Source organism: Ananas comosus, linkage group 17, assembly GCF_001540865.1.
Source record: "Ananas comosus cultivar F153 linkage group 17, ASM154086v1, whole genome shotgun sequence".
NCBI lineage: Eukaryota > Viridiplantae > Streptophyta > Magnoliopsida > Poales > Bromeliaceae > Ananas > Ananas comosus.
Window position 1 is genome coordinate 4,862,774 of NC_033637.1, and position 72,089 is coordinate 4,934,862.

The 72,089-nt window shown below is 34.1% G+C and overlaps 2 protein-coding genes across 2 annotated transcripts; both read right to left on the bottom strand.

The window, feature by feature from the left end:
- On the bottom strand, positions 7,716-29,369 carry LOC109723615 (agamous-like MADS-box protein AGL9 homolog). The gene is made up of 8 exons (XM_020252057.1): positions 29,067-29,369; positions 27,340-27,418; positions 10,217-10,278; positions 10,047-10,146; positions 9,763-9,804; positions 9,642-9,683; positions 8,998-9,137; positions 7,716-8,070 (listed from the first exon to the last, which is right to left on the bottom strand). Exons 1-8 carry the CDS (start codon positions 29,249-29,251, stop codon positions 7,992-7,994), a joined length of 729 nt encoding a protein of 242 aa, XP_020107646.1. The 5' UTR covers positions 29,252-29,369; the 3' UTR covers positions 7,716-7,991.
- Positions 49,530-53,991, bottom strand: LOC109722656 (squamosa promoter-binding-like protein 16). Its single transcript, XM_020250759.1, has 4 exons — positions 53,666-53,991; positions 52,841-53,470; positions 51,500-51,633; positions 49,530-50,435 (listed from the first exon to the last, which is right to left on the bottom strand). Exons 2-4 carry the CDS (start codon positions 53,236-53,238, stop codon positions 49,849-49,851), a joined length of 1,119 nt encoding a protein of 372 aa, XP_020106348.1. The 5' UTR covers positions 53,239-53,470; positions 53,666-53,991; the 3' UTR covers positions 49,530-49,848.

Below are 72,089 nucleotides of genomic sequence, written 5' to 3' on the forward strand. Positions count from 1 at the left end.
TCTCGTTTTGTATCTTTACTCGTGTTAGTACTATTGATGATGACCTAGTACACCAGCTGTGCAACGTAGCTTCTTTATTATTCAGTTAGTATAAAAAAAAATTATATTAATTACATAAAAAATTACTTCTTGAAATTAATTTAACGGGTGTTTTCGACATTCTCCAACGGGGGAGTTATTACCTCAACGTGCCCGAAAAAAACGTTTATCGGGGATTTGTTTAAAATAAACGTTTTTATCGGGAGAGATTTTAAATAAACGTTTTTACCGGGACGGAGACGGTGCGGTCGCGGTGCAGTCGCGGTGCGCCCGTCCCTGACCCGGTCCATAAGTTCAACTTGTGCCACTAACCAAGTGGCACAGATTTGTGCCACTTGACAATTGGCACAAATCTCTGCCACTTGCTAAGGGGCACAGATTACATTAAGGACTACTCGCTGTGAACGCGCACTTATGTGACTTGTGCCAATAACCAAGTGGCACAAATCTGTGCCACTTGGTTAGTGGCACAAATAGAACTTATGGACCGGGTCGGGGACGGGCGCACCGCGACTGCACCGCGACCGCACCGTCTCCGTCCCGGTAAAAACGTTTATTTAAAATATCTCCCGATCAAAACGTTTATTTTAAACAAACTCCCGGTAAACGTTTTTTTCGGGCTCAACGTGTGAACGTGGTTTGTTAAAGAAAGTGAAGTGCACAAATGGGTGGAAGAATATATTAAACACTTAAATAAGAATAAACAAAAGGTAGTTTAATTAAAAAAAATTTATTATATCATTGTACTCTTAATCAAGATCGAATAAAATTAACGAACATTTTCTAAGACTTAAAGCTGGATACAAAGATCACAAATTACTAACTATATATATTCTGATTAACTAACATGGAGTATTCAAGCTTTATAACAACAACAAAATATAAAGAAGGACTATAAGATAACAGACTCTACTTAGGCACTTCACCATTTAAAATAATGAGTAGATTTAATATTACTTACTACTATCAAATACTATTCGACGCTAATTAAGTTATTAATCACCTTGATCGAGGACTCTACGTATAGTACAACAGTTTACCTGTCACTCTAGCAGGCTATACGCCTTTCTTTTTTTAATGTATAGGTTGATGGTATTTTCGTNTATATATATATATATATATATATATATATATATAAAAGAGGCAATATACTGCTATACTCTTATATAAAAATTAGACCTGACAATTTCTACCATAACCGCTAATTACCAGTAAATTTACGGATATTGATATTATTTTTTCTTACCTAAAAAATTATAGGTAAAACGAATGGGCATCTGTTAAGTGGTGGGTATTTTGGGCAACCCGCAAGTACCCATGGGTAGTTGCATATATTTTTCTAATTATAAAATATAGGATAAACTTCAAATACTTCCTGTGGTTTCACACGTTCTCACTTCAGTACCTTGTGGTTTAAAGTGTATCAAGTTAGCCCCTATGGTTCACACTTTCTCACTTTAGTACCATGTGGCTTAAAGTGTATCAAGTTAGTATCCTATGGTTTTATTTTTTTTTTTATTATACATTTCACTAATTATGTTACTGTTTTAAAACAACAAAACCGCATAACCACCACCTACCTGGCCGCAAGGGTATGAGAAAAGATGTTGACTAATGTGACCTGTAGGGACAATGAACCGTCTATTGATTATCTAATCTGTCTATTTGTCAGGTCTAATAAAGGTTTTATTTTTTTAAAAAAAATAAAAGGCGATAATAGTTAGTGAAAATCTAATAACATTTTGGGTGCGTTTGGTTCGCGCTATCTTTTAAAGATTCCTAATAATCCAATAGGAATAAAAAAATATGGCGGTGTTTGGCTAAACGCACTAAGTAATCTAGTTGGTAATATTGGATTCACTTGGGAATAAGATTCACCCCAAAGTACTAATCTCATTCGCTTGAGGGAGGGTGGGTATTCTCATATTAATGGATTGGGGTAATCATAATATGTCTAATCTCTTTCTTTCTTCCTACCCGCCGGTTAATTGATATTATTTTTTTTTACACTCTAACCTTATATCTCTCTCTAAACATATTTTTCTCTCTAAAATTCAACTTTTTTTTCTCTCTCTAAACTAAGCTTTCTCTCTCTCTCTTTCTAAAATTTCAACTCTCTCACTCCTTCTAATTTCGACTATATTTTTCTTTCTATTTTTTTAATTATGCTCTCTCTCTCTAACTTATACTCTCTCTCCTTTTTTTCTAAAAAGATGTTGAAACTTTTGGTAACATTATCTAAAATTAATTAAATAAATAAATTAATTAATTGTATATTTTTTTGTAATAATAAATAAAATGACTAATTAATATTACTGTGCGAACCAAACACAGAAATTTTACATTCTTAGTAATAGGATGAATAGGAATAAGATTCTCGGATATCTTTTATTCCTAGTAATCTTTCATAATGCGAACCAAACGCACCCTTTAAGGTATCTTTGTACTGGAGTAGTCCAAGGGCGGCAGATGGGAGTGGAATTTCGGTGCAAGTGAAAACCTTCCTTATTTACTTTGATGAAAATGTGAAAAATCTTGGTGAGATAATATTCACCCTTTCACTTTCCTATCCATGACTTTGCCCGCTATACAGGGGTCATCAAAATGAATAATTAAACAAAAATTGACTTTAATGAATCTACAATTACTTCCGTGGGGCCGCGAATGCAAGTCCACGGTAAGCTCACAAAATTCAAATTCCTTTTGAATGTATAAAACTGAAGATATGGACGTCCGCATTTGTTTTGACATCAAAGTCGTAAGTTCATCCGAACTCCTACTTAGGGTAGATATATTTTTTTTCTTTTTTTTCTTTTTTAAGAATAGGTAGCGAGCTACCTGCTTCATTCATTAAGCAAAATGAACTAGGCGAATATTTTGGAAGCAGCCAGGGCCTCCGTTGAAGGAAAGAGACAAAAGAAACAGAAAGAGAAAGAGAAAGAGGTAGAAAGCGTAACTAAAAGTAAATGCAGGAAGAAAGTCAGAGATGCTCCATCCAAGCTTTGGCAAGGGAGATGACTCGGTGAAGGGCCCGAGCGGCATGGGGGGCTGCCGAGTTGAAGATAATATATATATATATTTTCGCGAATTTGGACTTCAGTTGAAGTGCATTTTGAGTTTTTTGAGTTTAATTGGAGTTCAAATGAAAATGGTACTGTTTGTTTTTAGGACAGTAAAAGTAAAATTCTTTTAGTTCTGCCCTTCGTTTGGTAGTTGTAAAATAAAATTATTACATGGCCTCTTATACAACTTGATAAATAAATAAATTATAACATTATAAATAAAAATATAATATAATTATATAATTATACAAATAATAAATTATAAAAAAATGATGTAAATAATAAATTATAATATAATAAAAAAGTTAAAAATAATAGAATTATAAAAGTTATAAATTATAATGTAAAGTCGAGTGGAAATTAAAACAAAGTGGGTTCTGCCAAACCCACGAGTTCCTCATTCTCCGGCTTCGCACTTGTAAACAGCTCCCTAAGCATGGAGTACGATTATTTGACTAATCTGAGAATCAGGTGGTTAAATGATCGAACTTAATTACTAATTAGATCAAAGTCCTCCATTTTTTAATTTGTAGCGCTTAATTTGTTGACCCAGTTCTCGCGTGCAGGGGAGGGTTGGTGACGACCCAACAAGTTTGAACACCACCATTAATAGAGTGTATGTGACGGCATATGAAAATTGATAATTTAGCAGTAATTGTTGAATCTAATGTCGGTTTATTTATTTTAATTTTTTTAAAAAAAAATAGTTTTTTTTTTCTGCACTTGTCTACTCTTAAGACTGCTTCCTTCTCTATTAGATACAATCTGAGAAGCCGGAGGCACGAACCTCTTGTTTGGATTCAGATCTCCAACTTAATTCCGTCAAGTTATCATTCTAAGTGACGAAAAATAGTTTTTTTTTCTGCACTTCTCTTCTCTTAAAATTTACTAGCTGAAAATGTAGGCTTGAATTGTGTTTCATTTTGAAACCGACCCTTCAGCATTAAATGATCCGGTTGACATTTGTTTCTCTATGTTGGTGATATATGATTTGAATAATAATTTCAGCTATTTGAATTAGAATATTTGTCAAAGTCACGACATCGTTAGTCGCTGGGGCATTTATGACTAAATGGAATGGACATTTCCATCAGCCGCAAAAATAATAAAGATTTTAGACTGCGTTTGGCTTGAGAACTAAATTTTGAAGAACAGCTTTATTTTATTCCCGATAACAAAAAATATTTTGGTACAAGATAAAATAATTATAAATTTATGTTTGGATGCATTTAGGAATATTCTAGAGGATATCCTTAGTAGCGATTGGATAAAAAGTGTAGAACAATGTCTAAATATATTTTTAAAAATAAAATAACTAATTTATATTAGTATATTTTATATAAAATTACTTCATATAGTAATTTATAATATAATATTTTATGTAACAATCTAATTTAAAATAGTATATTTTATTATATATAATAATTTATTTTATGTAATAATTTATTTTATATAATTTATGTAGTATCCCTGGTGGCCAGCAGCTGCGGAATTACAGCATTTGAGACTTGTCGACACATCTGGAGAGTGCCGAAACAGGTCCGAGTCGCGTTGGCGCAAAATAGACGCAAGACGGGCTTGTTGCGACGCGAGAGCAGAATTTTAGCATCGAAATTTGCATATTGTCGATTTTCAGCAATGCGTACCGGTACCACACAGGGGAGTATCAATACCACAGTATAGAATTTCTGTTTGTTGCTCTCGGGTTGCGAAGACTGATGCGGGGTATCGGTACGGCATCGGCCTGATACCGGTACTCCAGGATAGGTGAGAGGCTGTTTCGTCTTTTGATGCCTCGTTCACTTCACCCTTATCCCCACTACTATATATAGGATAGAGAGAGGCTGAGGAGGAGTTTATTTTTGCTGTGCTCTCTCTCTCTAGTTCTTGACCGTGAGCAAGGTGGAGGCCTTGGGTGGAATTTGGATCCACGCCGACGTCGCGCCGGGGAGCCGTTCGAGTGCGTGGACGTCGTAGTTGCTTCGTTGGGAGGTCGGGCGAGCGCGTGGTTCCATTTCTTTCGATTTCCTGCCGTTGTCGGAGTAGCTTTGGAGGTGGGTTAATGATATGCTTACCGGATTCTACGGATTTTCTCCTAAGTATAGTTTGTTGTCGACATGTATTTCCGCTTTTTATAGCATGTTTAGTAGCTCGATTCGTTGATTTATATTATTTTTAAATCTGAATTGGAGCGTAGAATATTAGCTAAATTATATATATTGGACTTAAATTTGACTTAGAAGAAAACTATCGATTCTACATCGTCATTTGCTCAAACTATCAGATTTAGCTCTAGGAGGCGTAGTTTGTTTGTATCGCCAAAGTTTGTGGGCTGTGGATACTCAGAATAGTGTAGAATGCATTTACGCTCGTACTGAGATGCCGAGTGTATTTTTACAGTAGTGTACAGACTATTTCGGATTGTCGGGTGCCGTTGTGGTTGACGGTGGACCCAGTTTGCAGTTTTTGCATCAGATTGTGTCGAGGGCATGTAGATTGTGGTTGTTCGACCAATGATACCTTTTTACTTTGATTACAGCATGTGAGAACCTGATTGAGCTCGGCAGAGACACATTTATATACTCGGTTGAGTAGCACCCACGAGTGCCGCTCCGGAGTCGGGCTTAGTGCTTTTGTGTTGATGTCGGTTTGCCCTGTTTGGACTTACTCTCCACTGACGACCTAGCGTGATGGCAATTAGTGTAATTTCGACAGGTGGGACGGGCGTATTCACAGTCCCCAGAGAAATTGGGTCAGATATTGCATTTTCTACAGATAGTTAGTGTTAGATTGTGATAGTATAGTGGTATATAGCTGTAGATTTGTTCCAGCTTTCTTTACTATTTTTGAGCATATATCTGTAGAATCAGTGGGTGAACCGTTGAGGTCGATAGCGGTAACCACTGAGTACTACTTCTTTTTGCAGTAGTTTTCACACCCAGTGGTTGGAAACCTTTTGCAGAGCCTTCGTCTTCGGCTGCTGCTGTTGCTAATTCGAATCGTGAAAAGGGAGTCGCGAGCTAGATCCCTTCCCAGTTGCTGCTGACCTAGAGATTTATACCAGCTACAGGTAATTATAGTTTTTTGTTCTTATACATATGGATGTTAGTATCTTGCCGAAGCGAGTGTTTTTGTATCAGGATACTATGTATGTATTTGAACCGATGTTATTTATACATATTTTCTTTTTAGCAGCTTTATACTACTGGTTATAGTATTATATAATTACATATACAGATACAGATACAGCTATCGCTTCGTATATAGGAAAAATTCCTTTGTATACGGCGGATTTGTCGGCGTGCCCGGAGAAACGAGTAATCCGGGGCGTGACAATTTATTCATAATATATTAATAAATAAAGTATAATACTAACAATATCCTTATAATTTTAATTAATAATTAGTATAAATTTCAATACAAATAAAAAATATATATAATATATGAAAAAATGATTTTATGTATATAATACTTAATATAAAATAAAATAATTAAATATCAATATATACATGATAAAACTTAATAAAATAAAAAATATATCAAATTTAATTAATTTATATTATCTAAAAAAATTTAAGTATAAATAATATTTATATTAATATATTTATTTATTAAATTTGAGCATTCATTTAATTTATTTGAAATTAATTAAAATAAAGTATAAAAAAATTAAAAGGCCAGAAAAAAAAAAAAAAAAAAAAAAAAAGAGACAAAATTGAGAAGTTCCAGCTTGTTCTCCATCAAAGGAGAACTAGGCTTAACGGGTTAGTCGGGAATAACCCGTTAAGCCCAGAATAAGGGGTTGTCCCATTTTGCCTTGTGTTTGGGGGGAACAAAGAGAGATATCCTGTTTTGTTCTAGAATATTCCTCCGACCAAACGCAGCCTAAATCTACTAAAAATTAATATTAAATTAAGTGAAATCTTCTGTTCATTTGAATGGAAAAATTAAACCAATGAAAAAAAAAATTAAAGCTCGAGAACTATTTCAAAATGCGGCATATATATAACTGAGAGGGTCGGTCTCCACAATATTTTGCCGAAATTACGGTCCATCTTTTTTGACTTCCACAGTTTTTTCAGTAGAAAAAGATTAACATGCATGTAGTGTAGTTTTTTCTTGGGTTTACAGACTTTTTAGTTTATTAATAGCGATCTTATGATCACAAGTTGACCAAAACTTCGTTTCCTCATTTAAAATAATGTGTACGGAATGGTACGAAGGTACTACCAAGTCATATTCAAAATAAACATGCCCCAAAAAATTATGTATGAACCAGTCAAACTATTCACACAGGAACCCAAACATACTCGAGCTCATCAAAATCTCCCTTCTTATTTCCTGGACAAATAATGAAGTTCCATGATAAAAATTGTTAAACTATGTGAAATCACTATTTGTTTCTAAAATCCTAAATTGTTAGATATTTTGATAGACACGAGACACGAATTCAACTATTTATCTCAAAAAACTTAAGCCGTTCAAGAATAATGTTTTAATAATACTCTTTTTATACAATATTAAATAATATAAAATAATCATTTACCTCCAAAGTTTAAGCCGTCGGAAAATAGTACTTTTTGATGTTTTATATCTAACAAAAAGCCAACAAAATGACAATACTCCAAATGCCATACAATTACATAGACATTAGTTAAAAGGGTGAATCCTTCCAGTAGCTTATTACACAAGTATCTGAAATACAAGCTCGTGCCTAATTAAATAAGAGCAAGCAGCACCAGTAGAACAGTTTAGATAATACAAACTATTACAATCAAACACAACATTTTCGTGGGAAATTGGGTCTCTAACAATACAACACAAGCAGGGAGAGAGTGTTGGCCCAAAAGCAGCAAGGATTGTGTACAGAGAAATACCTGCTTAATTACCTTATGCAAGCCATCCTGGCAAATAGTTGCTCACACTTGGCCCGGGAGTTGTCGCGATTGTTATTTGATCAGGATGGTACCTATTAAGTATGAAATATTAAAAACTTTGCTCTTTGTCGGCTTAAGTTTTTATAGTAATTAGTTGTTTTACATAGTATCAAAACAAATTATCTCTATGTTTGAATCCCACGAAGCGCCAAATCTCATCTAACTATCATTTAATTCAAGTCCACATCTAAGCAAGGAAAATTTTTGAACATAAAATATGTTTCACACTACCCTATATGCACAAAATGAAGGGTAATGTGTATGTCGTTCAGATAGAAGACTAGAGTGTGAAAGCTTGCTAATTGCTTTTGTTTAATAGCTGATCAATGTAGTGGATTCTGAATAGGCATTAAAAACGGTGTCAAGTTCGAATTAAAGGAAATCTATATAAATTTTCTTTCGCAGAAGTATATTAAAACATTGTATATTATGTATGAAGGTTTGATCAAATTTGTTCTGGTGTATGCTCTATGCATGCAAAGAAATGTCAGAGTATGTTACATTTGTCTCTCTACGTGAAAATGGTTTGTAGACTAGTACCGGTTAGAAATCCAGATCCCTATTATATCCCAAAGGAAAAAAGTATGCCAATTCAGTTAACCTACTGTTTAATCCACATGTTATTTTCATTGGTATTATGATGAATTGTTGACTATTTGATCAAACTTTGTATTCCACTTTCACCTGTTGTCAGCTTTTTTGAAGCATTTAGTGAGACTTTAATCATGGCAGAAGGAGGAAAATTTGTGAGGCAGTAAAATAAGCCTCAGTTTAAAGCTTATACTTTCGCCTGAAATAGAAGCTCAATGTAAAGCCTATTAGAATAGTGCTATCAAACAAGAACTTCATCAAACAATATTAATGCCTACAGACCCTACAGCAAGGCCTTCTTTTATTTAAGCTTTGACTACAGCTGCTAAATTAATAACACGTTTCCGAATGCGTATAAATAAACTTACCCGATTTGGAGAGTGGGTTCACACTCGATAGGCTGGAAGAAGCCATCACCCTGAGGCTGAGCAGCCTGCCGGCCATAACCAACAGCGTGTGCGTTCGGATCCCAAACCTGCTGCTGACTAGCCTGGTTGCTCTCTTCCAGCTGCATGTACGTGCAAACCATCAAAATAATAATTGCAATAAACAGCTTAGATTTTTTTTCACATGAATATAGGCTAAATTTATGGTAAAATAAAAGAAACATATAACCGGATTTTAATTTGTGTTGAAGGGTATGGCACATGTTTTCCGTCGCATTCAACTGACAAGCTTAAGCCATAAGATTTGATTCGAATGATCTGAATCAATCATTCTTACTTTCATTGTTATATTTCATTAATGTACTTCGTCAACATTGATTACTCTTAAAGTGTCATGTGCACAATATGCGAATTCCAGAAGTACTATACAATTAATTCTTATGAAAGCTCTATGATTGTCTATCTTAATTCGTTCACATCGACCGGATTCTGTCATTCATATTTAATCTTTTCTGAAACTTAATCATCAGCTTTTGTTTGTTCTCCATGTAAAAATGGCTTCATTGCATACAATGATCAATCAAATCCATTCCGCGAATCTCGTAAAGAGCAAAGCAGGTACTCACCCTTCTCCTTAGGCTTCTATTGGCCTCAGAAAGCATTTGCTCCTGCAGAAAAAGAATACAGTCCATTAGACTGGTATTCAAAATAAATGCCACTCAAAAACTATTTGAAGCAATACTATACCCTCCTCTGCAGGTCTGCCAGTTGATCAAGCATGTATTGGGTCTGCCAAAAGATAGAAATTCTAAGTCAAGATTTTACATTTCTTAACTTCTATTTTGCTCTCCGTTTAATGAGAAAGTTTAGAGAAGTAGCATATGATGAAAACTGTGTTATCAGAGAGACAAGAAATTAATTCTCATCATCAAGAAACAAGAAACAATGCTATTGTTGATCCCGGTCTTTAGTGAAAGAAATTTAAATAAAAAACAATATCGTGTAAGAAATAAAGTTCAACGTAAATATACGCGTGTTGATCTTATTTGTTTCAGTGATGCATCCAACTGTCGCTCCAGTTGCTCAAGTTCCTTGCTGCTGAGTGGGCCCAAATCCTCGCCAAGGAGATTTCTGAGGTTACATCGAGTTAAAATCATACAAATCATGGAAAAATAACATTTGTAGTATTTATTTTACTCACCTTTGCGAACGTTGCAGGGCCTCGACACGTGCTTTAAGTTTCAAGTATTCCTGTTGACTACTCTGTTCACGACAACAAGGTAAGAGGGATTAGTCCTTTCATTCGGCTCAGATGATGGATTGGAGTTAACCATTAGCATGTTGGTGCATTCTAAATTTTGCAGAACATATTGCAACTCGTATAAACCAAATTCCATCTTCCTGTTTCCAATGCAACTCATGTAGAACTGATAAAAGAGTTTACCTTTCCTAGTTATAATATTAATTGCTAAAAGAGTTAACTTTTCCTAATTACAATATTAATTGTTTGTGTGTTAGCCCAACAATTGGTGAAAGAGATGTTCTGAAGCCTATATATAGGAATTGAAGTTTTCACTTAAAAAAGAAAATGGTACTACAGATTTGCAATAAGAAAAGTTATCCACTTTTTCTCATTGATGAATTGGAGTAAGAAAAATATAACCTACTTGACGTCAAAATGTAATTTGTAATTCCTACTTTCGAATAATAAAGTACGTTTTGGGAAAGAGTCATGTTAGAAATCTAGTCATTGACCTAGAAAATTTAAAGAGTTGCTAAGTTAATGAGTTGTGAGAAATCCTAAAAGTCATGACAGGGAGCTCGGGGATCATCTGAATGTTTATAAACAGTTAGCCTTCGAAGCATGGCAAGAGTAAGTCACTAAGCCAAGAACTTCTCTTATAACCATAAACCAAATCGATGATAATCTCCCTTAGTGTCTACTAAAATTGCAGTTTCTTCTTCTAACTTCCTAGTACCCAACACCTGACATGTTTGGATCATTTATTGGTACTTACTGTTGGGAATCCGGTACACGCCCTGGTACCGGATCTCGACAATCCGCAACCCGCTGTGGTACTGACTGCTGTGGATCCGGTATCGATTGTTGGGATTCCGCAACGGAAGCGTCGAATCCGGTTTTTACCATAAACCCGTCTCCTCAGCAAAAGCTTTCTCTCGTCTTCTATAAACCCACAAAGAAGACCTCTCCGCATGTACCCGTGAACAAGGTGCACTAAAATAACTCTCTCTCTCTTTTCTCTCCTGGTACGACACCCCAATGATTCCAGCCGTACTCCCTTTAAAAAAGAGAACCACAATGCCTATTTATAATGCTCAACTTAAAACGTACCCCAATCCTAATATATTTAGGATTCATACTTTAATTAATATCTAAATCTATCTTAATCAATCTCTAATAGATTTAAATATTAATCCTAATCTAGTTAGGTTTATCCTCTAATTAATATTTAAATCTTAATTTATCTCAAACAGATTTAAATATTAATTCTTATCCAAATAGGATTTAACTACAAATCTAACCAAATCCTAACATTCTCCACCTTGGTTTGATTTGTAATTTTCAACCGCTACGTCGAGCTCACCATGCAAGCTCCACCTTGAGCTTGTCTCCTCCGCTCGATGTCGCCGCATCCGTCGCTCCGTCTCGAGCAACTGCACATCCGCGAACTTTTGGAACCAAAACCATCTTCGCTCCCGTTCTGGCTGTGCTCCCATTCAGAACGTATAAGTTCCCACGCTTGTTCGCCTCGCATACGACCCGATCTCGTTTTCGGACTCTCACAGCTCCACCTGAAGCTGAAATATCGCAACCCTTCGAGTCCAATGTGCCTAACGAGATCAAATTCCGCTTCAATTCAGGAACATGCCGCACACCTGTCAGCGTCCTCACGACCCCATCGTGCATTCGGATTTTCACCATGCCGACTCCCAATACTTTGCACGCTGTCCCGTTCCCCATCAGCGCCTTTCCACCTTTGATCGTCTTATAGGTGGCAAAAGACTCATTCTCCGGGCATACGTGAAAAGAACACGCTGAATCGAGCACCCATGCATCGTCCAAAATTTTCGCACCTCCGGTCGCCGCATACAGTACATCAGAATCGATCATCTCCGACTCTGCTGTCTGCGCCGTCGCTGATACCGTCTCGTCCTGGTTCACGACAGTTTGCTCCTTCTGTCGCTTTAACTCCTTTAGATCATCCTGAAGTTTTCGACAATTGCGCTTGACATGCCCCTTCCTGTGACAATAAAAGCATTCTACCTCAAATAGCGGTTTCTTCTGTTGATATCCGGTCGCCGATATTCTCGTCTCTTTCTTCGCAGTCACCACCAGTCCTACATCCTGACTTTGCGTGCCGGACTCTTAAGTCATCTTCCGCATCTCGTTCGAGAGAAGCGCCGCCGTGACCGCCTCCACGCTTATGGACTCCTTGCCATAAAGCAACGTGGTCACCAAATGCTCATATGTCGTCGGTAGCGAAGATAGTAGGATCAACGCCTTGTCTTCGTCATCCAGATTGACTTCGATGCTGGTCAATTGGGCCACCACCTTGTTGAACTCATTTAGATGATCATGTAGGCTCGCCGCTTCTTACATCTGCAACGTAAACAGTCGCTGCTTCAGATACAATCTGCTCGTCAGGGATTTGGTCATGTACAGATCTTTCAATTTCTTCCACAATTTCGTCGGTGTCGTCTCGCCGGCTACATTGTAAAAAACCTCATCTGCTAATGATAGATGAAGCGTACTCAGCGCCTTCCGCTCTATCTTCGTCCATGCCGCATCCGTGACCTCCGCCGGCTTTGCCTCCTTCCCGTTCATCGTGTCGTCTAACTCTTGCTGTACGAGGATTGCTTGTACTTTAATTTGTCATAATCCGAAATTGTTCTTGCCGTCGAACTTCTCGATTTCGAATTTCGTGGCCATCTCCGTCGATCTCTCCTGCAGATCGGTAACCTTCGGCTCTGATACCAATTGTTGGGAATCCGGTACTCGCCCCGGTACCGGATCTCGACAATCCGCAATCCGTTGTGGTACCGACTGCTGTAGATCCGGTATCGATTGTTGGGATTCCGCAACGGAAGCGTCGAATCCGGTTTTTACCATAAACCCGTCTCCTCAGCAAAAGCTTTCTCTCGTCTTCTATAAACCCACAAAGAAGACCTCTCCGTGTGTACCCGTGAACAAGGTGCACTAAAATAACTCTCTCTCTCTTTTCTCTCCTGGTACGACACCCCAATGATTCCAGCCGTACTCCCTTTAAAAAAGAGAGCCACAATGCCTATTTATAATGCTCAACTTAAAACGTACCCCAATCCTAATATATTTAGAATTCATACTTTAATTAATATCTAAATCTATCTTAATCAATCTCTAATAGATTTAAATATTAATCATAATCTAGTTAGGTTTATCCTCTAATTAATATTTAAATTTTAATTTATCTCAAACAAATTTAAATATTAATTCTTATCCAAATAGGATTTAACTACAAATCTAACCAAATCCTAACACTTACTGTATTGCTACTTTGTGAATACTTCTATCCACCTTAAATGTCATACTCCGAACCCCAAATTGGGCTAATCAAGTTTAAGTTAAAACTTCTTTTCTGCTAAGTTTGTATAATTTTCAGATAGTATTGTACAATGCCATACAGAGACTGATACGATTTGAAATGTCTAAGACCTAAATACGTTTACTCAGGGACACGGCGCAATTTATCCGAAACACTTTATGATTTCGAATTAATGGTGCGCAAATTCTGTATATGGCTGTACAAACATAAGCAGAAGCTGCATAATTTCTCCAGTTATGGGCTGAACTAACAATTAAGAGGCAAAACGACCCAGTCACCGACTCTTTCACCAACAAAGCTTATGTAGTTAATCATTCATAGCCATCCTCTTGTCTGCCACCCATTAAGATAGGAAAAGACCAAAATTACTCTCCTCATATGTCTAAGCCTCATGTGATTAAATGTTAGGCAGGAAAAGTGTAAAACAACCATTTTACTCTAAAAACTTAAGCTGTTAGAGAACGAAATTAATATACTAGAAGCCTGGCGTGACTCGAACTCAGGACCTCCTGCTCTGATCCCATGTAAAACAACCGTTGTACTCTAAAATCTTAAACTGTTAAAGAACGGTGTTTAAACATTTTTATATTTAACAAAAAGTTTCTTCTCCTCTCATCTCTTTCTTTATTCTTCTTTCTTGAGAAGATGACCAAAAGTAAGGACAGAACATTCTCGACCATTCTCAAAGAAGATGAGAAATAGTGGAGCACAAGCTTGGAGGAAAGATCTATTTCAAACTTGGAAGCCCTAAAGAAATGAATTTGGGGATTTTTGCTTTTAAAGTTTAGACTAGGGTTTTTAGAACTTGATTTGAATTTGTTTAGAGTCCGTTTAAATGCTATTAACTACTTTTACGACCGGGCCATAATTTTTAGAGGATTTGACACTATATGGTGAAGCTCAATTTTGCCGTTGACGTGGGATTCAATTATGGGTCCTCGGATTGACACTTGAGGAGTCAATTAGGTTCGTCGGGAGGGACCAAGGCCACGGGCATCGTGTGCTGGCAAGCCAACAACTTACGGACAATTAAAAATTAAATTAAAAATTAAATTTGTTATATTTCTCATGGTACTACTAATTGCAACACAACATTCATAACTTAGAAAATTAATATGACGATTGCATGCTTATTGTCGAATGCGTCATAATAACAGCAAGTACAATTTCTTTTATGCATATTATAATTTTAAATTTAAAATTTAAAATTATAAACTTTAATTTTGAGATTTCAAATTATAAATTTTAAAAATTTAAATTTTTAAATTTTAAGTTTTCAAATTTTAAAATAAGAATAGGGGTGGGAACAATTAATAAAAATAATTTATTATAATAAATTTATAAATTTTTTTACAATTATACTTAAACTTAAATTTAATAAAAAGATTTTATTATAATATTTAATTATAAAAAATATGTATTAATATAGTATAATTAATAATTTTATAATAAAAATAATATATTATAATATATAACATATTATATTTATATAATTTAGTTTTAATTCAACATATAATTTTAATTAAGTTTGAAATTAAGTATTGGAATAGCACTATTCCACCAAAATGGTGGAATAGAAAATTCCTTGCTATTCCGGGATAATCAGGAATAGCAAGGTTTGACCGAATAAAATATCCCTACAACAAATCACTCCATTTGGCGGAATAGCGGGGATAACTTTTGTTATCCCCGCTTATCCCTCAAACCAAACGGGGCCTAGGAGTATATATTTTTATATATTCACTCCAGTGTAAAGGTGTTCATATGGATCGGGTCGGGTTTGGATAATTATATACTGTACCCATACCTTAAAAAACATAGGTAGGAAAAAAATATATATACCCTACCTATTTAACTTCGGGTCAGGTTTGGGTCTGGGCGCTTAAGTTACTAATATACCCATCGGATCTATCTGAGCTGGTCTGAATAGTGACTATCCGAATACTACTTGAAATCGGGTATGGGTCAGGTCTAGATCAGGTATGGATATCCATATGCATATAATTTTTATAGCCTTAATTAAACAGTTTATAGATAAACTATAAAGCTCTTACTATAAAAAAAACTCGCATTCTAATAAATTGCACTCAGTTCAAAAAAATTCGTTCAAAAGAAAGAACAAAATATCCCAATACAAGAAAGGCCATCATTTTTCATAAGCACAAAAGATATGGAAAAGCTATCATACTCCATAAAAAGTACAAAATGGCATCATCAAGTAGCATATACGTACTAAGACATCTTAAGTGGATATAAACCATATACTACTATAATACACATGAATCCAAAGCATATGCACCTACCGTAAAGTAATATGAACCATATAATACTACAATACACATGGGTCCAAAACACATGTACCTACTATTATATAGTTAAAACATATACATAATATGTCTGAAATATTGCAATGAAAATATAGGTATCAAGTTTTTCAATTTTCACGAGTGAACAACAACATAATAGTCACAATAACCAATAGAACAATTATCAAAATTTTTTTCTTGTCGATTGATTCTTTTTCCAGAATTTCTAGTAACAAAAGTCTTCAACCTGTCAACAAAAGGGTTTCATTTGGACGTACACAAAGACCCTTCATCTATAAGTCCTATTGAAGATGATATCTCAACTTCAATTCTATTTTATTTGCTATCGGATATTTCACTGAGTCTAAATCCAAATCTAGATTTGAAAACTATTTCAAACCCTACCCATTAAAAGGTTGGATTCGGATCGGATCCAAGTCGGTTATAAAGCATCCGGACCTATGTCCGAAACTTTAATGGATAATTTTTTTTTGCTCATATGCTATCCATTTTTTATTGGCTACGATTCGGGTCCAAGTAAGGTATAGGATATCAGGTATTTTGGATGGCTTTAATCCAATGTTTATACCTCGTGGATCTAGCCACTGTCTAAATTGATATAGCCGAGTTAAGAGGTTTAGTCCTATTCCTGGGGTCTTACATTCTCCCACTCTTTAAGCCTTATGTCCTCATTAGGCTCTGACACACTCATAAGTATCAAGCAATATCATACTCGACCTTATGGTTGTTAGAGATAATGCTAATTAGATTAGGATTAGATTATTTGATATTATCCATTATTATATTCGGTTATGATTAAAATATATTCGGTTATTATTTAAATGATGGTTAAGATGAAATCTAATTAGAGTAGGATTATATGTAATTAGTTATAAATAGATAGGTTGGGATTATTTGGTTAATGAAGCTGGGAGTCGCCATAATTAATTAGCGCTCGCCAAAGGTTGCATATGGTGATGAGTTATGTTCTTCAATAAAGTTATTTTGTTTTTCTTCCATGACAACGTACCAGATTTTTTGATTTGTCTTCTTCCTCTCTCGTTTTTTTCTATTTTACTTTTTGTGGAGATCTCTCTATACCATAACAAGTATATAGAACGTATTTGTTAGTGGCCCATCACCGTAACAAGTGGTATCAGAGCCTAGATTTCGAGAGGAGAAGGTGTTGATAGCGTTTAACAGCGCTAATGGAGTTGCACAAGGATTCCCAATTTTCAAGGGGGACAATTATGATTTTTGGTGCGTGAAGATGCGGACGTTACTGCGATCCCAAGATTTATGGGATTTTGTCGAAAAAGGATGCAAGGAAACAACCGGAGAGAATCTGAAAAAGATGCAAAGGCGTTTTTTTTTATTCAGCAATCAGTTGACGATTCTATATTTTCTCACATTGCCGGTGCTACTAAATCAAAGGAAGTATGGGATATATTACAGAAGGAATACCAAGGTAATGAAAAGGTACTTAGAGTTAAAATTCAAATTTTAAAAAGAAGATTTGAAACTTCTTTTATGCAAGAAAATGAAAATATTCATACTTTTTATTCTAAAGTTATGGAATTAGTTATCTTGATGCGTACATATGGTGAACAGATTACTGATCAAACAGTAGTCGAAAAAATTTTAAGAAGTCTAACGAAAAAATATGGTGATGTTGTTTCTGCTATAGAAGAGGCAAAAGATTTATCTAAATTATCTTGTAGCGAACTTCTTGGTTCTCTTTTAGTACATGAAGAACGAAAAGATAGAACTGAAAATTTTTCTGAGCATGCTTTTCAAAGTGAATCGAAAAGCGATGAAAAAGATGGTGCCGATTCTTCTAATTATCAAGCTTTAGCATACGGTGGCTATAGTAGAGGCCGTGGTCGTGGCCTAGGCAGAGACCGCGGAGGTAGATCGGGTGATTTCAACAACAGAAACGATGAAAGATCGGGTAATCAAAATCAGAGAACCTACGGAGGTAACGATGAATCTCGTAATCGTAAAAATATTCAATGCTATTATTGTAAAAAATTTGGCCATATCGAGCGCTTTTGTCGATTGAAACAACAAAATGTGAATTTTGTTTGTGAAAAGAATGAAAACGATAATGTACTTTTTACATGTCGTTCATTAGAAAAAATTACTAACAATATTTGGTATGTCGATAGTGGTTGTAGCAGTCACATGACAGGAAAAGAAGAGAACTTTATTAATTTGGACAAATCAGTTAAAGGCCGGGTGACGATAGGTGACGGTTATGTCCATGACGTGCACGGAAGAGGTACAATTGCGGTAAATATTTCTGGAATGCAAAAAATAAATAATGTCTTATATGTTTCAGGATTAAATTCCAATCTTTTTAGTGTGGGTCAATTTTTGAAAGAAGGTCATTCGCTTATTTTTGAAGATTCTAAGTGCACAATTTATGAAGATAAAGATAAAAAGAATTTGCTTTTTGAAGTTCCAATGACAGAAAATAAAATTTTTCCTGTTCATGTTGCAATGAAAGTAGTGCTAGATGATGATTGGTTATGGCACTATCGATATGGTCATTTGAGTTTTAAGGGACTTGATCTATTACATAAAAAGAATATGGTTGATGGTTTGCCTTTGGTGCATAATAATAATTCTGTATGTGAAAGTTGTGTGCTAGGAAAGCATCACAGGAACTCTTTTCCGAGAAAGAGCAATAGGAGAGCCAAAGAACCATTAGAATTAATACATGCAGATGTATGCGGACCGATGTAGACACCGTCGCTCAGCATCAATTACTACTTTGTAGTTTTCGTGGATGATTATAGCCGGATGACTTGGGTTTATTTTATCAAAAATAAATCCCAAGCTTTTGATGTTTTTCAGAAATTTAAAAATTTGATTGAGAACGAATCTGGTTATTATATTAGCACCCTTTGTACAGATTGAGGGGAAGAATTTATTTCTAACAAGTTTGAAAATTTTTGTAAGGCTAATGGTATCCACAGACAGTTGACAACCAGTTACACACCTCAGCAGAACGGAATTGCAGAGCGCAAAAATCGAAGTTTAGTGGGGATGGCAAAAAGCATGTTGAAAGCGAAAAATCTCCCGAACAAATTTTGGGCAGAAGCGGTATCTACTGCAGCATACATTCTCAATAGAAGTACAACTTTAGCGCTGGAGAATATTACACCTTATGAAGTATGGACGGGGTGGAAACCGAAGGTAAAACACTTTAAAATTTTTGGATCAGCTTCTTTTGTTCATACCCCATCACAAAATAGGCAAAAATTGGATGATAATAGTCAGAAGTGTATTTTTGTTGGATATAGTGAAAGAAGTAAAGCTTATCGATTTTATAATCCTACTACTAACTCTTTAATTATAAGTCGTGATGCTATATTTGATGAACAAAAAGCTTGGGATTGGAGCGCAAAAGTGCAGGATAATCCACTTTTGATATTCGAAAATGAAACTGCAACTGAAAATAGAAACAATGGCGAAAACACGACAAGCACAGAAACAACACCACAAGCTTCACCATGAATTTCACCAGAAACTTCTCCAGAGACAACGCCAAGAAAAGTAAGATCACTTAGTGAAATATATGAACAGTGCATGTATTCACAATGTGGAGAATCACAAAACTGCGAAAAGGTGGCAAAATCTAATGATTGGTATAAGGCGACGAACAAAGAAAATGCAGCGTTAAGGAAAAATAATATCTACGAGTTTGATGAATCGCCTATAGATAAAGAAGTTATTGGATTTAAGTTGATATATAAGGCGAAAATGATATTGAGAGATTTGAAAGGAACAAGAGACCACCGGTTGTGGTATACTAATCCTAACGATTTTTATTTTGGTTATTTTAATAGTGGTTGGACAGATTCAGTTGATGATCGAAAAAGTACGAGAAGGGTTCGAGTTGATACACTAAGCAACCGAGGAGCAGATGGCGGATATTTTCATAAAGTCGCTAACATTGGAGAAATTCATATTTTGCCGAGAAAAGATCGGTGTGAAGGACATTAGCATTATGGGGGAGTGTTAGAGATAATGCTAATTAGATTAGGATTAGATTATTTGATATTATCCATTATTATATTCAGTTATGGTTAAGATATATTCGGTTATTATTTAAATGATGGTTAAGATGAAATCTAATTAGAGTAGGATTCTATGTAATTAGTTATAAATAGATAGGTTGGGATTATTTGGTTAATGAAGTCGGGAGTCGCCATAATTAATTAGCGCTCGCCGAAGGTTGCATATGGTGATGAGTTTTTTTCTTCAATAAAGTTATTTTGTTTTGCTTCCATGACAACGTACCAGATTCTTTGATTTGTCTTCTTCCCCTCTCGTTTTTTCTATTTTACTTTTTGTGGAGATCTCTATATACCATAACAAGTATATAGAACGTATTTGTTGGTGGCCCATCACCGTAACAATGGTGAGCTGTGCTCCACCCACATGATCGATTCTACAAATGACTGGGTGTTATCATTGTTGCACTTGTGTTGCCTCTTTCACTCTCCAACTAAGGCATTAGTGTGCAAACATACTGAATACCACAATTTCTGCATGACAGTGTGCAACGCAATTGCATACTAACTTGCAAGAATGAGATTTGGCTCTCTAGTACAAACCGATGGCTTCCATAGTAAGAAGCAATGTCTAGTTTGGTTACTCTAGCATTTTGAAGAGAGCGAACGATAGAATTTTAATTAATATAGGAATTGCAATATGCCATTTGTGGGAAGCTTGTTTTGCAAGTGCAAAGCAAGAAAAAGGAAATGTTGTTCAGCGAAGTTTGTAGTACTTACCCCAAAACAAAGAACTTGGGCAAAAACCTGATGATAAGAAAGTTAAGGGGAATAAGCTCTTGAATAAAAGGGAGAGAGAAGCTAATAATCCTGGGAAGGAAAAAAAATAAATAAATGCACTAGCAAAAGGAACGTTGAGCATTACAACGACAGTATATTTGGATTGCAAGTGTAAAGCAAGAAAAGAAATGTTGTTCAGCAAAGTTTGCAGTACTTATCCCAAAAAAAGAACTTGGGCACAAATCCGATGATGAGAAAGTTAAGGGGAATAAGCTCTTGAATAAAAGGAAGAGAGAAGCTAATAATCCTAGGAAGGAAAAAAATAAATAAATGCACTAGAAAAAGGGAATGATAAGCATTATAAAGACGGTATATTTTGATTTAAGGGTAGGTGTTGTAGTTGATAAAAAATCCCTAATTTTTCGTATTAAATAGGCATGCAAGAATTATAAGCTAAATGGAATAGAGCGAGAAGAACATGGCATCTCGAATGACCATGGAAAGGGAAGAACACGCACACCCCACTTTCTTCGCTTTGAAAGTGGAGTTCTACGCTTGTGAACGAAGAATTAGGCAAGATTAGCAGCCTATACATATATAGGAGCTTTCTTAATAAAATTCCTAGGTTAAGAAGTCAAGGATGTGATTCAACTCTCCTATCATTCTGAAAACTCTGTGAATGCATTATTAAAACTAGAGCACTAATAAATTAGATTTGTGATTAAAATTGCCACACCCTAATAGTCCACATCAGATAGAAAAAGAATTATAATTGTGAACATAAGAGTTCATAGACCCTAATAATAATTAATAGCTAGGCATAAACATTTTGGGTCAATAGTTTGGATTATTAATCTTTTGTATCACAGCGAGTTCACCAACCAGAAGTGCGAAGTGGGGCTCACATCTCCCCGTGGTCATCTTGGTTGTCTTGGTTGGACGGGAAAAGGGCTGTGGCCGGGGTTGTGCCCAAAAGTGTGAGGGCGAAGTCGGCCACACATTGCTTGGTGGTCATCTTGGTTGTCTTGGTTGGATGGGAAAAGAGTTGTAGCGGAAGTGCTAGATTGGCCTCACATCACATGGTTGTATTGGTTAGATGGAAAAAGGATTGCGATTGTGAATATAAGAGACCATGAATTTTAATAATAATAGCCAGATTTAACCATTGTGGATCAGTAGTTTAGAAAGAAAATGTTGGATGGGAAAAAGATTGTGATTGTAAATATAAGAGACTATGAATTCTAATTAATAATTATAATAGCCAGACAAGAATATTTTGGGTCAGTAGTTTGGGAAGAAAAGAAAGCAGAAAATTGATCAATCCAAAAAAGGAAGCAAAAAACTGATCAATTCGAAAGTGTGCGAGGAACTGCCCTAAGGCATATTTCTATCTTTGACGTAGATTAACCAAGAGTACGTACTACCCCAAAGGTATGTTCGAAACTCCTTATCCTACGAGCACGACTGTGGCGGAGGTTAATTGACGAAAATTTTTTCAACACATAGATAAGTTGGGATATGTAAGGGCACTATCATGTGGCCTTTTTATAGATCCACAAAACCCTAACGACATGTTTGGTTTATGATTGGAATGGAAATGAGAAATGGATTGGATTGCTTTGGAATTGGAAATGGATTGAAGAATCATCCAAAAATATTTGGTTCATTATTTGAATGAAAATTCATAAATTTTGAGAGAGGGTTTTGATTAAGAGAGAGAAAATTGATGAAGGGAGATGAGATAGGTGTTGATAAAAAAAAATTTTGAATAGTTTATTTTCAAATTGACCAATCCGGAATTCTAAGCCGGATTGGATCATAAATGAATTTGACCATTCCCACTCGGGAGTGGAATGGGAACCAAAATTTGATTGCTATAAAATAAATGACAATTATCGGAATCAATGAATTACATTCCGATTTCATAGTCTAAAATAGATGAACCAAACATGCCGTAAATGTAAGTCCCCTTTTATAGTTCCATAAAATGCTTACATTAAAGTCCACAAGGTGCACCTGATGACACACACAAACATTCGCAAAACACTCACGTTATATATGCATAAAAACCCTAAGGGTGCGTTTGGTTCGCATTATGAAAGATTACTAGGAATAAAAGATATCCGAGAATCTTATTCCTATTCATCCTATTACTAAGAATGTAAAATTTCTGTGTTTGGTTCGCACAGTAATATTAATTAGCCATGTTATTTAATATTACAAAAAAAATATACAATTAATTAATTAATTTATTTAATTAATTTTAGATAATGTTACCAAAAGTTTCAACATCTTTTTAGAAAAAAGGGAGAGAGAGTATAAGTTAGAGAGAGAGAGAGAGAGAGAGAGAGCATAATTAAAAAAATAGAAAGAAAAATACAGTCGAAATTAGAGGGAGAGAGTTGAAATTTTAGAAAGAGAGAGAGAGAGAAAGCTTAGTTTAGAGAGAGAAAAAAAAGTTGAATTTTAGAGAGAAAAATATGTTTAGAGCGAGATATAAGGTTAGAGTGTAAAGAAAAATAATATCAATTAGCCGGCGGGTAGGAAGAAAGAAAGAGATTAGACATATTATGATTACCCCAATTCATTAATATGAGGATACCCACCCTCCCTCAAGCGAATGAGATTAGTACTTTGGGGTGAATCTTATTCCCAAGTGAATCCAATATTACCAACTAGATTACTTAGTGCGTTTAGCCAAACACCGCCATATTTTTTTATTCTTATTGGATTACTAGGAATCTTTAAAAGATAGCGCGAACCAAACGCACCCTAATATTAAAGTCTCCGACATGCACCGAAAGAGACACGAGAACGTTCGCAAAACGTGCGCATTCACCTGAGCAGACGCAATAGAAAAAAAATTAGAAACAAGTGAACTAAATAAATAATTATCAAGCAACAATTATTAAAATATTTTGGGTAAGTCCCGCAATGGGTTGGTTCAGTTTAGTGCGTGCACACAAATTAAAGAATTTTCTCTCAAACCCAATTCTTTTCTTCACAAGCCCGTAAGGGCTTATGCCACACCCCCAAATATAAATAGATGTGGTTTTATTTTCACTTGCAATGTGAGAGTAGAATTTCACCTTGACAAGAGGGGTTATAGCTCAAGTTCAAATTTCATTTTGAAATTGAAAGAGAAAGAGGTGAGAGGCACGAGAAAAAAAAGGAATCCAATTATAGGTGAGAGAGAATAGTTTTAAAAAAATTTAAAGGAATGTGGAGGGAATTTTGGGTTCCCCCCTAAATTTTCCTCCTAGAAAGGTCTCATTTTGGTTGCATTAAGAGTTTGCACGAGAATAGTCCTTAATCGAATAATTATAAAAGAATAATAGAGATCAGACGTGGAGTTACCGAGCACAACTCAAACCCACACAGCATACGAGCGCAGCAGAAATAGAATCTTTTGTAGACGTAAGAGACGAGAACGATCATAGAAAAATAAACACAAGAATAACAAAGCAATTAAGAAAATAAAAATCACAAGAACACAAGATTTATGTGGTTCGGTCAACCTTGAGTCGACCTACGTCCATGGGTAAGACCACCTCAATACTTTTTTTCGATTAATCCACGACACAAAAGTACAAAGAAATAGATTGGATTACAAGAAACTCTTTCTCAGGAGCTCTCCACGTTTTCCTCTCAAATGGGGAGTCTACAATAAAGCTCATAATCTAAAAGATTAATTACAAGAGTTTAAAGAATCCAAAAATCTCAATTCTAGTAGGAAACGATCTTTGCCTTCCATCCGAATCTCCGATTCATATCTAACCGTCTATATCCTCTTAGGAATCCATTTTAAAGTAATTCTACACCATCCCTTGTTGGCTTACATAGCCCAGCATCCTGCCCTATGGCAGGAGGCCATGTTGGGTCGAGTCATATTCGAAATAGTGTAAGGCTGGATGGGCCGAGTCATATTTGAAGTGGCGTGAGGCTGGTTCGGCCGAGTCACAATCAAGACCCGTAGGCGTTGTATCTGTACGCTTTAAATGAATTACTTGTGTTTTTCTAACAGCTCGAGTTTTTGAGATTAATGGTTAGCGCCAACGATTCGATAAATGGTATCAGAACCAGAGGCCACAGGTTCGACTCCCGCATGCTGCAAATGTGTGCAGGTGTTGGAGGGAGGATTGTTGGCTTAAATAGGCTAGCATCCTGCCCTGTGGCGGGAGGCTATATTTGGCCGAGTCATGTTCGAAATGACGTGAGGCTGGGTAGGCCGATCGAGTCATGTTCAAAGTGGCGTGAGACTGGTTGGGCCGAGTCACAATCAAGACCTGTGGGTGCTGTTTCTGTACGCTTTAAGTTAATTGGTTGCGTATTTCTAACAGCTCAAGCTTTTGGGATTAATGGTTAGCACCAACGATCCGACAATCCCTAATCTTTTGGAACAAAATTAGATCTAATTAGAGTCAAGCTCTGCATATCCAATCCGTCGCGGAATTGCGTACCCGTACTCAAAGTCGCATCCCGGTACTCAATACATAAACAGAATATGGCGTATCAGTACACCAAGTCGCATACCGGTACTCAATACAAAAAGCAGTTTTTCAGCTTTCGGGTTTTGAGGTACTCCTGAGGAACTGTTGAGGTACTCAATAGTACCGGTACTAAAACTTCAGGTACAGGTACCCAACATCCAGAAATCCCAAAACTTCGATGTTTTTACCGTGACATCGACTTGGGACATGGCTTTACATAATCCAACAAAATCTACTATTGGACTCAGACCTAATAGACTTAAGCTTTTAGTTGAATGTGTTCCATCAGATATATCATATCCTTTGGCTTATGCAGGTGTGGACTAAACCTAGAACTTATTAACAATGGATATTTGATGGTTAACGATCATGGGCTACTTGTCTAACTGGCATGGTGCGATCGAGTTTGTGGCTCTTTGAAGATTCTAAGCTACTTGTCTAGGTGGTGTGGTGTGATTAAATTGGTGACGGTTATGGACATGACTGGTTCATAGAGCGAAGTCATGGTCACGATATGATGGTTTAATGCACTAAAAAGAATTGAGCTAAAAAGGTGCATGTTAAGCGTATAGGGTAAAATGGTTAGTGCATTCAAAAGCAATCAAGCTAGGGAGGCACAAGTTAGGGCACATGGGCTCAAATGAATTTTTGAGTGGCCTCGGTTAAAAAATGCATGGATTCAGATGAAAAGTAAAGAAACTTGAAGGGTATGTTTTGGAGAAGAACCGAAAAATTGGCTTGATACAACTCTTAAAGAATAAAAAAGAAAAAGAGTTCAACGGGCAGTTGATCGTCCAAATGTGAAAGATGAAGAATGTTAAGAGTTCACATATGAATAGTCCCATATCAAAAAATTATAAACAAGTAAAAGTGTTGACATATGTTAGTGGGCTCAGATCTAAAAGGTTCATGTTTTTTTGTTGTATGGATTCTATTACATATGTCATGTTCTTTGACTTATGTGGGCATGGGCTGGCCCACTACTTAGTATCAGATTGTGGGTTGTCAAATGAGCACAATAACGCAAATGCACACCCACATATAAACAGCAGTATGCATGCACGTACCCACACACACTATACATATATAAATATATAGACACTATAGACATATCCATGCTGAACGCATGCATATGAAGATACAAACATATAGACATACATTTATTTATTTCATCATTAATATAGCTGGTGATATATTTGCTCATCGTATTGTATTTGTTGCTCCCTTTTTTGGCCATACTCATGCCTTGGATTAGTTATAATAATTTATAGTGTTTTTTTTTGTGCAACAATTCAACATTAGATATTAATATTTGTAGATTCTTTATTATGCCGTGAATTATTATCAATATCTAGCAAAATCTAGCATTACTAAAGCACGGTTTCTTGTACACAAATTTGATTCCAAGAGAATCTAATGGTTCTAAAGTTCTTTCATGCAAAAAACCGAAATAGCAACTTAAAAGGCAATAATACAGAAGACTATGACACACAAGATAACAGTTTTGTTGCACTCATATCATAGGGTTTGAAAGTTGATTTTTGTTGAATATAAATATTAAAAATTACTGTTCTCTAATAAATTAAACTTTTGGAGCACAATAATTATTTTGCGCAATTTAATATGATATCAAAGTCGAAGGTCCTAAGTTCGAGTCCCGCCAGACTCCTAGTTAACTTCAATTAATTTCCTTCCAAGTCCATGTCTTGGACTTATCGAAAGTCTCGAGTTTAGAAATGATCGAGGATGAGTATTGAATATAAATATTAATAAATGTACCATTCTCTGGTAGCTTAATTAAGCATTTGAAGAACAATAGTTATTTTGCATAATTTGACAATTTCAGTACTTCAAACTTTGCGGAACTCAAAATAACATGCTATAGTCTTATACGTATAAACGTACATGCTTATTATTAATCCTTCCTGCATCATCTAGCACATCCATAGACAGTTATGACCATCTCTTGTATTCGTAAACATGCAATGCAATCAACGCTTGATGGAAAATAAAAATTTCCAGGAATTAAATTTATCATATTAGAAATTATTCGTTAACTAAAAGACCTAGAATAAAAGAATTGCAACCATGCATATTCTGAAGAGATCATTGACAATGTTACCTGAGTCTCCTTTGATATAATATTTGTTTCCGGCGCCCCATAATTGCATTTTTGGTACCTCTCGAGTGTCTTCATCATGCTGTAGATTTAGCCAGTAGGCTCATTAGAAGGCTTATTAAAAATAACGAAAGTTAATAACCTAAACAAAAACAGTTTGAAAAATCTCAAATAGTCAAAACTTTGTTATGCATCAAGAAAAGCATGGAACTGCATTTAACATTCTTGAATTTTTTTTATTCCACAAATATAGATGTGTCTTAAAATATCTATTAACGACTTCTCCAATATAAGAAACGGAAGTAATAAATAACTAAGCCAATAGTTAAGTTTTCATATAGTAGATTTTAGGACATGAGTAATAAATTGTGAGGAGTTGCCAATTATTTGCACAGAAATTTCATCTTTGAGTCCTGTTGACTCACATATTATTCCGAAAAGTCATGAATGATGATGAGGATGTAACTTGTTCTCTCTTGAGTGCTCCGATCGAAATTTTTAGAAAGAATCGGAGAGAAATACGACTGATAGAAGTAGAAAATGCATATTTTAATGGAAATTCCATTATAGAATTCTAAGCTAGAGATCATGCGTGCATTTAGAGATAAACCTAGCTGATCTCAAAGTTTAATGATCATTAACGGGATGTAGATGACATCTTAGAGCTAAATTCCATGTCTTCTTTTAAAGCACATTTTAAAATGTATAATCAAAAGATATATTATAACCAGAAAAGCGTTTTTTTTATATATTTCAAAAATCGCCATGACAAAGCAAAGGGTCAATCATGAAGTGAAATCACGCAAAATTCAGATTCGGTTTTGTCATGCACTCACTGCTTAAACACGCACACACATTAGATATGAAAAGAAAATCCCTAATGACCAAAAAACAACAATTGGGCTCTTTGGGAGAATCAAAAAAGGAACTTCTGTAAAAGAGACAACATACAAATTGACGATTCCTAAACTTAGCAGTGCGAATTTTCATGATGTCATGTCAAGAAAAGACCAGTTTTTTTAGAATTTCTTTGCCATGAGGAATTATTATTGCACACATATTACGAAGCAAAAGGAAAGATCTGAGGCTGTACGTTGCTTATGTTTCCAAAAAGAAATTCTGAAGCTAAGAGCTAACCCTAATTTCTAAAGGGTGATACGATGAGAGTTTGAAGCAAATCGCAAACCCTAACTCCTAAATGCGATGCCTTTTTCACTCATCATCCACACATCAAAACGTGAAAGCAAGGGGTTGTAAACTCTTAATAAAGAGGTTTTGAGGCAAGATCCAAGGAAAACCCCCTAGGATCCAAGAAAGAATTAGAAAAGAGATCTCGATCTACTTATCTGATCATTTTGGCACGAAAATGAGATCTTCTCCTTATTACCAAAACAAGAAGCCAAAAGAAGTTGGAAAGACCTTAAAAATCTCAAAACCCTAAAAAGATCAGCTTCTTCGGAGCTGATCTAAGTGTAAAAGATAATTAGTTTCCTTTCTTTTCTCGTTTATTAAATCTACTTTTCCATTTCCTTCACCGAAATGGAAACCTAGCGCAAAAGCAGCAGCCACATGCTCCAAAATTCAAATCCGGAAACCGATCAAAGAACCACAAAATCGGATCAGCTAACCAATCGAACGCAAAAGCAGCAACCAAAACAAAGAGACCGTAGCCGATCTAACAGGAAGGAGATCGGAGATCGGAGATCGAAGTAGCCGATCGATGGATTCACCTGGAGCTGCTGCAGAACTCGTAGAGCTTGCCCCGGTTGGAGAAGATAATGAGGGCGACCTCGGCATCGCAGAGCACGGAGAGCTCGTAGGCCTTCTTGAGGAGCCCATTCCGGCGCTTCGCGAAGGTCACCTGCCGATTGATCTTGTTCTCGATCCGCTTCAGCTCCACCCTCCCCCTCCCCATTCCCCAAAACCCTAACCCACAACCCAAAACGAAGAAGAAGAAGAAGAAGAGATCAAGAAGAGGAAGAGGATGAAGAGGAAGAAGTGTAGAGCTAAAAGGAGAAGCTTGTGTTTTGGAGAAGTGCGGAGAGGAGAAGCCCCCTCTTTGCTATTTATAGACATGCGAAAGCGAGAGCTCGAAAAGAAGGAGCCCTAACAAGCTAGCGCCATTCCCTTTCCTTAAGCTAAAATTGCATGGAGACCCCCTCCACTATTTTTTTTTTAATTGAGACCCCTTAACTTCGAATTTGTTTAATTTAAATATATATATATCATATTTGATAGTTCCTTTAGTTATTTAACTATCTCTTTAGTTATTTAACTATCATTTGGCTTAACTTTATCAATAAATTAGGTAAAATTTCTAAAATCCGTCGATACAAAATAATCAGAACTCGAGGGATCTGCACGCATTTTTACAAAATAATCATTTAATTTGGATATTAAATTAAAAATTAAACAAATTGAAAAATTATTACTACGTGGTTCCCTTTTCGCGGTTCTTTTTATTATTTTCCGGACACTCGTCGTCCCCTCGTCCACTGCGGGGTCCACCGTCCGAGCGCATCGTATGCGGAGAGATTAATGTACGGAGGAGATTCGCTTACTAGTTGAATTCGACGGCGGGTGATGAGGTCGCATAGGAGGCGAGGGCGGGGTCGGGGAAGGGCGGGGACCTGACGCGATGGGGGCGTCGCATTGAAGGAGCCGGTCCCCGGTGGGGTCTGCGTACGTGTCGAGCGCTGAGTGGTGGATCGGGTGAAATTGATTAGCGGGGAATTACGTAGCTTTTTTGTTATTGGTGGGAGACATTCGGAGAAACTTGCCTACACCTCTGGGTGTGGACAATTCCTACGACCCCACACCTGGCCCAATAGAGGAAAGCCACGTGGCACTAATAATTCTAAGGAACCACGCTTTGAAACATGCTTGAAAAAGAGAAAATAATCATTTTAAATTACATATCCAACTTTTTAAAATTTTAATCTTACTACTCAATTTTTCTAATTATTTATTTTAATAAATTTATAGTTGTGAGAATCGTGTAAAATATACAAATTAAATTTATAAAGATAAATGATCAAAATTTAAACTAATTGCTTTATCTGATTTTTGGTTACAAGAATTGCACAAAGATATATACTAACTATACTTGTAAAAATAAACGATGGCTTTAAATTTTGAAATCAAAATATCGCTGGTTAACTCAAATCAAATAAATTAAAATTTTAGATAATAAAATTAAAATTTTGAAAGATTGATTAGTCAACACAAAATAGTTAATAATTCAGGTAAGTTTTGTACTTCTTATGGAAAAGAAAAAGAAAAATGCACAGGAGACCCCCTCAACTATAGATCATGCATTTTAAATTTGCCCCTTAATTTCAACATTTCTTTTTTTTTAATTTACACCTCTCTAACTTTCAGTTTTTTAAAAAAATAAGATTATTTTAGTTGACAATTTTATTATATTTACTAGCTTATTAGCCACTAGCCATTAATTGATTTTATTTTATTTTCTAAAAAAGATTAAAGCTAATTATAAATTGTAAATTAACCAAATTTATTGATAAGTTTTATGAGGTTTGTAAATTTGATTAACAAAATTATTGATAAATTTATTAATTCTAAAAAACTATCTCAAACCAAGCAAAATATTTAATCAGCAGAAGAATTTAAATAACAAAAAGTTAAAGTTAAGATATCTCTTTCAAAATGGCATATATCAACCAAAATTCTAGAGGATTAAGCCGAAATATTCTTCTAGAACTTCAAGACAGAAATTTCAATTTCAAACTTTTGTTTGTATGTAACACCGAGACAGAGTTAAGAGAATTTTATGGAAAAATATTATCAGAGTTTCTTCTTTTTTTTTCTTTTTTTTTCTTTTTTTGGAGAGATAGATATATAGCAAGCTACCCGCTTCGTTTATTTAATTTAGAAATAAACTTAGCTGAAAATGTGAATCAACTGGAATTCAAACTTGGGACCTCGGGTACCAACCACTAAGCCCTTTGCCACTTGCTCTAGGGACAGTCGGTACTATCAGAGTTTCTTCAATATTAGAGAACTATATCTTGCTATAGCAGAAGCCCAAAACTTTTGTTTGTCAAATACTAGGGTGCGTATAGCAAACGTCAAGTTACGTCAGGCCGGAAAGGCATATAAACACCATATAAACCAACTGTAGTCCAATTTGTGAACTCCTAGTAGTTGGTTAAGTTAGCATGGCCAGAACTCGATTCGTAGTGTAAACAGTTCGACTTCAGCAAACTAAGATTAGTATTCTAGGTTTGACTCGAGTGAATCAAACCCAAACCTACCCACATATGGATCGATATTGAGTCCTTTTTTCGGCCTTAATCAATTAGTTGTTCATTATTCCTCATTACATGAGTTTTAGCTTGATCCGTTGTTATAATGGGGCCTAATGTTGGAGTTTCTTTTTACTTTTTAACATCCAAATTCGAATTTTTAATTTTAAGGAAAGGTAAATACAAGGAAGGTGAGACCTAAGGGCTTTATAGAACATATGTATAATAGAAATCTAACTAACTATATTAGGGTTTTAGGGAGCAATAAGCACGAAGCTCAACATTTGATAGGTTATCGACCGTAGCTAGGGCAGTTGGCTAAGGGCTTAATAGTTGATATCTAAGATTTCAAATTTCAAGTCTATTTGCTTCATATTTCTAGCCGAGTTTATTTCTGAAAAAAAAAAAGAAATAAACGAAGACAGCTTTCTATCTTTCTATCTCAAAAAGAAAAAAGAAAAAAACATTTGGTGGGTTATTTTTAGGAACAACCACCATATATGAGAAAAAAGTACCAACAGTCAAAAGTGAAACTACTTTTTATCTTCACAAAACTCATCCCCATGGTTAATGGGAAGTTCATGGTATCTGTCCCAAATACTAATTATGGTGCTCTTCCTTACAAAAGGAGAAAAAAAAATATAATGGGCAAGTACTTCATATATTATATATAGGCTAAAACCCAGGAGAACCAAATGTGAATAAAACTAAGTTTAAAAGATAAAATTCAACTGAATGTACTCAATTGTGTTGTTTGGTAAAAGAAGGAAAGCCATTTCAACAAGTTCTGTTATTCCTGGTCTGAAATAATGAGAGGAAGGAGAGTTTAGGGTTTAGGGTTTAGGGTTTTCAGGTTTATGCCTTAGGCACCTTAAAATTAAGCCAAACAATTGTATGAAATTCTACAGTATTTTTTTGAGGTTTTCAAACAGGATGTGTTAAGTTATTATTATACGTAACATGGAAATAAAGAGATTACAATCAAAAGGAGTTTTCTATAGGAAAGAGAGATGAGGAAAATTCAAAAGTGAAAGGTATGTGTGATCTCAATTGTTATCTTCTAATTCATTAGAATTTGCTTTCCCATGCAAAAAAGTTATTCATATAAAGGGAAAGTGACAAGTGCCCACCGGCCAATAGAAAGCTAGAATCCACTTAAGAGATGTGGATAGTCATAAAAGATCAAAAATGACTTGAACTAACCTGATAGTACAAGAGGAATATTCTCCTTAAGGTATAGATCTCTTAATTTAAACAAGATAATATATGGATTGGATATTTATTCATATATTCTTGGCAATTTACATACAAGCATAATCTCATATGGATGATAATTCGAAGAGTAAAGGGTTGATATATATGTTTTTCTAGGTCCAAATCTAGAAGGTTATTTTCTTGGTTTGATTATATCTTTGTTTATGTGGGTTTCGACTGTGCCTAATATCTCTATTGGATTATGTAAAGTTCATGTTCCGAGTCGATATCAGGGTGAAAAAGTCAAAGATTTGAGGTTTTTGAATCGGAACTTAATTTATGTATTGATATTGAAGAGTGCCTGAGGAGTTCCTTAGAACCCAAAGCTTGAAAAACTATTTTTCGTACTACGTACTTGTACGCGATATTTGATGTTCTAGAAAAGAATCAGTACTGGTACTCCAAGCTAAGTACCAGTATTCAACTCTGCGACGGGCTGGATATACTGTATTTAACTCAAATTAATCTAATCTTGTTCCTTAAGATCAAATATAATACAGAAACACTGTGGAGAGGATTTTTAAGAGAAGATCGACGGCTAGAAGTGAATCGGAGACTAGTATGGACGGCGGAGAGCATTTTCTACAAAGATTGAAACTTTAGGATTATATAAATGCTTATAATTCATATCTTATATATAGTAAGAGATTCATTATAGATACCCTATTTGATAGAAAAACATGGAGAGCTCATGAGAGAGTTTTTTGTAATTCAATATATTTCTTATACTTTTGTGCTGTAAATTAATCGAAGAACATATTGAGGTGTCTTGCCTGTGGACGTAGGTCGACACATTATTGGCCAAACCACATAAATCCTGTATTCTTGTGTTCTTTTGTTTGTTCTATTGCTTTGTTATCCTCATGACTGTTTTTAACGATTGTTCTCGTTTATTTTCATCTACGAAAGATCCTATTTCCGCTATGCCTGTGTGCTATGTGGATTTGAGGTGTGCTCGGTAACTTCTCGGCTGGTCCCTTCAATCTCTGACAATGGATTTCAGAGCTAATGGTTGAAAATTTCTAGCTAGGTTACACTTTTAAGCAACATGGTGTGACCGAATAAGTGGCTCCTATAAAGATGGCAAAATCATAGAGCAAGGGTCACGACAACACGACATAAAATTGTGACATGCTCAAAGGAGCGAGATCATAAGCTCAAATGAATCGATTCACAATGATTCAATTAACATGGACGCCCGGTAGTTGCATTTGGATTCATATATGTGGGTTTGAACAGGTTGAAACTCCACAAACACATAGATTTTTATCCATGGAACCAAATGCGCACGGTCGTAGATATTTTCGGCACGCCATTCTCTTCTACAATACGCAATATCTAGCACCTGCATTTTTTTTTAATAGATTCTAGCTAAGCAAGGCATACCTTTTCAGTTTAGAAACACCCCAAAAAGGTCAATCAATCCTATGTATATATGTATTAAATATCTACTATTTACACTATACCTACCAAGGGAACAATTTTGTGTTTATGTTATGTCTTGCATTTTTTTTTAGTTTTAATACTCTCAATATATAGTCATTTTTTTTCAGTTGAAGTGCCCATAAATGTTCCTCATAACATAATTTTCATGTATATATTGGATCAACATCCCAAATGGAAGATCGTATACGTTTTATGTGAGCATTATCGCTCTATAATTTTCGATCTTATGTGCTAATTGGATTTAAGATTGGATAAAGTTTACTAAAACATTTTTGAAAAACTAATTTTTGTGTAGATTAATTAATTAAAATGGCATTGTTCTTGTCATGTGTGTTAAGGTCCAATGGTCCAAAGGAGGCCGGTATTGAGTGCCGCTTAATATTATTAGATTAAAAAGAGTTTTTTTTTTTTTTTTTTTGTGTGTTAAGGTCCAATGGTCCAAAGGAGGCCGGTATTGAGTGCCGCTTAATATTATTAGATTAAAAAGAGTTTTTTTTTTTTTTTTTGAGAAATAGGTAGCACGCTACCCGCTTCGTTTATTTCATTTAGAAATAAACTTAGCTGAAAATGTGAATCAACTAAGATTCGAACTTGGGACCTCGGGTACCAACCACCAAGAGCTTTGCCACTTGCTCTAGGGACGGTCGGTTATTAGATTAAAAAGAGTTTAAGGCTGACAGAGATGTGCTTCTCTATTTTCTGCTGATCCACCACAAAAATTTTACATCTTTGGACCAATCCAAGAGTTAAGGCAGATAGAGATGTGCTTCTCCATTTTCTGCTGAGACCACAAAAAGTTTACATCTCTGGACCAATCCTGGCTATTAATTACTAATAGAAAAAATTAAATGGATTTTTTCACTGCGCCCTGCGCAGACAAAGACACATAGTGAGAGGACAAATTGACGAATTAAGTGTCAAACAACTAAGATTGAGTTCTTTATTAGTGAGAGGAACAAAAGGGAACCAAATTAACTGTAGATATAATTAACGGCAACTAATTGGTATAATGTTTCTTTCTATTACATTCCATCAAATAAGATAGAGACGTGACTGAAAGAAACGAAAGATAGCGATGCAAGATAAATATTTTAGATGCCGCACATCTTGTGCCATCCTTTAAAACGTATGGAGACCCCTCAACCCTCTCATTTTTTAAATATTTGATTGAGATATCTTCAACTTATAATATTTTCGGACCACAAAATAATAAAGTAAAGCTACGTTAAACTAAAGGGAGAAAAATTTACCGCAATGGTACCGATTTAACGGGAAATCCGTCCGGATAGTTTGGTTCAAGGTACAAAATTATTTTCTTTCTGGAAAAAAAATTAGTAAAAGTTGTTCAAACTACCCAGTTTATGCCACAAACCGAATGAACCAGCCGGCCCACTAAAAAGTATGGGCGAGGAAAGAGGAAAGTAAAGGTTTCTTGGACTCCTCATCTGCGCTCGACGACCGGTAACTACAATACAGTCTGTTCGGCCGCAGTTGAATCTCTCACTCTTAAACCTATGCTCTGACCTGTTCGATTCTCCGAACATCGGTTTACATTTACGAGTCGAACTAATTAAAATTACATCTAAAAATATTACTATTCACACGCATCATGCAACTTTTATCTTCAAATATTTGGAAGAGACAGGAGCATGAAACTGCCAGCCTCTCATCAGCAGCTGAAAGAAGTCTCAGTTCGGCTCCTAGGAAAAGGGCAGACAGCAGTCGGAGTCACCTCGCGGGGCGACGCAGGCCCACTTTATTCTTTTTAGTACTTTGTCATTAAGGATGTCACATCGCTTTTCTTCTCTCCTCCTCGCTCGCCACGCCACATTGGGTCCATCCCTCTACCCATCAACCAACCATTTCAATCACAAACGAAAAAGAAAAAAGCTTTAAAAAAAAAAAAAAAGGAAAAAAGAAAAAGATTGGTAGATAGATACACACAACCACCTCCACCACCCATTTCCCATCTCCCTCCATTACTCTCTCTCCCGCTCTCTCTCTCTCTCTCTCTCTCTCAAAAATTATCGCCTGCACCCGGTGTATAGGTGTTTGGAAATACCGATCCCGAATGCGTACATGTCGAGTTTTCGCAGTACAAAAGGAAGTACTCCGTCACTTCCACCGAGCACAATTTCGAAATCTTAAACACTCTTTTAATTTACGTACTGCATTTGAATCATCTATGTATAAAAAAAATTAAATCATAAATTTTGAAACTTACTATCTATTCATCGAATGGTATAAAAATTAGCGTTACATAAAATAACATTATTTGAACTTTTTATATATAGGCGCGATGGCATGTAAAAATAATAGAACTAAATACATACTAATGCCCAGGATCATAAACAGAATAAAAATAACTCATAGAGCATCATATAAAAGAAATTCTCGATCAATCCGCAGAAACGCGAAGTCCGGCTGCGATATAAATTAATGTCACTCACTGAACTAGGTTATATTTCTCTTTCTATCTCATACACCCTCCCAAATGGTATGAAACATAGGGTGCGTTTGGTTCGCATTATGAAAGATTAGTAGGAATAAAAGATATCCGAGAATCTTATTCCTATTCATCCTATTACTAAGAATGTAGAATTCCTGTGTTTGGTTCACACAGTAATATTAATTAGCCATGTTATTTAATATTACAAAAAATATACTATTTATTTATTTATTTATTTTTAGATAATGTTACCAAAAGTTTCAACATCTTTTTAGAAAAAAAGGAGAGAGAGTATAAGTTAGAGAGAGGGAGCATAATTAAAAAAAAGAAAGAAAAATATAGTCGAAATTAGAGGGAGTGAGAGAGTTGAAATTTTAGAAAGAGAGAGAGAGAGAGAAAGCTTAGTTTAGAGAGAGAAAAAAAGGTTGAATTTTAGAGAGAAAAATAAGTTTAGAGAGAGATATAAGGTTAGAGTGTAAAGAAAAATAATATCAATTAGCTAGCGGATAGGAAGAAAGAAAGAAATTAGACATATTATGTTACCCCAATCTATTAATATGAGGATACCCACCCTCCCTCAAGGGAATAAGATTAGTACTTTGGGGTAAATCTTATTCCCAAGTGAATCCAATATTACCAACTAGATTACTTAGTGCGTTTAGCCAAACACTGTCATATTTTTTTATTCCCATTAAATTATTAAAAATCTTTAAAAGATAGCGCGAACCAAACGCACCCATATAGTAATTTTTTTACCAAAATGCATATGAGAAGGTGACAAGATCGGTACCTCTCTATATAAAATTTTGATATATTTCTCATCAAAGTCTCATTAGACTTCTATTTAATTTAAATAGATGAAAAAGAAATAAAATATATCATATCAAGCAGTTTTATATTTGATAAGATTGACTTTTATTTATAATAAATTTAGATTTGAATGTGATTAATTGGGTCATAATTTTTTGGCTTCGAATTTAGAACATGATCACTATTAAGCCCTCAACCAGCTGCACTAGTAGAAGTCAATATCATAATTTTTTTCTTTTTTTTTTAAGGATACAATGTATGAAATATACTTAGACATCTGGAGCACGTACCTAACTATTTCTCTTCTCTCTGCGAACCATGGATGGACCAGTACGTACGTGTAGCCTGGTGAGATGCATGTTAATGCTCGATCGGTGGTCCATCAACAAACACTCCCACGCTAGGATTCAGGTACCAGCAGGGACACCCTATGTCCAGTGCATGTGATTTGATTAGACCACTCTGTTAATTGTTTCTCATATGTAACGCATTTGACATATATCTCGAAGTGATGTTAATATTCTCACTTTTTGAATTTTATTCACTTAAATTTACTTTAATTTATCTGAAAAAAATAATCAGATTCCACTAATTATATTTATTATTAAGGTTTAGTTTGGTATTGAAGTCCATCTGACGCTATTAAATAAAATAGAGTTGATATAAAAGTATATAGAGATATTCTTCTACGTTCTCTGGTGGAACCGCAAAAGATATATCGTAACCGACTCATCGCGATATACGGAATGCAATATTATATACGAAAACAAACATGATATTTTTCTATCATACTTTCTCACCGCACATAACACAATCTTCCCATAATCCCAAACGAAATTTAATACTAAAATCAGCTCTAACTTTGGGATGTAGATAGATTCATATTGATAGAGCTCTCCCCACAATCCGCTTTTAATATAGTAATTAAGGCTTAGTTTAGTATTAAGGCTAATATGATGCTATTAGATAAAATAAAATTGGGATAAAAGCATATAGGGATATGTTTCTGCGTTCTCCGATGGAACCGTAAAAAATATATTATAACCGACTTATCGCAATATGCAAAATGCAACATTACATACGAAAACAAATAAAATTATTTTTCATTGTACTTTCTTTCCGCACGTAGCGTAATCTCTCCGTAATTCCAAATGAAGCCTAAGTAGAGGACAATAAACTTATTGGGGTAGTAAATGAGAGCATTTTATCACCGGAGAAGGACTTGGTGTGATCCAATGAAAAATTGATCTGCTTAGAATCCGCTCCAAATTCGGCTTTAATAAATATCAAAACTATAAGGTAACTTCTATTTTTTCTTATGCATTAATTAGTTATGCTCTAATTGTTATTTCTTTCTAAAATAAATATGATTTAAAAAAAAAAGTTATTTTTATAAGTTTCTAAAATTTATATAAACTAAAATTATAAAAAAATATATTTCACTTAAATTGGAATAAAAATGAAAAATAAAATGGTGATTACGATGCAGATTTAGGGTGCTGACATAAGGCGGATTTTTTTTTTTTTTTTTTGAGAGATAGGTAGCACGCTACCCGTTTCGTTTATTTCATTTAGAAATAAACTTAGCTAGAAATGTGAATCAACTAAGATTCGAACTTAGGTCTCGGATACCAACCACCAAGCTCTTTGCCATTTGCTCTACAGACGGATTTTTAAGTATGGCAGGTTATAGGACAAATATTTTATCCTTTCATGAAGAGGGGATGAGAGGCGGGACGAATTCAGGGTTATTTGGTTGCATATAGTTGTAACTGTAATGTAATTATAATTACATGCATATGAGCATATCCAAATCCAACGTTTGGTTTGATGGATTTAAATTTAAATGTCGTATTTAAAACTGCCTGAGGAGGCCCCAGCTGTAGCAATTAAAACTACGCCCAAATTGACCGCAATTTTAAGTGCAAAAATTGGAGAAAATAATTTTAAATGAAAGATAAAGTTACCTTCTTAATAACTTTTTAAACAGAAAATATTTCTTTTTTTTACGTTGGAGGTAACTTTACTATCATACATATATAAACAGGTGCAATTTTAAAAATATCCTTCTCAACCGTATATAACTAAATAAATTATTTACAATTATAATACTTTCTACTACATTCAAGTAAATAAGATACATGTAGTTGTTAGCTACTGTATTTCTAATCGCATGCATTTCCAACTACGCGGTTTCTAATTTCCCTTTATAAATAATTGGGCTTTGGGACCTAAGTGTATAAAACACGGCAGCGCATGAATCTCAGCGCCGACTTTACGTATCTGAATGAGGGCCCCGCCGAAACGGCGCCGACTTCGTAGACCCACGCGGACCACGGGGTTCTATCTTCACTCCTCGTAGAGGCTTCATCAGACCTTCGGATCGAGCACATTTGGGGCATTTTGAATGCATGCTGGGACCAATCAGGTAAGGCCACGTCAGCTTAAGAATATCCAATTCAACTCATGAATATAATAATATATTTTCATCTGTAGCTTTGGGAACAAGAACGTCTCCTGGGCACATTTATTTCGCTTTGGTCCTCTTTATATATCATCCGAATAAGTTATCACGTAATAATTTACGTGTTAAAATATAATATTGGGCTAATTTTATTAGTATTGATCCTTTCTTAAAGATCTAACCATTAGTTACATAAAAATTCATCGGAATATCAAATATATTCTTCTAATTTAAAAAATCTATCATAAAATATCTATATCGATAAAAATTGATAGAAAATTAAGGGCTCATTTCATTACTGGTTTGTAATATTCAGATAATCATTTATATTCTCCACCCTTTCACACTTTCTCACTCTAGTAGCCTGTGGTTTAAAATGTATCAATTTAGTGCCCTGTGGTTTCATTTTTATTTTTTTATTATCGATTCCACTAATTTTTTTTGTTAAATCAGTGACAAAGTTAAAACTAAAAAGTACTAAAATGAATATTCTATAAACCTAGATGGGGTACGTATTTGAAGTTTTTTGTATATAATTTAACAAAATATTAACGAAAAAGCTGACGAAAAGATAAAATGAAATCATAGGACACTAATTTGATACACTTTAAGCCACATGGTAATAAAGTGAGAAAGTGCAAAACCACATTGGTGGTATTTACAGTTTACCCTTGAAAACATTCAAATCATTGCTATTCAACTCAAGATGTTTAGTTGTAAAAGGTGTTAGAGTTCACTTGGTTTAATGTAATTAGATATACAATATAGTTGAAAATGCATGCAAGTGGAAATGGAACTGCAACAGTTGGGTATCCTCGTGCATGCATTTCCAACTGTAGCAGTTGAATTCAAACTCGTTGAACCAAATGTTGGATTTACATTTGCATGCATGTAGTTAGATTTACAGTACAGCAGTTACAACTGAATACAACCAAACAACCCCTTAGTGAAGTAGTGGAATCATTGTAGATTCCTAGATAGTAAAAAATGAGTAGAGCTACTATGCTATCGGAAGCATAGAGGATCTGGTGCTTTCGATTTTTTGGCCCTTAGATCAATTTCTTTAATTATTTCTAACATTTGGATTAATACTGTTAACCTGTGGGGACCACTCAACCCTAGGGGTACTACTCAACCATGGGGGGATCGTAATCATTTCAACCGTATAATTTTTGATCCAATGGTCAAAAAGTTGGAAGCATCAAATTCTCTATGCTTCCGATAGCTTAGTAGCTCTATACGTATAAAATTCTAGATTATTATTAGTTAGGAAATTTTTCGGAGGCCTTAGTTGCTTCCATCATGTACGCTCAGTTCATATTACTTAATGAATGAAACAGGTAGCTTGCTACTTTTTTCTCAAAAAAAAAAATCATTAGTTAGGAAATATTTTCATTTCCATATTTGAAAAAAATCATTAATAATTCATTAAAAAGAATATATTATAAGTTAACAATCTCCCAATCCAAATTGCTTAATAAATTAATTAGTAATAAACAATTGTCTTTCTAAATATAAAATATGCAATACTTTTGAAATATTACAAATCTTGAGCCAAACTGCCCCTAAATATATATAATTTTCACTTTGTCCATCATATATTATCTATACCTTGTTGACAAACCAAATTAAAGATCTTCTGTTAGAAAACAATTTAAACACAATTAAATGCATGCTAAATTGAAATTAATTGATTAAAACAAATTAAACTACATAAATAGTAAACGAAAAGAAATCACAGTAATCTAGACAAAATAAAAAATAGATTCCACGTACAGAAAAGTATAATTAATATATCTTCAGTTTTAATTAATTTTTATTTAAGATCAACATGAGACCCACATGCTATATATTGAGTTAAAAAAATAATAGACTTAAATAGACAAATAATACATTCATAAACTAAATTAAAAACTTTTCCCTGAGAAATAAAATTATTAACTCCAAATAATACTACATAATTATTTATAACTAGTTATAAGTTGGGGAAAATTAGTCTAAAACTCTTAATCAATGTGTTGAAGGGCATTCTTGATATAATTCATTAATTTATAGTGGTAGAAATGATATTAATAATTTTAAAGAAATATTTATGATATTTTATAAGTTCTGAGGGGCACATTTGAAATTATTTATTTGTGAACTCACTCTTATTATGCGGATATTGCATTTGTAACACATATTATTTGCAGTTTAATATACGAGTTTTGTGCGGTAATATTAAGTCCATGCCATACGCTTGTAACGTCTAGTACGTGTAAATTTATTTAATACATGAGTTTTGTACTTTGAGAATTTTCTTTTGTGATCATTACTAGAGAGAGATTTGATTTCAGCTCCTCGAAAGTTCTTGACATTTATAATTTAGTAAGATATTATATTTTCTCGTGAGTTAATTTGTTTTATTCAAAAAAAAATTAAGGACAAAACATGGTGTGTTTTTCGAGATATTTGATAGTTTATTCTAGACTCTAAACGCGGCCTATGAATAAACACTAACAAATAAAAATGAAGGTTCTATGGTTGTTGGTCATCATTTTTTATATAAATACCTATTTTTTCATATTTTCTTTCTGATTTTTAAAAATCTATATTTTATCCTCTCAATATTTCAAGTTGTTGCATTTAATTCCCTCCATCAGAGCTTCATCACTATTTTGTCTATTTCTTATAATTTATACCAAAAATTTTCATCAAAATAGCAAATATATATATATATATATATATATAGAGAGAGAGAGAGAGAGAGAGAGAGAGAGAGAGAGAGAGAGAGAGAGAGAGCTAGGCTGGTATACTATCGGTAGCACGGAGGCCTCTGTGCTATCAAGTTGTTTTCAATAATGCGGCTTCCAAATCGATGATCGGTTCCATTAGACTTGATCTACACTATTAAAAGTATTTGGAAACTAAATTTCATAATTTTTCAACATCATTTTGCTAGTGATTAAAAGGTCTCAAAATTGACAATTTTAATAGTAGATGTGATGTATTTGTGAATTTAACGGTGTAAAACAATCCAAATTTGATGAAATTTTTATAGAAATTTTTTTTTACTATTTAGAGTAAGATCAGTACCTCTGATCTTAAATTTAAATCTTTTATCATTATTTTTTCTGAGATTTTATTTTCAGCCTTCATTTTAGACTGCTCGTTTGATAGGTAGAAATAATACTGAAAAATTATAGAAATTTAGTTTCCAAATACTTTCAATATGTAGATCAAGTCTAACGAGCGATCGTCGATTCGGAAGTGGCATATTGAAAACAACTTGTAGCAGCGAGGCCTTCGTGCTACCGATAGCATACCAGCTAACTATATATATATATATATATATATATATATATATATATATATATATATATATATATATATATATATATATATTATATGGTTATTTGTATATCACGTCCACTGCAAACAAAGTGAATTGCGGAAATATCTCTGCCCAAAGGGAAACTCCATAAGTTGTCCCTGCAAAAGTCCTAATTTATGCAGATATGTCCCTCTGGTTAACATCCGTTAGAGAACTGTTTATTTTTTAACAGTTTTCTTGTGAAATGACCATTTTGCCCTCACAAATATATCCCTCCAAAATACCGTTCTTCCCCTTCTTTTTCTCTTCCTCTTTGGGCCGTAGGAGCGGACGACAGCGGCGGCGCGGGGTCGGGTTCGCCGACGACGAAGAAGAGGGAAGAGAAAGAATGGAGGAAGAAGAAAATGGAAGAGGAAGAGGGAGAAGGAGAGGGAAGAGAAAGATGAAGAGGGAAAGGGTTCGCCGCCGCGCGCCGCCGCTGCATCTCCTCCCTCGCCGGCGACAAAGAAGAGGGAAGAGATAGAGGAAGAGGAAGAAGAAGGGTGAAGAGGAAGAGGGAGAAGAAGAGGAAAAAGGAGGGCTCCCGGCCGTCGCCGCATCTTCTCCATCGCCTGCGACGAAGAAGAGGGAAAAGGAAGAGGGAGAGGAAGAAAAAAGGCGAAGAAGAGGGAAGAAGAAGAAGAGGAAGAAGAAGAAGGGTAGAACCGTAAATTCATGTTATAATTAACATGGTTAAGTATTTTAACCGTGGTTAACGAAAATTTTCTAACAGTCTTTAACGGCAGAGACATATCTGCATAACTTAAGACTTTTGCAGGGACAACTTATGGAGTTTCCGTTTTGCAGGGATATTTCTGCAATTCACTATATTTGCAGAGACGTGTATGCAAATAACCCATATATATATATATATATATATTTGTTGAAGAAGTAAAGTTAATTTGGCCATTTTGCTCTCCTCATTAATGACGTCCCCCCTTTAATTATTTTTAAAATTTTTAAAAAATAAAATAAAATTTTTTGAAAGTTAGAGAGAAAAATAAAAAAAATAGATGTTTACGAGAGAAACTATTCAAATACTTATTTAGCATAGATGGCCACGGTTTTTGGATGGAAACCTTAAGGGTGCGTTTGGTTCGTATTATGAAAGATTAGTAGGAATAAAAGATATCCGAGAATCTTATTCCTATTCATCCTATTACTAAGAATGTGGAATTTCTGTGTTTGGTTCACACAGTAATATTAATTAGTCATGTTATTTAATATTACAAAAAATATACTATTTATTTATTTATTTAATTTTAGATAATGTTACCAAAAGTTTCAACATCTTTTTAGAAAAAAATGAGAGAGAGTATAAATTAGAGAGAGAGAGCATAATTAAAAAAAAGAAAGAAAAATATAGTCGAAATTAGAGGGAGTGAGAGAGTTGAAATTTTAGAAAGAGAGAGAGAGAGAGAGAGCTTAGTTTAGAGAGAGAAAAAAAATTGAATTTTAGAGAGAAAAATAAGTTTAGAGAGAGATATAAGGTTAGAGTGTAAAAAAAAATAATATCAATTAGCCGGCGGATAGGAAGAAAGAAAGAGATTAGACATATTATGATTACCCCAATCCATTAATATGAGGATACCCACCCTCCCTCAAGGGAATGAGATTAGTACTTTGGGGTAAATCTTATTCCCAAGTGAATCCAATATTACCAACTAGATTACTTAGTGCGTTTAGCCAAATACCGTCACATTTTTTTATTCTCATTGAATTACTAGAAATCTTTAAAAGATAGCGCATGCACTCTTCTAAGTATTTTTAAGAACACATGCAAATGTCAACTTCCTTTTCCTTTTTTTTTTTTTTTTTTTTTTTCTTTTTTTGAGGATTGCTGCAAAACCTCGTAATCTAAATCTCGCCATTAAACAATCTACTATTACCACCAGGAGACTAGAGATCAAATCCCGTAAATATGCAGGAGCAGGATTTCACCGTCGTTTTTTCCCTTTTTTAATATATTTTAAATTTAGGTTAATATATAGACACCTGCTAAACTTTAACCTGCTTCAAACTTGACCTCCTAGACTTTTTTTTAAAAAAAATATTTGATTTATATCTTTTCTATTTACTACCTGTTTGATTTAGCTACTTTTATTAGTAATTTTGATTATTCTATTAATTAAATTCAAGATAAACGCTCACGAGAGATTCAAGATTGGACCCCCCCTCATTCTCTTTATTAAGTCTTTTTTTATATGAAGGTTAATGCATAGACACTCTAAACTTTAATCTGATTAAAGATTTACTAAAACTCCCCAATAGTCCCATGCACCTCGGGGAGAAAAGGAATTCTGATTTGAAATATAAGAGGCCTCCATGCTAGTAATAACAACTCGATTTAAGTATTTTGGGCTGGTGGTTTGGGTCCAACAAATTATTATTACTAGCGGGTCAGGTTGTTGCAATTGGTATTAGGGCATATTACGAGTTAGAAGTGTGAGAGCTAAGCACTATGTGAAGCAAAGTGCTACACTAATGAATTTGGTAGGAGCCACCTCTTAAATCGTAAGAATCACCTCTAGAATCTTACATCGCCTGGTAATTCTGGTCTGTTTGTCTGTGATTTGAAATATAAGAGATCTTCACGCTAGTAATAATAATTAGACTTAAGTATTTTAGACTAGTAGTTTGAGCCCAATATATTATTATTACAAGCAGATTAGATCGTTACATTTACCTTCTAAGCTTTTTTTTTTTTTATTTGCACTTTCTCTACTTACTAACCATTTGATTTTAGCCGCTTTTATTAGCAATTTCAGTTATTCTGTTAGATTCAAAACAAACGCCCATGAGAAATGCATATGGCCAAATTGCTTCAGTCAAAAAGGAGGTCATGTGCAACTCTCATCGGCATTTAATTTTAACAGAACTGTGATGCCCAGCTTCCCAAGGGGGTCACCAATTTTAAAATTACTCTAATCCTAACACTGTTAACCTTCAGTCTCTTGGATTTACTCACCGTCCAAAATGTATAACCAGGTTAAAAAGTTCAATCCTATTATACTTTATAGATAAGATTATTCTAAATCCTAAGGCTTCGTTTGGTTCGGAAATTAATAGGAACTGGTTATACCGGGGATAAATACAAATATGAATTTTTTAAGAACAAGGGTATTTTTTTGTTTGGATGAAAATATGAGTATAAGATGAAACTAGAAAAATTGTATTTGGATGGTTATTGGGAATAAGAGGAATAGTTATTAGTTATAAATAGAAAATAATGATATTACCCCTATAATTAAATTTAAATTTTTAAATTTTAAATTTGTAATTTTAAATTAAAAATTTTAACTTTTAAATTTTAAAATTTGAAATTAAAATTTAAAATTTTAATTTTAAATATTAAATTTTAAAATTAAGACCAAATTTAAATTTCAAAGATGTAAAATAGCAAATTTAAAATTTAAAAACTAAAAATAACAAATTTAAAAATTAAAAATTAAAAATATCAAATCTAAAAAATTAAACTTTAAAATTTATAATTTTAAATTATAAATTTATATTTTAAAATTATAAATTTTAAAAATTTAAATTTAAATTTAAAATAAAAATCTCTCTCTCTCTCTGGTAAGGTGGGAACAACAGTTCCCGCCATTCTTTTTTTTGTTTGGGTACAAAGGGGGGGATAATCCCTTTATCCCCCTCTTTATACCCGATCCAAACAGGGTCCGGGAGTGTCACAAGAATCTTCAAAGTTGCTAATAGAAGAAGCTAAATCAAATGATTAGAAAGTAGAGAGATATAAATCAAATAAAACAAAGTTTGTGAGGTAAATTTCAAAACGGGTTATAGATTAAGTAATGTGTATACATTTTAACTTTAGATTTAAGTACACTTTTACTTCAGTGGAATTTGAGTTATCTACTACTATATATTATAAAGGTCTTCTTTTTTTAACATGTATCTCGTCCACATATTCAGTACACCAGGTGCATTAATTATAGAACACATAACAAATATATATAATTACATTTTAATAAATATACACCTACATTTATAATTTTTAATACATAAACATATAGAATACAATAAAATTAATTAAATTAATTAAATTTTATTTTTGATATTTTTTTATCGTACAAATTTATTGATAACAGTTATTGATTGTGTGGCTCTTATGAGTGATTTACTCTCTCTCTCTCTCTCTCTCAGGCTAAAATCTCACATGTTCCATGAGCAATACATGAGGTTGAGACGATGTTCATCTTTATTTATCGACCACAAAAATTATATAACCAAACATAATATTTTTTTATTGCACTTGTTGCTCATAGTTCCAGGCAGAGGCTAGTTTGTTACTGAGGCATATAAAATGTATGTTTCTCAATTTTTCTTCAGTAAAATTATAAAATTTATATTTTAATCAATTCAATGCAATTTGCACATGCTACATGTTAACACGTAAAGAATAAATACTTTTTTTTTAAAATATCCATTGCGTTTGCTCACGATATTTAAAGCACTCTTTCCGCAATTCCAAATTAATAGAGCCTTAGATACCAACAAAAGAATGGATCGGGCCATGTACAATAAGAATTGGGTATGGGTTGGGACCAAGTAACATTTAAGGCACAAAGTTACTTTGGGTCGAGTACAACCCAATTTGAATGACAATATGCACCATAACTTTTTTTTTTTTAAGTAAATTACAGTTTTGGTCCTAGGAGACGCGCGACACTTTCATCGTCAAACTTTGATTTATTGTGATTTTTTTGTATAAATTTTTTGTATTATTACAATCAAGTTCTACACTCTAATTTAGTTGACTAAATATCAATAAACTGTTGATGTAGAAGAAATTTAGTATCTTAATTATTGCCATTATCATTAATCACAATACTTTCACACAACTTCTACATCAACAAGTTGTCAATATTTAGCCAACTAAATTAGATCATAAAATTTAATTAAAATAATAAATTAAAGTTTGAGAACCAAAGTGTCATGTGCCTTGTAGTTTAAGGACCAAAAATGTAATTTACTCTTTTTTGGATAGAAATTATGTGCGAGTATTCAGTGTGATATTAGGGTCCGTTCGGTTCAAGGTAAAAACGTAAAAACCTAAAATTTAATTTTTCATAGAAAATAATTTTTTGTTGAAAAAATTTTCACGTTTTGTAGTGTTTGATTTTTAGAAAAAAAAAATTCAATCAAAATTTGTTTGGTTCGGTAGGGAAAAAAAGAATGAAAAAAAAATTTACGCAGTTTGAGTTTCCGTATTGTCAAGAAAATAGCAGAAAAAAAAAAACTTCAATTTTTTTCTCAAATCCATAAAAATACTTTTACGAAAAAATATTTTTATGTCGAACCAAACAAACAAAAAAGCGTTTTTCATATTAAAAATATTTTTTTTGATTCGTTTTACTCCGAACCGAACGTCCTCTTAATGCTGATTGGTTTCAAATGATAACCAAGATGCATCCTACACAAGCAAAAGATATATATTTTTCTTTTTAAAAAAAGGTTAGGATTTGTCAAATTTCAATGTAAATAATATTTTTTTTCTTATTGGGCCAATCTAAAATTAAAACTTCTATAATTTTCTCAAGCGGATAACTTTTATATATTCTCTTTGAACCTCTTTGGCTAGCGAGTACAACTTTGAAGGTAAAAGTATAGAAATTATTTTGATTCGGACTATCCAATTTTTTAATTTATTTGATTTAAATCATTTGATGCCTTTTCGAATACAAAATTTAAACTCATTACTTATTTTAATAAATTTATATTTACGCGCATTGTATAAAATATACCGACTATATCTGTAACGATAAACAAAGCATTACTTAAGATGGATTCGATGACCCAGAAATAGTCTTAAAATCACCAATCGCGCGCCTGAGATTGGTTATGATATCATATTGCACAAAAAAAAGGATCAATCTGAAAAAAGAGAAGGTAAAAATGTACGTAGACCCCTTAACTATAAGGCCGTCATGAAATAGCCCCCTAAAGGTTTTTATTTCTTCTTTGGCTTGGATTGACACCCCTTTAAACTTTTCTATTTTGGAATCAAGTAATTTTAACCGAAAAATAGACATTTTATCATTTTTTTTTTTTGGTAATTTTGTCGAATTTACCAAAACGGAACTATATTGATTAACCGGCAATGGCTAACTAAACCATCAAATTTAACAAAGTTTTAAATCACAAAAAGTAAAAGGGAGTAAAAAGTTGAGGCGTCCCTTTCATAATGTCCTATAGCTGAGGGGGTATCCATACATTTTTACCAGAAGAGGCAAATAGAGTTACTCCCAGAGGATCTCCGGTCAAGAGTATAATAATAACATTATTTATAAACAAAGGAAAAAAAAAAAAACTGGTAGACAGCTGATTCAGTCACTAGTTTCAAGAACCTCAGTCAACCCAGAAATGTACACACCAAAAAAAAAAAAAAAAAAAAAAAAAATCTAGTAGATGTTATGAGTTAACAAAGAGATTATCATACTAAACAGATTAATCACTGCCACATGAAGGGAAGAGCTTGAGAGTTACCATCTGAGGACCCTTGCCCCCCTCTGCCGCCGCCGCCGCCATGAAACATAGCCTGACAATGATGCTGAAGCTCGCTGCCACCGGCGTCAGGAACAAGAACAACACTCCCCGCATTCTCATCACAAGAAAACCCAGACGCTGAGAAGTCGCCCGAACCCCCGTAATGCACGGCCGAGACCATCGACTGACCCATCGGGATCGCGTTGGTGATGCTCGAGTTCTGAGCCGTGGGAGGCGATGACAGAAGAGAGAGAGCACAATCAGAGGAGTCCAGAACTTGGGCTAGTCCGTGCGGGACGGGTTTCAGCGCAGGTCTGACGGGGAGGGCGGTATCGTCTTTTTCCTGCAAGAAGGGGAAGCGCTTCTGCTCCTTGAAAGCGCTGGAGAAGGACGCCGGGATCGTCTGCGTCCTGTCGACGAGCTGGAGCGGCGGGTGGTGGGGATGCGGGTAGAGGGGAATCGCGTCATTCTCCTCGGCTTTCATGATGCTGGCCCAGCTTGGCTCTGTCGCTGCAGCCGTAAATATTGGCGGATAGTTCGAAAACTGCGTCGCTGCACCAAAGATTATATACTTGTTTACAAACTGCAAAAGTTAAAATAACGTTTGAATGCTGAGCTCATTATTCAAGTTCCAAAAGTTGTAAAAGAGTATAAGCCAATTGTCCGACTCGCAATTGAAGTTCGGAGGGATACTTAAGCTTCATTTGCTCCAATTTAAAAGTTTACTCCATCTTTTAAATATTAGTTACTCTCATATTTTTCATGTTCATTGGGTGACAAAACCTAGATATATTCTTCATTAGTAAAGGAATTCACACACAATATATAACTCGACAAGTTCACACTGTTCTCAACCTAAAATCTTTCTTGTTATTTGCTTCTGTTTATACAATCAGCAAATAGTCTGCTCTATGATCAGTTCTTCAGCTTTAATACTATAATTTGCCGTTTCAGGATTCGTACTTCACATCTTTATAAATGTCCTGCGGCATTTATAGTGCGCTAATTATAAATTATTTACAATTTCCAAAATCCTCAACCAAAACAATGAGACATTATGCAAACATTAGCGAGAACGTCAAATCGATATCTACAAATTCATCTTAGTTTTACTTTAGCTTCCTTCTTTTCTCAGAAAAAAAAAATTTTCACTATTTTTTTTTTTTGTATTTCCTAAACTTCCGGATTGTCAAAATTGAATGAAGCACACGACAATATGTTTTACCGAGATAAATGCTAAATTAGTAACGCGCACTAACTATGCATGCACACAACGGAAGTGGAATATATCATCTAAAAACTGATTTATATGACTGAGAATCATACGATACCAGCGATGCCTACTCTTTACTCTTTAGTAATTAGTCGATGATTTAAACAAAGAAAACAAAAGTGAAGTAAACAGAATTATGTAAATAAACAAATTGATTAGTCCTAAATACACGACAAGAACACTCGTACTCTTTGTATGCGACACTAGCGCTTCATCAAGATGAATCAATTTGCCTAGGCATGTTAACAACTACGGGAACCGAAAACTTGCGAAACAGATAAAATAAACTGGGACTCATGAAAAGGTTGGTAACTATGGGAATGGAAATATAGAAAAGCCAAACCTTGGTGCTGATTAGAGAACAAAATCCCGGGACTAATGGGCTCCGGCTGAGGCTTCCTTCGGCGTCGGTTGTGCCCATCTAGCCGTTTCCTACAGCTTCTTTTCACCTCATCAAACTCCGCTAGCAAGTGAAACCTATCCCGCCGACAAGCAAGCATTTAGTCTCGACTATTAATCCTCTACTACAAAAAGAAGCATCCAGAGTAGATAGTTTTCTATACATACCCGACAATAAGTTATGAATTCATGGTACCTGCAAAATCCGAATTTCCACATATGCCTGACACAAAACTAACCCACACAGTGCACACTCTTATACGTACGATGTGGTAAAATCGATCTGTGCAAAAGAAGTAAAATCTACGGAACAAAAAGTAACACCACTAAGTTTCTAGGCAAGCGGAGACAATCAATCTAAAAGATTGGATCAAACTAAAAGTCTAAGCACGCAAAACAAGTTGGACATGATTCATCTATATCAAGTAGAACAGAAGAATTATATAATGCACCGCCCCATGAATCTCCTGAGGTATTGAAATATCAAGGGTGGAATAAGATACTTAAAAAAAAAAAGAAAAAAAACGAATTCGAGTCATAGATTATCGAAAGATATACTAAATCCCTTACTTCTGCTAGTGATTAGTTCACTGGTTTTCTAGAGATTAGGCACGGAAGCAATAAAAACGGAATAATGAAGATAAGGTTTGATTGAATTAGCGTATCACTTATTTGAAAAAGCCTTGCTTCTTTTTTTTTTTTTTTTTTCTTTCGTAGCAATGGTACATGCTCTGTTGTAGTGTGGTACAAAACTGTATTCGCGTTTTACAAAATGTCAAAACAATGAAAGCTCTCCTATATTTTGTTAAGTTACCAAAGCACGATTAGCGAACGCAAGCTTTTATATCATAAAAAAGGGCTCGTCCAGGCCGCAATAGAATATGCATACTGCCATGGTATCTGATCCAACAACGACATCCCGAATATAATATTCGAACATAGAAGGCTAGTAAACCGAAATCGGACACGTCGAAAATTATAAATTATGAGAAGAGATGGGTAAGTTCATCGTGTTGTTCGTGCACTAGGAATCGGTTGCGTCCCACGGACGAATGAATGGCATAAAAAGTAGATGATTAAATCAGGTAAAAAATCTTTGCTACTTCCACATGGTCAAACTGCGGAATTTCGGTTTGAGTATATTTCTACACAAAAATAGTAATGGAATGTCACGCCGCCGATAATTAACTAGTGAGCAATAGATCAAATTGATAGGTATAACAACTAATGAGGGGTTCTGCAATAAAGTGGATACTCTGTTTTTTGGCTGCAATTAGTCAATTACCTGCTGCACTGCTGGCAAAATCTCTGCTCCTGGCCGCCGACCAGGACGATGGGGGTCTTGGAGTGGACTTCGCAGACCTTGTGCCGGCGGTGGTAGTCCCGGCAGCTGCTGAGGTCGGAATTGCAGCCGTCGACGAGGCAGGAGGCGGCGGCCTGCGAGGAGCCGCCGGGCCCGCGCGCGCGCTTCGAGGGCGCGGCGGAGGGCGGGGCCTTGGCAGACTGTTCCCGCCACTTCTCCGGCGCCGCCGGAGCGAAATCCCCCAACCCTCCGAGTTTGAGATCGACCGAGCAGTTCTTGCCGCCGCCGCCGCTGCCGCCGACCATGGAGCCCATGGTCGCGTCAGAGGCCTGATCGAATTCTGACAGGTCCCAGGGAGACAATTTTGCGTCCCAATCCATGAAATTACCCCAATTTTTGCTTTTTGCTTCCCCTCTTTTTTTTTTTCTTTTTTTTTTTCTTTTTTTGGGGTTCTTAACAAATCTCTTCTTCGCAACTTCAATCTTATACTTATACTAATACTACTCTCTCTCTCTCTCTCTCTCTCTCTCTCTCACACACACACACACACACTCACTCACTCTTTAACACACCCAACCACACCTCATTCCACCAATTCTAACTACTCTTCACCTGCACAATTACAAATACAACAACCACCAACAGGCCATCAGCAACAATACTTCCAACAACAACAACAGAAGGGAAAAAAAAGAAAAAAGAAAAAAGAAAAAAAAAGGAAGCAGGAGATGATGATGATGATGATGATGATGATGGAGGGGGGAAAGGTAGGGAGGGAGGAGGGGAGTAGTAGTGCTCAGTACTTACACAGATAGCTGCTGCTGCAGGAAGAAGCAGGAGAAGGACAGTGACACAAATTCCATGGAGGAGGGGAGGAGAGTATGGGGTGTGTGTGTGTGTGTGTGTGTGTACTGTGGAGGCTCGGGGCATCACATTCCTTGGTTAAGGATCACTGTTGAGGGAGTGAGAGGCAAGGAAACCAACAGTAAGATTGGGTTATAATTTATATTTCACAAAGAGAGAGAGAGAGAGAGAGAGAGAAAGAGAGAGAGGGGGGGATGGTGAATAATATGATGGTGGTGATGATGATGATGATTCTGCTGCAAACTCCAATGAGTGAGAGGAGTGAGATATGGGTTTGTTTTGTTTGGTCTTTTGTAGGTCTCTCTTTTTTTTTCTTTCTTTTTTTTTGTGTGATTTTTTTTTTTTAAAGATAGATAGCACGTTATTCTCACTTTGTTTATTTTATTAAAAAATAAATTTAGCTAAAAATATAAATTAAATAGGATTCAAACTTGAGACCTCGAATATTAATCACTGTGTTTTTTTCTGTGCTTACACTGTAGAAAAATTAGGAGAAAACCAAAAAGTTTACCGTGAGAAGAGAGAGAGAGAGAGAGAGAGAGAAAAGGGTGGCAGGAAAGTGACAGGGTGTAGTTGCTGTCAACTTTACAAATTACAAGTAATAAGGGGAGAAAAGTACAAAGGTGGTGGAGGTGCTTGGGAGTATGGAGGTGAGAGCTTCGGGAGGGTTTTTAAGTGGTTCCATGTTATGGAAAATGTGTTTGCTTCACCTTTGCTATAACATGGAAAATCAGTTTGCTTCACATTTGCTTACATGTTGTTGTTGTTGTTGTTGTTGTTGTTGTTGTTGTTGTTATTTTATTTAAAAAAAATTTAAAAATTTATATAGTTTTGTATTTTTTTATTTTAGTATTTTGTGGTTTAAAATATATTATTTTAATATTTTATAATTTTATTTTTTTTTGTATTATCTTTTTTGTTAATTTTTTTCTTGAAATCAGTGATAAAATTAAAATAATAGAATACTAAAGTAAAAATTTGATAAATTATAAAATATTAAAGTGAATATTCGATAAATTATAGATAAGATATTTTAAGTTTTATATATGATTTAACATAGAATCAATAGGGGTGCTAACGAAAAGAAAAAACTTTATATGATACTAAACGGGATACACTTTAAATCATCATAAAATAGTAAAATAAAAAAAATATAAAACTATAAAGATGATATTTAAAATTTACCTTTAAAAAAAAAAATTCTCTTCTCTCTTATTCTACATCTTTCTCCCTCGTTCCCTCTGCCTCTAGGCTGCCAGCCTGACCTTACTAGGCAGTCCAATCATGTATTCTCATCCTAACTATATAAAAATATGATAGGTGAATTATGCTAAAACCCATAATAATAATAATAATAATAATTTTAAAGTTAAATGATTTAATAATAGGATTCAAGTCAGATGAATCATTGAAAAAAAAAAAAAAAAAAAAAAAGGAAAACTTCAAAAATTCCTCTCGTGGTTTTACGTATTTTTTCACTTTAGTACCCTGTGATTTAAAGTGTATTAAGTTAGTATCCTATGGTTTCGCATTTTCTTATTTTAGTACTATGTGATTTAATATTTTATTAAGAAAAAAATAAAATCATAAGGTACTAACTTGATACAAAAATAAAATCACAGAGTACTAACTTGATACACTTTAAATCACAGGGTATTAAAATGAGAAAGTGCGAAACCACAAAATACTAACTTGATACACTTTAAACCACAGGATACTAAAATAAAAAAGTGTAAAACTACAGGGAGAGTTTTTGAAGTTTTTCCTTGAAAAAATTACAAAGATTCTGTAGATTGGTTCCAACTTGTTAAAATTCGTGTGTCGACATCTTTTTGATTTTTCCCTCAATTCATAAGTATATGTTTTGACATATTCATGATCATGCTTAAAATGTGATTCAGAATAAAAAACTACTATCCAATAAACAAAAAAGTATCTGCTAATGTAGCCAATAATTTTAGTTTTTTTTTTTTTTTCTCATAATCTTTGTTACCTTTCTTAGCAATCTAGCATGTTTTTTTCATTCCTCCATCTCCTCCCTCCTCCTAACCTTGTTTGGAATTTTGTCTACTTCCCTGGTGGCTTAATTTTTCTAACAATTTAGGTCTTTAATTAGCTCCACTCTAAAAGGGTGTTTTAAATGTGGGGTGAATACTGGTCTACATCCATACCTAATTATCTTCTTTTTGAGTTGTTCCTTGTCCCAATAATGCAATAATGTTGTAGGTGTGTATATAAAGCTGTCTCTAACTCCAATCCAACCCACCCCACAAGAGTGACAAAGTTGCTCTGCATTACCAACTCACCCCTTTCCTCTGTTTGACTGACAAAACCAAAAAGCACTTTCCCTGTAACTGCTAATTATCATCCCAAATCCATCCACCTCTATATTTGTAGCCTTCATGTGCCCCACCCACCCCCAAAAAAAATAAAAATAAAAATAAAAAAAAATTATAGTAAGATCTTATTTCTTATCCAACTAGACACGTCACAGAATAATAATCGAACAGTGAATTACACAGAAGAATCTCAAATTATAAGCTAAGTTTCAATTGAGTCCTTAACCTTCTACTCATTACAATTAGGTTTTCAGTGTTTTACATGATTTCAATTGAGCATCTAACCTTCCATATTGAAATTAGATTTCTATTGTCTTCTAAAAATTAGGGCTTTGAAATGATGGCGTTGCATTCTGTTTAACGTAGGAGAGATTTTAATGAAAATGATTTGATTGAATTGACTACAAAAAGCTATATATTATAAGAAAAGTAATACTATTCATACATTTCAAAAATGATATAAATCTTAGACCTCTTTTCCTAAAATAGGTGGTGTAAGATTTATATAAAAATTTGCGTGTATGATAGTTTTTTTATTATAAAAATTTTGTATTGGGTTAATTACACCATAGGTTTTCTTATATTTTCAATTAGAATCTTAACTTTTCTTCCTTTTATTCACCTTTCTTCTTTTTTCCTTTTCTCTCCCTTTTTTTTTTTCCCCCCTTCTGCTTCTTCTTTCTAGCCTTTTCTTCCATGTCTTCTTCTTCTTCTTCTTTCAACATCCTCCTAACTCATCTTCTTCATCTTCTTTTTTCTTCATTCTTCGTATCATATGCATCTTATTCTTAATTTTTTTTTCATCTATTGTTTCTTTTTATTTTTCGTTCTTTCTCTTCATCTTCTTCTTCTTCTCTTCTCATCTACTTCTTGAAGATATTAAAAGTTTACGTGTTGAATTCCATCAAAAAATAATAAAAATATTGACAACAAGGAACTTAATCAACCAAAAAAATAAAAAGGAGGACAGATCACTACAACAGAATTAGGTTATAGGGACACATGTTTGGGATACTTTTGAGTAAGTGTCCCATTTATCCTAAAACTTAAAAATATATCTAGTAATGCCTAAATATAAAGCCCAATCCAACCAAAAATAAAAGATTACTCTACTCAACCCACCACACCCAGTCCATTTGGCCCGATTACAAACAGAAAAGAAAAAAAAAAAGAAAAATCAATTACCATATTTTCTTCTCTCTTCACTCAATCCACTAAACNCTCTACTCAACCCACCACACCCAGTCCATTTGGCCCGATTACAAACAGAAAAGAAAAAAAAAAAGAAAAATCAATTACCATATTTTCTTCTCTCTTCACTCAATCCACTACTTCTAGACAAAGAGTCTTTCCTGTCGTCCTCCTCCGCCACCGCAGCCAACGAGATAGAGTTTCGGCGGTTGCTAAATGCTTAAATAAGTGTTGGTAAATTGGCAGCTCTCTTTTAGGTTATAGTGACACTCTTTAACTGTCACTATATACCTAGCGACCCCACATATAGCAACACTTTTTAAAAGTGTCGGTAATTTTAGCTAGTAGCACTTTTTTGACATGTACCTACATTTAAAAGTGCCGTTATAGACCCTTTTTATTGTAGTGGATTGATACTTTGTACGATCAACTAAAGTGGCGATGGACCAACAACCAAAATTTTACCATCAAATCACTTTATGAATTCGTCACCGACGGAGGACAGATTGATACTTTGTACGATCAACTATGGAGGTTAAAAATCCCGCTCAAGCACAAAGTTTTCATTTGGATTCTACTTCGAAAGAGATTATCTACGGCAGACAGACTGCTTCGCCGAGGGTGCATTGTGGAGTAGCACTGCAGGTTCTGTGTGTTACTAGCCAAAACAGGTGATCACCTATTCCACAATTGTATCGTTGTCAGATTTCTTCGTTTTAAAGTAGGAGCCTTAGTGGAGGCGGATTCGGATGTAGGGGACGTACGACAGCTGTGGACACAGATCTCGGACATCCCTGAGGCCGTAATGAGATCAAAAATTTCAACCAAGTTGGCGGCAATTTGATGGGTTGTCTGGACGGAGCGTAATGGCATTTGCTTCCGCGACGTGCCTCTTAATGTTTCCCGGGCTCTCGAACGGGTCGCCGTTTTGATCGAAGCCTGGAACGAAGCACTTTGATTCTCTCCCGAGCTCTACGCTCTGCCCTCTGTTTTCCCATTTTTGTTTATTTTGGTTTTCACTTGTTTCCTGGGTCTCACGGACTTGGTTTTTGTTCTCTTGTTTTTTCCCTTGTTCCCTCGGTTCGGAGGTCCTAGCTGCTTCCAGTTTGTATGCTAAATTCATGTTGCTTAATGAATGAAGCAGGTAGCTTGCTATCTATTTCTCAAAAAAAAAATAAATAAAATAAAAAGGTAAGGTACCCAATTAAAAAACAGAAAACAGATTAGAGATCAATGTTGTAATTATACTTTTGTGTTTTATGAGTGAAGTAGATAAAAGGAATTAATCAACAATTAAAATGCAAATTATTTACAGAGTCAAGCTTGTGTGCTTCTAACAGCATATGAATGGCGCATACTTAGTCATTAAATCAAATAATATTTTACCACTCCCTACTAACCTCTAGATATCCAAGAGTTAAAAATTGGTACCATGCACTATTCATGGAGAAAACTTGGGTGGAAACCTCCCCAACGATGCTTCGTGAAGGAGCCTCCAATTTGTTATCATGTGTCAATTTTATATTTATCCTCTAATTTTTTTTTTTTTTTAGATTTTAGTATCAAAAACACCTAATAAATTTTTGAATGAAAACAAAACTAATGCATGATAACATATCGAAGGCTCCCTAGCGAGGCATTATTGGGAGGCTTCCGACTGAAATTTTGTCCCTACTCATGTGAGGACTTCAGCTACAACTTTTGATATGACTAAAACTAAATCTCAAATCAAATCATCGACTGTTTCTAGCGCAAGTGGTAAAGGACTTGGTGGTTGGTACTTGAGGTTTCATGTTTAAAGCCTAATTGCTTTACATTTTCAACTAAGTTTATTTCTAAAAAAAGAAAAGCTGGTGGCACGCTACCTCTCTCTCAAAAAAAAAAAAATTCTCAAATCACTTGTCGCTGTATCGATGTATCTAATATTTAAATCTCAAATTATGAAAACAGTAGTTTTCAGATCCTTGGAGTAAGTTGGAATAATCCAAGATAAGCATAGAAAAGGGATCAAACATAAATTTTCGTACCTGAGAACAGTAGTTTTCGGATTCTTGGAGCAAGCTGGTATATATAATCCGGTATAAGTCTGAAACTACTGTAACACTATTTTTTTCAAATGCAAAATTCATTTAGTTTCTATTTATACCTGAATTATACCTATATATCCCTGAAATAAGCAGTTCTTACTTATACCCGCACCAAACACTGCCTTAAAATTTTATGTTGGCCGAAATTCGTATTCCATTTGATGAGTAGGTTCTAATTACTAGATCTATCCATATTGTAAAATTAAAATTTTGAAATATAATATATTATCACCTAACAAAGCTGGAAAAAGGAAAAAAAAATTACACAAAATGTAATGGTAGCTTAGGGCATACGTAAACTCGAACCGAACAACTACCAATCGACAGTTTGAGCTCTACAAGGTTAAAATGTGAAGCAACTAGATTTGAAACTTGAGATCTTGAATACTAATTATCAAGTTTTTAGCCAACTATGCTATGCACGATCATTATATTCATGAGATATTTGCACTGACTTTGATTTGGATTTGGTGCTATTAATATTTTGCGGCATCTTCATTAAGTATTAGTTTATACTAATACATTGAGTTGCACCCCATTTTTTCAATTTTAATATGATTTTTCCTCCATCTTTTCCTCGTGAACGTGAACGTAAAATTGAGAGTTACACTAAGACTTTTTATAAAACAACTCTCTAAAATTTTATAATTTGTAAAATAATTTTGTCAAATTTATATTTTTTTTGCCACGTAGGATTTTTTTTCGAAACACGGTGAATCCATCACTGTATTTTTTCATGCCTTTTGAAGACGGTGAATCGTTCACCGTATTCTCTCATGTCTTTTAAAGGAAGTTATTAAGATTTTTTGTGATTTATTGAAATTTGTATATGGTGGTTAGAATTATATATGAGATATAAAAAAAAATAGTAAATAAACAAAAAACAATAAATGATTTATCATTTTTGTGAAAAATTAGGAAGGCGGTGAATCGTTCATTTACCATTTTTACGAGAATGTTCCAACATGGCTCCTACATGGCAAAAGAAGGATTAATTTACTTAAAAAAATTTCATAAGGTTATTTACCTAATTAGAAAATTTTATAGGGTTATTTTGCAAAAAAGTCCATTAAACTACGTAAATTTATGGCCAATTTGCATAAAAAATTCACTTATTTTGGGCTTTTGCAAAACCGGGCCACATTTTTCATTTTTGCAGATTCAATCCGCTTTTTCAGCAAACTGACCAAAATACCCTTTTTACTTTTTCTCTTTCCTCTTTCTCTCTCCTCTTCGTTTCTCTCGTTCTTTTTTTTTTTTCTCGCCGGCAGAGCGGAGGCGGAAACGGTCTGTCTCGCCTCTCACCCTCATTCTCTCGCCCTCGCCCTTGCACTCGTTCACGCACCCCCCACCTTCCTCGCCTCCAACCCCGCCAAGGCCGCGCCGCGACTTTTTTTTTTTTTGCTTTTTTCTTTTCTTTTCTTCTCCGACTCTTCTCCACCGTCTCCGACGACGACGCTTCTCTCGTCCTTCCCTGCCCTTCTCATCTCTCCCTCTCCCTCATTCTCTGCCGCCTCAGACGACGATGCATCTTCGCCGGCGCCGACGTCGACACCATGGAGGTCACTGCGGCGCTACAGGCTCGGAGCGGGGGTCCTTAGCGGCGTCGTCGCCGGCACCGTGGCTGTTGGCAGAGAGGGTGACAAAAAAAAATTATAGAAAAAACAGGAAAAAAAATAAAGATAAAAAATTATAAAAAGAAGGATGAACATGAAATTGTATTGTTAACTGCAAAAAAAATTATAAGTTGTACTACTTAAGATATAAACTGCAGCTTTAAGATGAAAAATATACTCTTTAAACGAAAATTACACTCTTTGAGAGATATTTATACTGTTTCTCTTCTTATTACACTCTTTCAGATGTAAACTATATCCATTAAGATGAAAGTTACACTCTTTAAACAAAAGTTGCACTGGTTCTCCTCTTGTTGCACCATTTCTCCTCTTGTTGCACTGTTTTTTATCTTAAACTGCACCCTTTTAAGAGATATTTATACTGTTTCTCCTCTTGTTGCACTGTTTCTCCTCTTGTTGCACCATTTCTGTATAAACAAGAGGAGAAATAGTGCAATAAGAGGAGAAGCAGTGCAACAAGAGGAGAAACTGCACTGTTTTAAGAGATATATATACTGTTTCTCCTCTTGTTGCACCATTTCTGTGTAAACAAGAGTAGAAATAGTGCAACAAGAGGAGAAATTACACTGTTTTAAGAGATATATCTACTGTTTCTTCTCTTGTTGCACTGTTTCTTCTCTTATTGCACCATTTCTGTGTAAACAATAGGAGAAATAGGGCAACAAGAGAAGAAACAATGCAATAAGAGGAGAAACTGCACTCTTTTAAGAGATATTTATACTGTTTCTCCTCTTGTTGCACCATTTCTGTGTAAATAAGAGGAGAAACAGTGCAACAAGAGGAGAGTGCAATAAAAAGAGAAACAGTATAAATATCACTTAAAAAGATGCAGTTTAAGATAAAAAATAGTATAATTTTCGTTCAAAGAGTATAATTTTTATCTTAAAGCAGCAGTTTACATCTTAAATAGTACAACTTATAATTTTTTTTTGTAATTAAAGATGCAATTTCATCTTCATCCTTCTTTTTATATAATTTTTTATCTTTATTTTTTTTTCTATTTTTTCTATAATTTTTTTTGTCACCTTCTCTGCCAACAGCTACGGCGCCGGTGACGACGCCGTTAAGGACCCTCCGCTCCGAGGCTGTAGCGCCGCAGTGACCTCTACGGTGTTGACGTCGGCGCCGGCAAAGATAAATCGTCGTCAGAGGCGGCAGAAAATGAGGAAGAGGGAGAGATGAGAAGGGCGGAGAAGGGCGAAAGGCGTCGTCGTCGGAGACGGTGGAGAAGAGTCGGAGAAGAAAAGAAAAGAAAAAAGAAAAAAAAAAAAAAAGTCGTGGCGCTGCCTTGGCGGGGTCGGAGGCGAGGAAGATGGGAGGTGCATGGACGAGGGCAAGGGCGAGGGCAGGAGCCTGAGGGTGAGAGGCGAGACGGACCGTTTCCGCCTCCGTTCCGCCTCCGCTCTGCCGGCGAGAAAAAAAAAGAACGAGAGAAACGAAGAAGAGAGAGAAAGAGGAAAGAGAAAAAGTAATAAGGGTATTTTGGTCAGTTTGCTGAAAAGGCGGACCGAATCTGCAAAAATGAAAAAGGTGGCCCGGTTTTGCAAAAGCCCAAAATAAGTGAATTTTTTATGCAAATTGGCCTAAATTTATTGAATTTTTTATTCTTTAAATTTTTATTCTACTTACCATAAATAAATAGTCTAAAATTTCTTTTTTGAAGTAACATTAAAAAAACCCACATTTACTCGCGCAACTCATAAAATTTATCAAATCTGATCAAATTCAAGTATTAAATACTAATTAAATTCAACAATTTAGGTGCTGTTTAGTTTCTAGGAAAAAAAAAAAGCATGAAAAAATATTTGGAAAAAAGAAATTCATGAAAAACTTCTTTTCTTGTTTTTTCTTTTTTCTGTTTGGTTCCTAAGAAAACTAATTTTTTGAAAATATTTTGTCTAAATTTTATGAAAAACTATTATTTTCGTTTTCTTTATTTTTTTCAAAAATAATAATAACAATAACATAACATTTTTTTATAAAATATGAGAAAATTTCAAAATAAATTTTTTTTTTTGCAATAAATGGTCTCTATCTATCAATAGTAAATTAGTTCTATTAATAGCACCACCCTCCTCCGCCACGCAAGCAATCTAATTTCATACCTAACTACCCTAATTTTGTAATTATCGAATTTTATTATGTCTTAATCATGATTAGATTACTGACCCACTTGTTAAACCCTACCGGGGCCCACTCTCATTTTCCGCGTCGAACTAATCCCCACCGTCCATTCATGTGCACCAAATCACGTGATACAATAAGCTCCCGCCCAACAACTAGAAACATAAACAACCTGAATTTTCTATTTAAGGAAATTTTAAATATTTCCGAGGACCCAAAATTGGCTAATTTTAAATTATTTACTTGCTAATTTTAAACGCGGTCCAAAAATTCGTCGTTTTTAGTGCTTCTAATTAATTAATTAGTTGATTAGTTGATTAATTAATTAATTATGTATTAAAGTACTCTACTTAAAATCCCCGCCCCCCAACACCATTTTGTGCGTACGTGGCACAACCCCGATCGCGAAATGATTGGAGAGTATGAACGGTCGAGATTGAGGACGGTGTCCACGTGGCGTCATCGGGAGGGTCGTTGTTCCCGAGAATAATTGGTCGCCCTCGTGGGCTTACTTTGTTATTGTCGGTGTCCATCGATTTTCTCACACGTGTCCCAAAATCATTTTTGTCGTTATTAAGGAACCCAGTGACGTGGCAGGTGAAACCGTAAAGGGACCCCTGATAAATAAAATATTCGGACATAGGGCCCTCGCATTTTTCTTTTCAGTCCCTTTTTTTAATTGATAATATATCTAATTATTTGGAATTAAGTAGTTTATCAAATTAATTAGTAATTTTACTAAATTTAACAATTTTAATTATTTTTCGTAGATTAAATTAGATTAATTAATAGTTAGCAGCTAATAAAGTCATTAAATTTGATAATTTTTTTTTTACTGAAACTAAGTATAAAAACTCAAGTTTAAAAAAATAGAAGTTTAGGGGATAAAAAAAATAAAGTTTGAGGGGCCCTAGTTCAAGATGGCCTACAGATTTGAGTTAACTTAAACTATTGTTAAATTTAAATTCAGAAGCTTTCATTCAAAAATTATTTTTAAAATAAATTTTATTATATTCATGCATAGTTATATGTGCACGTTAAGTTATAACATCTGTATAATTATCTCTCAAAAAAAAAAAAAACATATGTATAATTTAAAAAACTATCATAAAATTCACGAGAATAAATTTGATTAATTGAATAACACGAGTTGTGTATAGCTTTAGCTAATAAACGACTTCTCAATTATGGGTGCACGTTATGTTTTTTGTTGGAAAATGCTAAATTACACTTTCGGTCCTCAAATAATAAGTCGCGTAATACTTTGGTGCTCAAACTTTAATTTGTATAATTTTTTAATCAAATTTCTTAAATTGTTGCAATTAAATTTCAAATTCTGATTTAGTTGACTAAAATTTATATATCGCTGGTGTGAAAATTATGTGATATTTAATCATCATCATTGCTATTAATCACAATATTATTTTATTACTTTCACTTTAACGATTGATCAGTATTTGGTCAACTAAATTTGACTGTGAAACTTAATTGCAACCATTTAGGATCAAATGTGTAATTTAACCTTTTTTAAGAAAATACTTATATTAACTTCACGGTGGGAGAGAGGAAGACTAGAAACTAAAATTTCTTGAAAATTTTGCATTTTAGCCCATAATTTTTTGTGTCTTTTTTTTAAGATTAATTTCATACAGATCCCTACAAACATAGTAAATTATAAATATATTCCTATAAAATTCAATTTTCATATGTTGTTCCTACAAAAGTCCTAATATTTTCAAATATATCTTCCTGGTTTGTTACCATTAAAATACATGTTTATTTTATAAGTAAAATGACATTTTTACCATCACAAATATGTCCCTTCAAAAATTTTAACTATTAATTAAAGAGGGGTAAAAAAATTAATTCACCTTATTAAATAACTAGAGTTAAGTATTCTATTTATGGTTAACTAAGACTTTCTAACGGATCCTAACGATAAGAACATATTTGAAAACATCAAAATTTTTGTAAGAACAACATATGAAAATTGAACTTTCTAGACATATATTTATAGAACTAGGCTGGAATACTATTAATTGCACCAATGACTTGATGCTATTAAGCTTTCTGCCCTTGGATTAAAAAATGTGCGGTTAAGATGATGTGGGCCTTCTAGGGTTGAGTGAGTGGTTGGTTGAATAGTATAATCGAATGGATAAAAATGATAAAAGAGATAAATCTAACGACAGAAAACTTGATAACACCAAATATTTCGTGCTATTGATAGTATCTCAGCCGGACTCTATATTTGCAATTTATTATATTTATAGGGATTTGTATGATTTTTCTTTTTCTTTTTTTTTTCAAGGTGGGGCTTATGATAGTTATTATTACAATGATTACTTTATTAATAAAGTGGGAGGGTACACGTAAGCGTGTAAGGGCTCGTCCGTCGTTTTCTTCGCACGAATCTTGGCGTGGGGCCATGGAGATCTCTATGAAAAGAAATAGTAGAGGGAGACGACATTGGCCACGACCACACGTAGTCGGGATAAATCAAACTACTAGTTCCTAAACTTTGAGTCAATTTTTTATATATATATATTTTAAAATTTTAAAATCTTAATACAATTTTAATTTAGTCTCTGAATTTTTATGTGTCATTTTAACTTTCATCCTTAGAAAAAAAAAATATTTTGTACGTCTGATTTATCTACATATTCAGGCATTATAAATTCTGAAATTAAAAAATCAATAAATATACGATTTATAGATGCGGCGATGTATTAGATATAGGCAATAAATTTTTTTTAATATTAGATATGTATAAGAACTAAAAAAAATTTTAAGATTTAGGCGCAGCAGCTAAAATAAAATTTGAAAGGCCGAATCAGGTACCAGTGAAGCAATTTACCCAAAGAGATCAGGAAGAATCATAGTGTATTTGGTTCACCTGGCCTCTTTTTCACCAAAAAATTAGAATCGGAATGGACGATTCTGTTTGGTAGGCGATTCCGTTGTTTGGCACGCAAAAGTCCAGTCCGATTCTGATTTTCCGAGTGAAATGTGAATCCCCATCTTCCCTTTTTCTAATTCGGGCTAGTATGCTAGATTACAAATTGAATTATAATGGTACGAACGTTTGCTCTATAAATATCAGAACTATACTTTTATATAGAAGTAGGCTGGAATACTATCAATAGCACTAAGCCATTGGTGCTATTAGTTTTTTAGCCCTTGGATTTAGAGATATATGGTTAGTATGATGTGGACCTCCTAAGGTTGAGTGGGTGGTTGGTTGAATAGTATAATCTGACAGGTAAAAATAATCAAAGATTAAATCTAATGGTAGAAAACTCGATAGCACCAAATCCTTGGTGCTATCGATAGTATCCCAGCCGGACTCCTTTTATATTTTATATTTTATATTTAATTTTAATTTCAATTTTTAATTAAAATAAAATTTTAAACGTAGAAATTGATTTTTTTTATTTTATATTTTGATTTACTTGAATTGAAATTTAAATTCAATCAAGCATTTGAATTTGAGCTATTAATTTGAATTTAAATTTAAATTCAAATTTAAATATTATTTTTTTATTTTTTATTTTTAATTAAACTTTAAATTAAATTTTTGGATTCAAATTAAAATTTAAATTGAAATTTTAAAGTTTAATTGTGAATTCATTTTATTTTTTGAATTGTCAAGTCAATTTTTAATTTTAAAAAAATTATGCATTTTAAATTTTGACTTACAATTTTAAAATTTTGATGTTAATTTTTAATGGCTTAAGTTTTAGTTTGAATTTAACTTGTAAATATACTTCTATATTTTGAGTTGTAAACTCAATTTTAAATTTAATTTTATATTTTATATTTTTATTTTAATTATTTCTTTTAACAACAAAAGGTTTCTCCATCTCAATAAAACAAGGGAAAATTTCAAAAAACCCCCCGTGGTTTCATTGTTTCTCACTTTAATACCATGTGGTTTAAAGTTTATCAATTTGCCCCCTTATAGTTTCGTTTTATCTTTTCGGTAGCTTCTTCGTTAATATTTTATTAAATTATATACAAAAAACTTTAGGTACCCATCTAGATTTATCAAATATTCACTTTAGTACCCTTTAATTTTAACTTTATTACTGATTTAAGGAAAAAAAATAATGAAATTGATAAGAAAAAGAGAAAAAAAAACCCACAGAGGGGGTTAATTGATACATTTTAAACCACGGGGGGCAAAGTGAGAAGCTACAAAACCACAGGGGAGGTTTTTTGAAGTTTTCCCATAAAACAATGAAAATAGAATCAACTATACCGATTCCAATTAATATTCTAAACTTAACATATATAGGGAGATTTTATTATTCCATCTTCAATTCCGGTCCATCCCGATTTCAATTCTTATTTTGGATCAAACGCACCCGCAGTATGTTTGTATAAAAGTTGTGATATGGTTGGAAGTTAAAGTTAGCTGTCAATGACAATTTATAATGTGATGCTCAAGATGCAATAAATTCTTTTTCATCTTATTTGGTTGGGTGATAAGAGGGGATAACCCTTATTCCCCTCTATCCCCAAACACGGAAAAAAAAAAATACGGGATAATTATCCCATTCCTTAACGGGTTATTCTGAAATATTCCAAATAACCAGTTAAGGGTGGGATAGTTATTCCACTCCTTGTGTTTTAACGGGTGGGATAGTAGTTGTTCCCACCCCTATTTAATTTTTTAAAAATTTAAATTTAAATATTTAATTTTAAATTTTAAATTTTACATTTAAATTTTAAAAATTTATAATTTTGTAATTTTAAAATTAAAATTTTATAATTTTAAATTTAATTTTTAAAATTTATATTTTGTAATTTTACAATTAAATTTTATAATTTTATAATTTTTTAAATTTAAAATTTGATATTTTATATATTTAAATTTAGATTCAATCTTAAATTTAAAATTTCAAATTTAGAATTTAGAACTTTGAATTTTTGAATTTGAGTTTTAAAATTTTAGCTTTAATTTTAAATTTTTGAATTTTGAAAGTTATATATTTAAATTTAAAAATTTAAATTCAAACATAATATAAGGGGCAATATTATTATTTTCTATTTATAATTATCCACTATTCTTATTCTATCTTATCTATCCAAATGGTATTTTTCTTATTTCCGGAAATAACTCAAATTTTATTTAAACACAAAATTGATCTAGTTTTTGCTTATACCTAAACTTTTACCTATCCCTGGAATAGTCAGTTCTTACTTATACTCGAACCAAACGAAGCCAAAGGTATAAATCATTAGACCGATAGGATAGAACAAAAATACAAGCATGACTATCCAAAATACCCGATATACCATACTCGATTCAGACCCTATCCGGACCCGATAAAAAATGGATAGTATACGGGTGAAAAAATTATCTATTAAAATTTTGGATATGTGTCCGGATACTTTATACCCATACTCGACTTGTACCCGATCTGAACCCGACCTTTTAATGGGTAGGGTCCAGAAGAGTTTCCAAATCCGAACCCGAAACCGAACTCGGACCTGGACCCGGTGAAATACCCAATAGTAAATTAAAAATGAAGTTGAGAGATCAATTTCAATAGAACTTATAGATGAAGGATCTCGGTATATTTTTATCCTAGTGAAAACCTTAGCTGCTCTGTTTATTCATTTTTTTTATTTTTTATTTTACTAATTATTTTTAATTCTAGCTTGTTTACTGCTTAAATTTTTCTTTTGAGCAAATTTTATTGGATTAGGTACAACTAATTAGAACGTCAGTTTTTTTATAGTGAGAGATTTATGATTTGTCTATAAATTATTTAACAAAATTTATAAAAAATATATGCATATGGGTATTCGTATCTGATCTAAACCCGACCCATAACCAATCTATATCCAGTCTTAAACAGTAGTATACTAGTAGTTACTATCCAAACCCACTCAAATAGATTCGATGGATATATTATAAACTTAAGTACCCAGACACGGACCCGATTCGAAGTTAAATGGGCCGGTAGGGTATATATTGTTTTTTCTATTCATTTTTTTTTAGGGTGCAGATATTGTATATCAACTATCCAGATTCGATCCGATCCACCAACATCTTTATGTCTGGTTATCTAATATTCCTACTAGTATGTGGTATGAACCCAATGCGAGTTGTAGAATCCAATCTAAAACATATGAGAATCGAATGAACCTAGTTGAAACAAAACCGTACAGAGATACAAACAATGTTTTATTTTATTTTATTTTATTTTTTGAGAGATAGGTAGCACACTATCCGCTTTGTTTATTTCATTTAGAAATAAACTTAGCTGGAAATGTGAATCAATTAAAATTCGAACTTGGGTCTCGAATACCAACCACCAAGCCCTTTGCCATATTAATACCATAATAAAGTGTTCAGGCACAATTCAAACGATGTTTTATTAATACCATAATAAAGTGTTCAGGCACAATTCAAATGTTTACAACTGGCAGGTAGAACCTTATATACAGGCCAAGATTTTTTTTTTTTTTTTTCCCTTCTTTTGGGATTCAATATAGGACTTATTTTTAGGGTTAACTTGAAATATCATTTTTGTAGTTTCGTACTTTCTCACTTTAGTACCCTATAGTTAATATATATCAGGTTAGTGTTCTGTGATTTTATTTTTATCTTTTCGTCAGTTTCTCCATTAATATTTTATTAAATTATATATAAAGAACTTCAGATATTCCAGCTAGGTTTATTGAATATTCATTTTATTACCATTTAGTTTTAACTTTGTCACCAATTAAAAGGAAAAAATTAGTGGAATCGATAATAAAAAGATACAAATGATATCATAGGACACTAAACTGATACACTTTAAACCACAGGATATTAAAGTGAGAAAGTGTGAAACCACAAAAATGATATTTAAAGTTTTTCTTTATTTTTAACTGACAAAGTGCTAAAAGTGTCATATATCCACATATATATAGTAGTATAAGTTCATAGACTAGTTCTTTGTAATTATAATTTGATATGAGTAAGGCTATAGAGTAGTAGACTACTGTTGCATTAAAAGTAATACCATGCATGTAAAATTGTCTAATTATCAGAGTAAGGCTACTATATATGCTTTTAAAATGAAGTTTGTTTTCGATCATAGGACATTTGAATCAACGATTATTTCGAATGGTCCCGAAATGAATGATAAAAAATAAAAATTTCATAAAAAACGATGATAGAAAATTTAATTTTATATGAGGGGTATTGATCTTTTTTAAGATAACAATAACAAAAACGAAGTCTATCAAAATTCCATCCGATTTCGATATTTCTATATTGTTAAACTTATAGTAGCCTGATCATATGGACCGCTAAAATAGTTAAATTTTAAGACTTTTCGATCAGTAGTTAAATGATATTGAAAAATTACAAAATATTATTTCTAAATGTCTTAAATAGTGTATATCAAATTTAACGGAGTCGATCGTCGTTTCAGATCAATATTCCATTATCGAAAAAAAAGTAGAAGTACGGAGGCCTCCACACCTCTAAAAACGTAGTAGCCTGAGTAGCCTCAGTCCCATTTTCTATATTGACAACTTTGAACCCAAAGTGTCAACCCTAACTAAAAAGGCCAAGTTCACCAACTTATGCCACAATTAATTTGCTCCCTTATTTACACCATGTTAGTGGTAATTATTCCCATATATTCAACTATCTCAAGCAAGACTTTTCTTTATATTGTCATACACATAGTGTTTAATAATCCTAATTTTCATCTTAGATATGTTGAAAACCCTAGCTTCGTACTGAAGATGACGGAAAAACCCATGGAATAATGATGCAAGTTGAAGGCTCATGTAAACTATATATTAAGCTTAAAACTATATATATTGACTTTAATTAACCCTAGCTTCGTACGTATAGTTTGGCTTGAATTGACTTCAATAACAGGGCAACTCCTACTTTCACAAAGCATATATTAGGCTTCATGTCCCTATCTTCTATTTATCCTTTCTTATCCAAAGCAAGCATCTTTCTTACGTACGTTACAAGTCCATAATTAATAAATAACTTTCAGATTCATTTCATACTAGGGCAGGTTTGGCTCAGTCGTGTCGTGGGGGTTTGTCCACACGTGAGGTAGGGTTTACCACCATGCACCGTACTGCGATAATGGACACAGCATTAATCTTTAATAAGTTATGGATTTCATAAATAAATGGAACATCATGATTTGACCTGCTTAGTATGCATACAGTAGTTTTATTATTTGAGTACGTAGAACTTTTCGAAAAAGCACATCAGACGAGTGTTCAATACTCAAATGCACTTCTAATAGAAGTTTGAGGCCACTTTGAGCAATAATTACCCACGAACAGTCGCCTACAAATGTACCAAATGAATAGTGGTAATTTACATGATTCACAATATTAACACAATAACGTGACCTGCATGTGCCCGCACGACCCACACCTTTTAAACCTGCCGGCCGCCTTCGCCCTTCTCCAACAACCGTATAAATTGTTTGCAAGCGAAGCATTTTCCTTTAACTTATAAATTGATCCTTACATCCTATCATAACTAGGTCAAGACATATATAAGTGATTCTCATAATTAAGAGTGATAAGACCTAGTTAGCTAATGACATGCTCTTAACACAAAAGCAAGCAATCCTATTAGGTGACCATGTGGCACTATTGTGTCTAAAGGTGTTACACAATAAAACTATTATATGGCAGGTTTTCTCACAATGATAGGATACATCTTAGCCTACAAAAGAAAAGTGTAGGATCCACCACTCTTTTTTCCTAGCCCTTCTTTAGAAAAGCAAATGTCACAATCTATGGTGGGAGGTTGCTGCTCCTTTTTCAACAGCAGAAGCTAATTCCCAAATGCTTTAATTTTCTCACCCATCCATGATCCATTTCCAAATATGAGGCACACACTTTAACATATGGAAAGTGCCTTGGTGCCATTTGCAGGTGACAGTTAGCTTATGTTATACGAGTCAATCTATGCGTAACACATCACCATATCGGTATGGATATG

Bases quoted from the DNA above. Each gene is read 5' to 3' on its own strand.
- LOC109723615 (XM_020252057.1), bottom strand. From the start codon at position 29,251: ATGGGGAGGGGGAGGGTGGAGCTGAAGCGGATCGAGAACAAGATCAAT. The intron at 10,279-27,339 runs GTAACATTGTCA...TGTCGTGAACAG, and splicing joins TTATATCAAAGGAGACTCAG to AGTAGTCAACAGGAATACTT. The intron at 10,147-10,216 runs GTGAGTAAAATA...ATGTAACCTCAG, and splicing joins GCCCTGCAACGTTCGCAAAG to AAATCTCCTTGGCGAGGATT.
- LOC109722656 (XM_020250759.1), bottom strand. From the start codon at position 53,238: ATGGATTGGGACGCAAAATTGTCTCCCTGGGACCTGTCAGAATTCGAT. The intron at 51,634-52,840 runs GTAATTGACTAA...TCGGCGGGATAG, and splicing joins TTTTGCCAGCAGTGCAGCAG to GTTTCACTTGCTAGCGGAGT. The intron at 50,436-51,499 runs GTTTGGCTTTTC...TCTTTGGTGCAG, and splicing joins GTTCTCTAATCAGCACCAAG to CGACGCAGTTTTCGAACTAT.